The sequence below is a fragment of the Equus caballus genome, chromosome 30 (genome assembly GCF_041296265.1).
Source record: "Equus caballus isolate H_3958 breed thoroughbred chromosome 30, TB-T2T, whole genome shotgun sequence".
Lineage (NCBI taxonomy): Eukaryota > Metazoa > Chordata > Mammalia > Perissodactyla > Equidae > Equus > Equus caballus.
Window position 1 is genome coordinate 6,400,016 of NC_091713.1, and position 72,089 is coordinate 6,472,104.

The 72,089-nt window shown below is 41.0% G+C and overlaps 2 protein-coding genes across 2 annotated transcripts; both read right to left on the reverse strand.

The window, feature by feature from the left end:
- Window positions 1-28,773: 28,773 nt before the first annotated feature.
- On the reverse strand, window positions 28,774-29,673 carry LOC138921590 (olfactory receptor 2L8-like). The gene has a single exon (XM_070256014.1). It carries the CDS (start codon window positions 29,671-29,673, stop codon window positions 28,774-28,776), a length of 900 nt encoding a protein of 299 aa, XP_070112115.1.
- A 22,191-nt stretch (window positions 29,674-51,864) lies between these two features.
- LOC111772055 (ral guanine nucleotide dissociation stimulator-like) lies at window positions 51,865-60,975 on the reverse strand. The gene is made up of 13 exons (XM_070256013.1): window positions 60,294-60,975; window positions 59,231-59,420; window positions 57,670-57,860; window positions 57,219-57,523; window positions 56,283-56,498; window positions 55,813-55,859; window positions 55,232-55,301; window positions 54,395-54,463; window positions 53,882-53,956; window positions 53,291-53,317; window positions 52,799-52,920; window positions 52,490-52,593; window positions 51,865-52,148 (listed from the first exon to the last, which is right to left on the reverse strand). Exons 8-13 carry the CDS (start codon window positions 54,449-54,451, stop codon window positions 52,087-52,089), a joined length of 447 nt encoding a protein of 148 aa, XP_070112114.1. The 5' UTR covers window positions 54,452-54,463; window positions 55,232-55,301; window positions 55,813-55,859; window positions 56,283-56,498; window positions 57,219-57,523; window positions 57,670-57,860; window positions 59,231-59,420; window positions 60,294-60,975; the 3' UTR covers window positions 51,865-52,086.
- Between the last annotated feature and the right edge of the window lie 11,114 nt (window positions 60,976-72,089).

Sequence of the window (72,089 nt, forward strand, 5' to 3'; positions counted from 1 at the left end):
TTTCATTATCATACTAATTATTGCTTGAAGCAGTGGAAAATGGAATGTAAAATATATATTATATAATCTGCAAAGTTTATCATATTTATTTTACCTAATGAAAAGACAATTGTGTATAAAAATCCGTTCATTTGATTTTGAGTTCTGTATGGCTTCAGAAAATGGAAACATCATTATAGAAGAGAAAATATTCAAATAATATTTTATAATTAAGGTAGATCTTGTAGGGCATGCAATAAATACCTTTATAATTCAAGACAATGATTTTGGATGATAGGCATATTTTTATGAAAGCCACAGAAGTTATAAAGAAAGAGGCAGAGAATTAAGGTTTGTCTGGCTGGAGTAGTGGCAGTGGGGCGGGAAGACCAGAAATTAAAGATGTGGAAGAGGGCTAGGTAACAAAATACTTAGAATTTAAGCATGCAAAATGTTTCTGAGTCGTGTAAGCCAGTTACCGCTGTCAATATACCATATTAAATTGACAGATGTTAGGGAATACAGGGATTCCTGTGACTTGTTGATAAATTGTGAGCCATGGGCTTGGCCAGGAGTTATGAAAAGAGGAGTGCTATATTTATCTTGATTATCTTTGCTCTGTATAATATGAGACTTTATCCTTAAAGATCATTTGCTGAAATGCTTATCAGCAAAATTGGAAGGGAAGCTTCAACTCAGAAATTTAAATCAATTGAACAAAAGGTGAAGTATTGAAGGAAAAACAATTCATCCTAAACAAACATTAATAAAGTCAGAATTCCTTTTTATGCTTCTGTTTTGTTTCATTTCATGTTCTGTGTTTTGTTTTTGTTTTTATTTTTCTTTCAATGAAGTTAAAGCACTGAGTTTTCCTGCAGAAATGGAATCCGTCTCCAAATGATTTCATTTTGCTGGGGTTATTTCCCACAAATCTAACTGACCTTCTTTTCTTGTTGCCATCATCCTCATATTCTTTCTCACCTTTCTGGGTCCTCAGCCATGATTTGCTTCATATGCTGGGATTCCCAACTCCATGCAAGGATATACTTTCTCCTCAGCCAGTTCTCCCTAATGGACTAGCTGTACATCTCAATCACCATCTCTAAAATGCCATTTAACTTCCTCTCTGACCAGAGAGGCATCTCCTGCCTGAATTGTGGGGTGCAAAGTTTCTTCTTGATCATGGTATATTCTGAAGCCTTACTAGTGGCCTCCACGATCTATGATTTTACATGACCATTTGCCACCTCCTCCATTATCCTATCTGCACGAGTAAAAGAATGAGTGTAGAGATGATCATAGGATTTCGGATTTTGGTGTCAATCAACTCTTTGGCACACCCAATATATAGCCTCTACATTCCTTACTGACAGTCCATGGCTATTGATCAACTCTTCTGTGATGTCCCAGGTCCATTGTCTCTGGCATGTATGGACACCTGGCTCTATGAAAGCATGGATTTTGTGAGCACAAGCCTCTTTTTCCCTCTTTCCTTTTCTTGGCATCACTTTCTAAGTGTGCTTTCTAAGGCCGGGTCCCTTTTGGTGCCTACCATATGCATTCAAAAGACAAAAGAAAAAGGTCTTCACCGCCTGTTAAAAATATTTAACTATAATGATCTTTTACTATGCAACTTTTGTCTATATCTATCTTTGGTCCAAAATCTCTACTGACAACAAAAGATGAGATTTTGGCAGCCTTCAACATCATCCTCAACCCCATGCTCAGTCCCATTATCTACAGACTGAAAAATATATTGCATGTATGTTTGGACATATATTATTCGTGATATGCTATTTATATTTGTATTGACATATTATCATTTCAATGTGTAAGCAACACAAAATTGTTAATGAGATCTTTTACATTGTTTTCGATCTAAGTCTTCATAATCTTGTGTGTGTTTTATACTTAGAGCACCTGGCCACTTTGACTACACGTTTCCAGTGCCCGGTTGTGACAGTGCCAATAGCTACTGCTCAGATAGCATGGCCTTAGAGCATCCAATAAAGTGGCTTCTTTTTTTTTTTGAGGAAGATTAGCCCTGAGCTAACGTCTGTCACCAATCCTCCTCTTTTTGCTGAGGAATACTGGCCCTGAGCCAACGTCTGTGCCCATCGTCCTCTACTTTCTATGTAGGATGCCTACCACAGCATGGTTTGCCAAGCGGTGCCATGTCTGCACCTGGGATCCGAACTGGTAAGTCCCAGACCCCTGAAGCAGAATGAGCAAACTTAACTGCTGCGCCACCAGGCCAGCCCCCCAATAAAGTGTTTTTAAAATTATATATATTTATATGCAAAATATCTTTGTGATATATAAAATATAGACAGCGAATTGTGAAGTAACAAACAAAACAAGCAAACATGATGTTTATAAGTCTGCTTACCTATTCTGCTTTATCCTGATTGAAATTGAATCTGGAATCCATCCTATCCTAATATCCTTTTATAAAACTATTTTGAGGGGGCTTATTTGATTTAGAGTTTTTCTGATTTCAACAAAAATATTGAGATTAAGTGACTTGCAAAGGATGTGAGAATAATTGGCAATTTATTCTACATTTAAATTGGGAAAATTGTATATTCAAATGAACTTAAAGAATTTATTTGTATTTAAAGAAACAAGTTAGGGTTGGCCTGGTGGTGCAGTGGTTAAATTTGCACCTTCAGCTTCTCGGCGGCCTGGGGTTCACCGGTCTGGATCCCGGGTGTGGATGTGGCACCACTTGGCAAAAGCCATGCTGTGGTAGGTGCCGCACATATAAAGTAAAGGAAGATGGGTACAGATGTTAGCTCAGGGCCAGTCTTCCTCAAAAGAAAAAAAGAAATTAAACAATTTACCTAAAGGCGTGGAGACAAATGACTAGGTAGCTACAGTATGTGACTTATGATGTAAAACAGAAGCTTCCGGTTTCAGTATAACATATAAAACACAAATAAAACTTTGCACAGGTTGAAATTCTATGTTCAACACTCCCTGATTTCAAAGCATACTACAAAGCTTTAACAATCAAAATGGCAGGTTATTGGGAGAAAAACAGACACATGGTTCAATAGAACAGATTTGAGAACCCAGAATTAAACCCAGACACATAAGGACAATTAATCTATGCAAAAGGAGGCAAGAGCATACAATAGAGAAAGGAAAGTCTCTTCAATAAATGGTGTTGGAAAAACTAGGCAACCTCATGCAAAAGAATGAAACTAGGCCACTATCATACAGCATACAAAAAATTAAATCAAAGTGCATTAAATATTTGAAGGTGAGACCTGAAATCATAAAACTCCTAGAAGAATACAGAGGCAGTATGCTCTTTGACACTGGTCTTAGCAGTACCTTTTGGAATATCATGTCTCCACAGGCAAGGGAAACAAAAGCAAAAATAAACGAATGGGACTGCATCAAACTCAAAAGCTTCAGCACAGCAAAGGAAAACCTCAACAAAATGAAAAGACAACAAACTGAATAGAAGAAAATATTTCAAATTTTGTATCAAATAAGGAGTTAATATCCAAAGTAAAAAAAAATACATACAACTCAACAACAAAAAAACAAGCTGACTAAAAAATGGACAGAGAATCTAAATAGACAAGTTTCCAAAGAAGATATACAGCTGTCCAATAGGCACATAAAAATATATTCAACATCACTAATTATTTTTAACAAGGCAAATCTAACCACAATGAGGTGTCATCTCATGCCTGTTAGAATGGCTGTTGTCAAAAAGACAAGAAATAAGTGTTGGAGAGCATGTGTAGAAAAGGGAACCCTCATACACTGCTGGTCAAAATGTAAGTTTGTGCAGCCACTATGGAAAACAGTATGGAGATTCATTTTTAAAAAAATAGCAATAAAACTACCATATGATCCAGCTTTCCCACTTCTGGGTATCTTTACAAAGAATACAAAAACACTAATTCGAAAAGATATATGTAACACTTCATTAACTGCAGCCTTATTTACAAAAGCCGAGATACAACCTAAGAGTCCATGGATGCATGAATGAATAAAGAAGACATGTTATGTATGTATATACGCACCGTATATATAACACTTAGGCATGAAAAAGATGAAATGCTGCCATTCATGTATGCACCTTGAGGGTAATATGTGACAAGAGATTTTCACATATTGAGGTATACGTGGTAAATATTTGGGTTCAAAACTGACTCACCCTGAACTAGAGAGCCTGACTTGTGGCCTAGCAAACATGCATTGTACATCTGCTTTAACTATTAAAGTAAAGAATACACTTTCTTAAGATAAGAATGCATACTTCCCCTGCTATGCTCTGTTGGTAATGCCCATTGGTAACTCCAGTATTAGTTCTTTTCCAGACATCAAGGTCATGTTGACCTGCTAATTTGCAAGTGACTATCCCTTTGAAACTTTGATTGAACATGTAGCCTGGGTGTGTTTAATGTATGTTCTTTCTTCTGAAAATATATAAGACTCTACTGAGAACGATGCTTCTCCGGAATGCTTTCTTCTTTTCTGGGAAAGGCCTTCCCAGGTTACAATCCTCTCTTTGGCTCAAGTAAAACTCACCTAACCCTCTTATCTGTAGAGTGGTTATTGGTTATTTTGAATCAACAATGCTAAGTGAAATGTCAGACAGAGAAAGACAAAAAACCATAAGATTTCACTCATTTGTGGAATGTAAAATAAATAAACAAACAAAACAATGCAAAAACTAACACATGACTGCAAAGATCAGATTGGTGTTTACCAGAGGGGAAGGGAGGTAAAGGGAGAGCAAAATGGGTAAAGGGGTCAACTGTATGGTGATAGATGGAAATTAGATTTTGGTGGCGAGAACCCTGTAGTGAATACAGAAGCCAAATTATAATGTACAGATGAAACATATAATATTATGAAGAATGCCAGCTGAATTAAAACAAAAAATTAAGGCACTAGCACCAATGCTAGCTACTATTCCAAAGTTCTCACAGTTTTTTCTGCTTCACCGTATGGTATTCTCTTGTCATAATGTTTTTGCTAAATCTCATTGTATTGACAGGTCAAATCTTCAGGTTCACTCTCTTTAAATTTAATCATTCTCTTTGTTCCTTTTCCGATGTTCCAGTCTTAGGGAGATGACTTCCTTGGCACTTAGCAACTGCAAACATGCATTTGAAGATTTTAAGAGAAGATAACATGTCAGGGAGACTACCATAATTATTGTAAGTAGGATATTTCCCAACGTTTGGAGTGCCCTTTGGAGGTATGGTCTCCACAACCCAAATCAATCAAAATCAAATGTAAAAGAAGCACCTTGTTGAAAGAATTACCTGTTTGAGCCAAGTACCTTGTTCAATGATCTTATTTAACAGAGATTCAACTTTTCCAGAAGTGTTAATCTACACATAGCAAGTGGTGTTGCCACAGCACAGATACCTCCTTGCTCAGCTAAATGAAAATCAAAGGCATCCTATCGTCAGGAACAACATTGACCTAAGAGTCTAAGGAATTTTTGGAGCAGCTATTGACCTAGCAGCAGATTCTGCTATATTTTCAAGAGGTAAGAAGTTCCTGATCATATTCTCAACATTAACTATTAACCAAGGAAGTAGTGTCCTGCCAAAGGAAGTGAATATTGAATCATGATGCCTCCTGGTAGGTCCTTTTTAACTCAGTGATGTAAATTCAGGGAAGTTGACCAATGAGGTGTCTTAGTTCATTTGTGAACATTTAGGGATACAGTTAGGTAACCCAGGAGTTATTGACTAGCTATGCACTAGCCATCTAGGCCTTCATGAGCCCAAGGAGAATAATAGCCACCACAGATAGAGATAAATCCTTTTGGGGCACAAATATTGTCATTAGGATAGTACTGTAAATGGAGTCATTTTCAGGGATTGTTGCACTTGTCTGTTCAAGCTGGGGGTCATTTATTCAGTGAATTCAGGGAGTAAATCTCCCAGCCTGAAATAAAGTGTTGTTCTAACTACCTTGCAAAAATGGATGCTCCTGGTGAGATCTTTTCATGATTGGAATAAATCTGATATAGATAATCATGTGGTTGTGGGGATGGAAATATACAAAGATTTACATATGTATTTGTGTTTAATTTTGGAAGTACAGTTATAATCAGAGGAAGGTAAAAAACAAAGACTGGATGCTCTGACCATAAGAGTTCAACTCCATAAGAGACAGGTAAGGGGGTTCATAATAGTTTGTGGTGACATTGGGAATAGAAGATAAATTGGACACAAGGAGGACCAGAGGGTCTCTAGCATCATGGATAGATTGAATTCTTTGATGACAAACCTAACAGTCTGAAAGGTTACCCCGCTTAGCAATGGCCTAGGAGATGCAGATAATGGTGTTATCTTTCAGGTCAATGCCAGAGTAAAGGAAATAAAGAGAAGTAAGTGTTTCATGTTTAATTCAAGTATAAAGTCTTGCTATGACGTCTTGAGCAGAAGCAGTCTACCTTAATGTCAGCTATTTTTCTTCCTCATCAATTTGATTCACAGATCTCTAGTGTCAGCACAGGACAAGATGTCAAGCGAATCCTTCTTTAGCTCTGAGATGTGTACCCAAACTCAATGCCTTTTAATTTTACAGCAGTGTCAGTGGTCAGGAATATTTGCTAAGGTCCCTTCCAATAGGTTTTGAGAATTTTCTTCCTCTGAAGATGTTTCTAGGATACATAGTCACCAGGCTTCTGCCTATGACCAATGAGATCCTTTGAATTGGGATCCAGGGATGTTTCTTTAACTTGATGATATCCTTTAGGATAAGACATCAAAGACCAACAGTAACTGATCATACTAGCATGAGACAACAAGGGATAATCAAAAAATTGTGTATCTATAACAGTGGTCTACTGTTGACTATCTCAGGTGGAATTAATTTATGTTTTCCAAGAGGGGTACTGCAAATAGTTGGCAAGACTAGGGGCAATATCTTAGGCCAAGAGAGTTCAGCAGTTTCAGAAAGTTTAAAGAATTCATTTAAATTCAATTTAAAGTTTGAGGATCGCATTAGATATCTTGAACTATCTTGATGATTGAGGGTGATAAAGACAGTGAAAATTTCAATAAATTTGCAAGGATTTTGTTAAGGCTTGTATGATTTGTTAAGTGAAGAGCGTGCCTCAATCACTGGAGATTGTTGAAGATATACCCCAAATGGAAAACATGCTATCCAACAACTTCTTTTTCATTCTGAGGGCATCAGTCTTGCAGGAAGGGAAAACTTCAACTGGTCAAGTAAACATGCATACAACTACAAGGACATATTGATTACCCATTCTAAGGGACAGTTGAATGAATTCTAGCTTCAGACGTTCAAAGGGGCCAGAGGGAGAAGATTTGAGGCATCTGAAAACAAAATTATTTTCCCTGGATTATAGACCTGGCAGGTCAGGCATTTGTGGTAAAATGTTTTTGCAATTTTATAGAAGTCACCCCATCTGTATTTATACATAACTTTTATGATCTTAAATGAATCATCATTGATGAAGAAATGTAAAAACCAAAAAATACGGTTTGCCAGTGAGCCAGGAAGAACCAAACAGCAATCTTGGGTTTCCTATAGCCCTGACTGTTTATTTTTTAGTTTACAACCATTGCTTGCATGCCTTGATTCTGTGGTTCAGGAGCAGACTGTTTCCATATTGCAAGGACACAAGGATGGCAAAAGCCTGGTAACAAGGGGTCATTTATTGCAGGAGTAGAATGAAATTCATCCACATGTGCTACAGATCCTGTTGCTGCTGCCTTAGCATGAAAGTCAACGAAGGCATTTTCCTGAGACTCACATTCAGTCTTTTTAGTTTGGGCTTCAATTTTGATGATGGAAATTTTAGAAAGCGAGAGAGTAGCAGTAAGAAGATAATTTACTTGTCTACTTTTGATTGGGCTCTCGGTGGATATGAGAAAACCCCCTTGTTTCCACAATATCCCTAAATCATGGATGACCCTGAAAGCATGCCAGCTCTTCAGTATAAGTATTAACCATTTGCCTTTTTAAATAACTGGTATGCTCTGGTAAGGACATGGAGCTCTGCTTGTTGGGCTATTTTAGCTCGTGGGACATTTCTCCTCTCAAGTAATTTATATAGCACAGTGACAGCCTTGAAAAATCTTTTTTATTTTACATTATCACTCATCAACAAACAAAATTGTATCATAATTAGTCAAAGGGGTGCTTTGTAAATCAGCACTCAGTCTCACAAAGTAGGATGTTATTGCCCTGCAGTTACGTTCATCAGGCAGAGGTTGTAGTGTAGTAGAGTTGAGAGTGTTGCAAAGTTTAAGATATTGATTAGGAGGCAAAAACAGAAGGATCTCACAGGGGCTTAGCCTGCTTGCACAGAAAGGTTGGGTCAATTCAGAATTAAGAAGACTTTAGGTTGTATATGGAGTTTGAAAATAAATACCATTTCCTAAGTTTAAATCAGCTGAGGCTTCTACCAGCTTTGCAGCTGAGGCTATAGCCTTAAGAGATTTGGAACTGGCATGAACAATTGAATCAAGCTGTATGCTATAATAGGCGATAGGCCTATGTTTATTAGCATGTCCTTGCATAAGTATTCCCAGGACTTGGTTTTCTCTTTCATGCAAAAGTTGCAAGGTTTTCAATAGTTAAGTAGCTGTAAGCAAGGTGGTTCTTGTCGCACTTGTTTTAGTCTTATGAAACCTGTTTATGTTTATCTTCCCAAGGAAATGGTTAAAAGACTAAAATTTTAGTAAGTTCATAGAGTAGACAAGCCAATCAAGAAAAATTAGAAATTAATAGTCTAAAATAGCCAGCCAGGTCTAGGAATCCACGAAACTATTCCTTAGTTTGTGGCTTAGGGAATTCTTGGGTTAACTTAATTTTTTGGGGGGATAGCTTGAGTTTGTCAGCACTTACATTATGTTTAGGTAATAAATAGTGTCTGTAGATGATTGCAATTTTTCCCTAGAGACTTTATTCCCTTTTTCAACTAACTGTTGTAGCAAATAAATGGAATCCTTCGTGGATGCCCCTTTGGTAACTATAAGCACAGAAGGCGATCATCTACATGTTTAAAGGGTCAATTTCCCAGGGAACTGGAGGGTGCTGGAATCTTGGTGGAGTACTTGGGAGAAATAAGAAGAGGATTCGGTGAACCCTTGACACATTACTGTCCAGGTATATTGTTGACTCTTCTCAGTAAAGGCAAATATATATTGGCAGTTGTTGTCTATAGGAATGCTGAAAAAGGCTGAACAGAGGTCTACAGCAGTCAACCATCTTAATTCTGATAGAACTTGTGACAAAAGGGTGCTTAGTTTTGGAATAACTTGGCAATGAGGAATAACTTTCTTGTTAACAGCTCACAAATCCTGGACAAATCACCATCCTTATCCATTAGGTTTCTTGACAGGCATGATCTGCATTTTATGTGGGCTGGTACAGGGCATGCTTAGCCCCTGGGTGGCCAGTTCTTTGACTATGGGTGTGAGGTGTTATATGGCCTTGAGCTTTACTTTAATGGCTATTGAGGCAATTGAGGAAGAAGTTTAATCATGTCTGAGTTTTTATAGGTTCTGTTCTTTTTACTCTCCGAATGTCAATATCAGAAGTTGCCTATAGATTTTTGAGCACCTCAATTATATTGGGGATCTTTTGCTGAAATTCTTCCTCTTCTATATCAAGGATCTCATTTTTGTTATTATTTATTATTTTAGCAAAGCTTTGGGCATCTTGAAGCCAAACTAATACCTAATTGGGAAATACTGCCAATTTGAAGATTGTGTGGTGTTTTACAATGTACCTCTTTGCATGGAAATTTTCTTGAAGTTGGCAAGTGACCTAGTATCAATCTAACCCAGTCCATGACTAGCTTATCCCAACATGGGAGTCTTAGAGTTAGGTGGTGATTGCTTTAGCAGCTTTTAAGTGCTCAACCTGTGCCTACTAATTTTTGCAGCTCTTTGGCCTCTGAGATTCCCATTAACAGTATCTATTATCTACACAAAACAAGACAAACAAGCATGTGTGCCTTAATATATTGGCAGCAGTCAGGAGATGTTAGTGTGCCCCGTCCAAGAGAAGACCCTGTAAACACTGTGAACAATTCCCACTGGGGAACCTTGGACTGGAGAAAGGATTGAACCAGCAGACTTCAACAAATGGGGACTACAAATTGGGGACTCCACATAAATGAGTAACTGCAAATTGCCAAAAACAGTTCCCATGTGGATCTTAGGACAGAATCAGGGCCTGGAGATTTCCATCAATCAAATAAAAATTGTGGTCTGAAATAAAAAATATGGCTCCAGGAGAGTTGACCTGCCCTGTACTGGAAAGCCAATTAGATTGGGAGCTCAATGAAAATAGAGTGGCGCTCAGAACCAAGAGGAACTTACTCATTTCCCTGAGAAATGGTGAGAAATACAGAGAACTCAAAAGGGTTCATGGGTACAATACCTGTGCTTCTTCTTGTCCCCAAAGGCATCAGAAATGTCCTTTTATTCCACAACTACAACCAAATCTGTTTAAAAAAACACAACTGAGGAAATTTAAAGATCTAATTGGCTCTATTCAATGATTTATGAATTGGGAAACGTCCCATTTGGAAATAGAAAGGACCTCCAAGAGCTGTACAAAAGTGAGACTTTTATAGGGAGAAGTGGGCATGAATGTTTATGAGGCAGAATACTTCACTATTACTGACCAGGAGATTCCAGATTGACTAGTTTAAGATTACATTCCTATGAAAGGCTGAAACTGCAATTAGTCTTGGTTTGCTGATGTGTGGCTTAGCAAAAGTGACTCCAGTTTGGACCTGTCGTCTCTTTTTTAATAAAAATAATATTAATATACAATACTATATACCAACTAATAGTAATTAATATCAAATAATAGTAATTACTTGATACATATACATAGTTACTATATATATGGTACATATATAATATATATATCAACTAATTACTAATCAGGGAAATGGAAATTCAGACCAAAATAAATTCTGTTGTATAATCTAACAGAATGCCTAAAATTAAAAAAACTGCTCACAAGAAGTATTGGCAAATACATGGAACAGCTGAACTTTTATACACTAGTTTTAACAATATGAATCGACTCAAACATTTTGGTAAACTATCTCTCACTATTTACAGAATTTGTATTTATGCCCTGGAAACCTATAATTTTACTCATAAGTTTTTAAGAAACAACAATGTTGAAATATGTGTACCAAAAGTCATGTAGAAGAAAGTTCATAGAAGCATTATTCAAAATAATCAAAAATGAAAAAAAATCCAATTGTGCATCAACATTAGAATGGATAGGTTAACTGTGATATGTTAATATAAATGAAAAATTAAATACCATGATGATAATCAGAGAAATATAAAGGAATACTATCATTTACTACTGCTACTACATGTACTAACATTGCTACAATTAAAAATTAAAATACACACAATAAATGCAGATCATAATATTGGTCAGCTCTGGCAGTAGTTTGGTATTATCTATAAAACTGTGAAATAACACTTGTCCTGCAATCCTGTAAATCCGTCGCTGGGTGTAAAATTAATCAGAGCTCCTGCACAAAAGGACCAGTGGATTACTATTGCACACCCCATTGCAGCATTAGATGTAATAGACTCAAAGTGGGTAAATACATTGTGGTAAGGTCATACACAGAAATATTCTATGTCAATAAAATGAAAGATGAAAACATAAATGAGTCATAAATATACAAAACTAAAAAACAAGAAGGCATACACAGCAGAATCAGTAGTCAAGATTAACCTATGGTGTCAACACATAAACATGCCTCTGTGGCAAAGGATAACTTGTAACTGATTATTTTGAGAAAGAGAAGGTACAGAAGAAGCTCTGTAAACAGAGAAGTTACCATTTTGTAAGGGAAATTTATATTTATCAAGGAACTCTCCATTTGTAAAGGTGTCTCCGTCTATGTAGCAAAACGAGAAAAATGACCAAATCATGAGAAACTCTTAGTGGGATAAGCGCAGATTGAAATCTTCCCGACAAACTTTACTTTTGTTTACTATAGTTTTCCTGGTCATCATCCTAGATCTTGCCTCCCCTATACCCTTCTCTTTTCTTTCTTCAGTTGATGTTGGTATTTAAGACGGAATTCTAAGCCACCTCTGAAAACAACTAATTTATCCCTATCTCCCATCTATACATGAGGTCCACATGTTAATAAACTTCTGTTTATTTTTTCTTGTTAATATCTTTAAGGGGCTTACTCATTACTACATCCTCATCCTTTCTAATGTATTTATAATTTGCACCTGGTCAGTTCTAAGCCACAAGCCCCATGCCCAGGAGTTTTTGTTACAGGGTTCCCAGTTGAGAACTTAGAAGGGTAGAGGAAAACTTTTTTGTTAAGTTAGAGAGAGAATTAGTTCAAATTCTAAATATTTTTATAATGTAATGCTTATATTATTTTCATATATTATTTATAACTACTCAAGTAATCAATTAAAACATAAACACTATGAAAAGACATACCCCAATTAAACTTAATGAGAGATTTTTACATATTGAGGCACATGGGGTAACCATTCAAGTTCAAAACTGATTTGACTTGAACTAGAAAGACTGACTTATGGCCTATCAAACATATGCTGTGCATCTGCTTCTCCATTAAAGTAAAGAATGCACTCTCTTGAGATAAGGAATGCATACTTCCCTTCCTACACCCTATTGATAACAACATCCTAATGTTAATGCCCATATTAGTCTCTTTCCTGACATCATGGTCATGTTGACCTGCCAATTTGCAACTGAATACCTCTTTGAAAATATATCCTGGGTGTGTTTAATGTATCTTCCTTTTTATAAAAGACGTAAGACTGTGCTGAAACCCATGCTTCTCTGCAATGCCTTCTAAGGCCTTCCTGGGTTATAATCTTCACTCTGGCTCATAGTAAACTCCCTCAAATTTTGATTTATAAGTTGGTTATAGATTATTTGTGTCAACACTTCTTGGCATAGTTGTAGCAGAAATTCAGAGAAAACCACCAGAGCCCACCTGGAATCTACACTGAACTAGCATTGGGTACAAATAGGAGCCCATTGAGCCCCTCAGATCATTGGATTCTTCGGGTGACCCTGGTGAGTTCTCCTGAAACCTGGACTGCCTCATTTTAAGTCAATGTTCCAGAGTTTATATGAGCAACTTCAAACCTTAAGACTTGGTGTCTTAAGGGGGTACCAGTACATGCCCTAGGTGAGAGAAACCTAGGGAGAATTACCAGGAAAGAGAAAACCTGGGAGGAATTTCCTAGGCCAAGGGAGCGTAGAGGGAACTTTGGAGTGAATGTGGAAAGCTAATCTTTTTAATTCAACTTTAAATTGTAAATAATTGTGTTTATATAAAGTCTGGACTAACTGATTGATGGAGAAATGAGATACTGAATGTGTTCGGCTCTGAAGAAAAGGGGTGTTGCTCCTCCTGGCTGAAAGGCATTCTCAGGTGACTGAGAACCTTAGCAGGAGTGTTGGAGGGTCAAATCCTCACAACATGTAGTGGTCCCATAGGGAAATCTATTGTCATTCATGTTAATTAATTAAAGACCCATCCAGGGAAGCTTATATGAGGGTTGGTCACCCAAGCTCTGAACCCCCATGTCAGTTTTAGGCTGTCAGTGGGAGAAACCAAGGCATGTAAGAGAGTGTTTACAACATTTCTTTAGGGAGTAACACTCACAAGCAGCACATTTCTGACCCACTGTACTGTCCCTAGGAATTGTTCAGATTTTATAGCAAAACAAAACTAAAACAAAACTGGAAAAGCAAGCTTCTAAAAGGTGACTAGTTCCCAAATGGGCAGCCTCACCTCCGAAACTCTGGATGGCTTCATGCTGTGACTTTCAAGTGCTTAACAAAATAAGGATAGCTGTTAATGGCCAGCAAGATAACCCAGGATAATTTGAAATTACTGTGGCCATAGTGGAGCTGCTTTCTAAGAGCCAGGTAACAAAGAAATTTTTAAAGAGTTGAGCTCGCCAACTTCCTTCACAATTGCTCAAAAGCTAAAGGTTCTGGAAGCTATAAATATTTACAAAGAACAGCAAAAAAGTATTTAACCAAGTTCGTTTAATGTCCTGAGGGCTTGGCTTGATAAACGTCAGGTTAGAGGTCCCTAAAAGTGGTCAGACAAAATGCAGTCACAACGCATTTTATGGTCAGAGATAGTCAGAATGAAATGTGGGTTGCACTCCATTCGTGGCTATGGGTCCTACCAAACTGCTGCCAGCCTCAGGGGAATTCCATTGGCCATTAGAAGGAACACTCAGATTAGATAAGATTATTTAAAAGTGCACTTAAAAAGTAAAAACTTCAATATTGCAAAATAATCTTGAAAGTTTTGTTCAGGAAGCTCATAGAAAATTGTTATAAATAGTAATTAAGGGAGTATATTGAACCATGACATTACAGACACCTCCATAATCTATGAGTAAATGAGACTCTGAGAGATTCTATGGGCAACTGCTACACTAAAGATTACTGGAACTGTTCAATACTGCCAGGTAGTTATTATTTGTCCTGGCTGAAATTGACAAGGTCTTCAAAAGGATTTAAGCAAATTAAGATCAGAAATTTGGCCAAACTGGAAGCTGATATTCAGAGTCTGATAGGAATTTTCTTCCCAGGTCTTCCTCCTTAAGTTAAATTAAAATTAAGCACCCAGAGGGAAAAACGAAAATTAGAGTGATGGGGTTGGAGAGGTGTCCTTGACTTACAAATCCCTGTAAGACTGGAAAAGGAGTTCTAGAGGCAGTTCAGATTGCACTCAGTTCCTTTATCTTAAAAAGGATTATGGCCTTGCCTCTCTGGGAACTGTTATCTAGCTCATCACCAATTCCTAAAACTGAATTTAAACAAAAGGAAAAGGCCAGAAAAATGACCATAAGAGTTGTCTTGTCCCAAATCTAGCATCTTCAGTGTCTTCTCCACAGATTTTAGTAGAACAGCTTAAAACAAAATTTGGATTCATAACTAGGGAGCTTTCTATTATTGTACCTGATTCATGGCAGTAATTTTAAAAGAATATCTGTGGAGATTCCGCGTATGTGTGTATATGTATGTTATATGCATGTGATATTTTACCTCTGGATGGTATGGCCAAAATCAAGAGCTCTGTTTAATTGACTTAAAGCAAGTGCTTACATGAATTCTAAATTTAATAGATAGTAACCCAATGTCTTTCAAGTTAACTTGAGACAAATTAATCTTTGGTAAACAAAAGCTTGCTTAAGTTGGTTGGTTTGATTGAAATAGGCATGTCCTTATAATTGTCAGTATTTGAATATGATGCAGGCATGCAGCCTGGCTTTAGTAGTCAAATAAACTCTCCTTAACCATTACAAATTCATCAGCAAAATAATAGCTTTAAAAGATAGCTAATTTTGTCTAATGTCTCATGAAGTTTTTGTGGGTAATCTGAACATAATTTTTGGAAACAAATTATTTAGATAAACAAACATTTATGGGTACAAAATTATGTTTTATCATCTGAATACTTGAAAAAAACAGCTTTCAAATTATTTTTGGTAAGAAAACTTTAGAGTTTTGCTAAATTAAGTTAAATGATAAAAACTTGAGTATCTGGGTTATGTTCAAATAAGATAAAATACTGAAACATTATAGCTAAATGTATCCAAGTTTGTCTTCTTTTGGTTTCTTATTACAGAGGAACTAAAAAGTGTTTGGGTCTACTAGTAAACATGTGTTGTATTTTACTGGAAGATTGTACTACAAAGGCAACGTTTCTATAAATTATAAAATGTATTTTTAAATTTGTCCCAAAGTGCTAATGTAAAAAAAGTTTATAATTGCTTGTTTGGTTTTTACTTAGAAATTAAGGTCTGTAAGGGTTAAAAGTTCTAAGTAATATACATAATTAAAGCTACTAAAAATTAATAAGGAAAATAGCTCTGTATACAAGGAAAGTAAAATATGTTTTCAGTAAAGAAGGTGTAAAGAATGGAAGTATTTTTGTTTGTTAGGTTAAGAAAAAAATGTCCTAAAGTACTAGAAGGGATGAACAAATGCATGGGACAAATTCTGAATGTAAAAAGAAAGTTATAGAATGTTTGTAAAAGAGAAATCTAAGAGTTTTATGCCTAGTCAAGTTGGCTAAAATTAAAGTAAATCCAATAAAGTAAATGAGTTTTAATATAAAAAGTAAGCTGGTACAAGAATTAGAATTTGGCTTTCTCTCTCAAAAGGGATATGCTCTGTTTTCCCTTGACTGTTTCACAGCGACAAGATCAGCAAACACTTGACCTTGTTTGAGCAAGTGTTTTAAAATCTTTTGATATTTTTGACAAGCTCCTCCTCTTTCCCCCCCAAAATTTTCAAATCCTGAATAAAGGCTTTCTTTTGACCAAGAAGAAAGAAGAGAATTTCTCTGAGGATTTTCAGGAGGCCCCTGAGACTTCACCTCAAAGAAATTTTTTCTGTCTTCCTATAAAGGAAGTCATACTAATTAGGCTTGTTTGGTATGCTAAATTGCATGGGAAGCATTGTCCTGTAAATGATTATAAACCTTCTTAGGTTATCTTGGTAGGCAAAGATTATTCACTATTTTAACCTTGCTAACTTGCTTGCAACATCACAAGGGGAATAAACCACAACTGCATGCCGTTATTTAATTGGTTTACAGATAGCTCTTACTTAAACTATAGTCAAGGGTGTTATCAAGCTGGATTTGCTGTCTAGCCTCAAGAATGCCTGCTACTTTCTATTTACTCTGCTAACCCTCTAAAAGATTTCTTCCTATAGGCTCAAGAAATCACCACAGAAGACAAGTAAAGGTGGCAACAAAAGGCAGAAAACAATACTTTTGGAAACTTCCACCCACAGCAGTTCATAAAACCTATGCTCATTGTGCTATATGATCAAAGTGTAATCTAGGGAAACTATTTCATGAGTCACAAGGCCACTTTCCCCTTCCTAAGGGACCCTTTGAAGTATGGCAATTGGACTTTGTCCAAATGCTATCATCTCAAGGATAAATATCTTGTAATGATCTGTATGTTCTCATGATGTTTTGTGGCTTTTCCTTCAGAAGAGTGGTGGCTTTAGGCAAATTATTATTGAAAAGGAAATTTCTTATTTGTGGAATTCCTACTGAGTTACATGCTGACCACGGAACTCATTTCCCCAGATAAATATTTAAATCTATTTGTAACATTTTGCCAATAATGCAGCATTTTCACTGCACTTACCATCCCTGACCCTCAGGATTGGTGGAAAGGACTAACAGCATAATCAAAACTTAATTGGCAATGCTTTCAGAAGCATTTAGTCTCTCATGTCCAAAAGCTCTTCAATCTTACATCTACATCCTTTGGTAAGCATTGTCTCTCTCCTTTCGAGATAATAACTGGATGTCTTATGCAATTAGATGAGGAAATATATGAACCAACTTTGCTTAAGGGAGATGTTACATTGTTATCAGAGTCCCATTGAGATACTTAAATGAAAGGCCTGATCTGATTCTTTCCACAGAGCTCCCAGACCTTAAGGATAATGGACTATAACCTGGAGAATTTATTTATCAAAGGAGACATCAAATAAAAGACTCTTTGCAGCCTGTTGGAAAGAACCATGCCAGGATGTGAAGAAGACAGCATCTGTTGTAGACAGCTGTGCCATGACCCGAAACCAGGCCTGCATTCCCAACCTTGTGTCTCCACATTTAGACCTTTCCTATGCTTAAACTGTAATACCTACTTTGTAACTGTTCTATTTAAAGTATCAAAATACTATCATACTTAAAGAAAGAGACTGATTTGGAACAGACTGGTCTTGAAGGCCAGGTATTTATTGGGTGGCTCATAATGCAACTCAATAGTTGCATGGAACAAGTCTCTGGCCTTGGCTACTTCCTGGATGGCTAAAACACTGCACCCTGAGTTTCCCTTAGATGCAGGGAAGGATTCACACTGAGCTAACACCTGTTGTCAATCTCCCTCTCTTTAAGGCCAGAGGGGCTCATTCAGCATTCCACTGGTGTGACCACCAAGAAGCAAGCTATAGTTGTTCCTCCTTTGGGGCTAGAGGACATCATATCACATACAGAAGCCCTTAACAGTAGTCACACAGGAATAGCCTTATTAGATACTGAAATGGCTTTAACGAGAAAGGTTGTCCTTCAAAATAGAATGGCTGTAGATATTCTTACAGCATCCCACGGTGGTATGCATAAGTCATTCAAACTAAATGCTGTTTTTATACCTGAGGAATCTTCCAATATGTCTTCTCTGCTAAAGCACATAGAAAAAAAGCAGGTGAATGCCTTGAGCAATTTTATACCTTGTTTTGATTTGTTTGGTTTGCTCCCTTCCAGTATTGGTTTGCATTTGCTATCTGGATTGCAATTCCTATATCTACCATACCTTGGAATTCTTGTATTAGTCATAATATTCAAAGTAATTACTGTTTCCTCAGTGTTGTATGACTGGCACGCAAGCTAGAGTAATGATTTATCAGCAACTTGAGATGGTTGATGGATCCTACAACCCTGAACAAATCCCCTTTTATTAAGGCTAAGCCTAAGAATTGATGTTTAAGCTAATCATTTCAAGTATTGGATTACCTGTTCTACGATTGTTATAAACAATGTAACTATAGAAAGTCATGTAAAAACACATGTGTAACGTTTGTGCGATAATCTAAAAATAATTAAGTTACATAGCCTATGAAACACTTCCCCTGTTAATATATACCTCTATACTTGTCCACTATATTTGACTATTTCCCCCACTGTGGATAACTGGGCAAATCAGTCAAATAAAAGCCTAGCACCAAGAGACATGATGGACCCAGGGCAGGCATCAACCACTCTGGCACCAAGGGACAATATTTTGTTCAGCAATGTTTTCTATTGAAAGAATATTGATCAAAAGGGGAAAATGACAGGAGACTTTTACATACTGAGGTACATGGGAAAACTATTAATGTTCAAAACTGATTCAGATTGAACTAGAAAGCCTGACTTATGGCCTATCAAACATACATTGTACATCTGCTTATCTATTAAAGTAAAGAATGCACTTTGTGAGATAAAGAATGCATACTTCCCTTCCTACACAACTACTGGTAACACCCTATTGGAAACAACCAGATTAGTCTCTGTCCTGACATCATGGTCATGTTAACCTGCTAATTTGCAACTGAATACCTCTTTGAAAATGTATCCAGCATGTGTTTAATGTACCTTCTTCTTTCTGAAAAGATATATGACCGTCCTGAAACTGATGCTTCCTGGGTTATAATCCCTACTCTGGCTCATAATAAACTTACCCCAATTTTTGATTTATAGGTTGATTATGGATTATTTGCATCTGCAAACTGAATCAGAAAACTTGGAGTTAGGTCCCAAACATGTATATTTTCAAAATACCCTACAGTAGTATGACACGAATGATTGTAAGTTCAGAATTATTTACCCCGCTTTTTTTCTCTATTACAATTTCAACACTATTAACAAAATAAAATGAAAGAATAATTTAGAAATTAATGAAAAATGTATCCACAGATTACTATAAACAAATAATTGCATCACCATTTTCCATTATGCTTGTGATATTTTCTGGAATTAAAGAAATGATATGCAACAGTCTTTCTAGTAACACAAACTCATTAATTCAGAGGAATTCAAATAAGACTACCTGGAAAAATATAATGCAACTATATTTTGATAAAGTAATTTATTAGAGGCAGATAAGGTGTAAAGTAGACAACATATAAATGTAAACAGTTCTGCCATAACATGGTATACATATATTCAAAAAACTATTTTATTGTAAAACTGCACATTGGAAAGACATCATTTCCAGGGAAAATAGGGCTAGACCATTTAAAACTTATGAGATATTAATCAGAGCATAAACTCCAAATACTTAAAAATTAGTAGCATAGTTAAATTTCTACTTGCATTTTAAATAAGCATCAAATAGTCAGTTTTCTCTGTGAGAAAGTAAGCACTTCCTATTCTTTAGAGCTTAATGATGTCTTCTGCAAATTATAGGTCTTTGAATTCATTTACTTTCAATGAAGATTCCTTAATCAATATTTGACATCTGAAGTTTGGTTGCTATTTTCATGAATTAAGTTTTAACACCAGAGAAATATCATTGCAGCTTTGTAGTTGTCACTTCTAACTTCACCAGATAGCCCAAAATTGTGAAATTTATAATGTGTGTTGAAAGAAACTCAGCCACTACTTGTAAAGACAAAAATTCTGTGAAATGTTGTTTCATAACATAGTCCTATATTGCTTAGGTTTTCTCTTGTGGGTCACAGAAAGGAATTGGATTTTATTCTAGAGTCCTGGCAATCTGGTGTGGGGGAAGGAAGGGTTCACATGTCCACTCTGGAAGTAAAGGTTGAAATTGGTCTCCCTGACTAATCAACTTTTTCAATAACAGTTCTCATTTCTATAAATGGGATTCTTAATTGTTGGTAAATCAAAGTGGTCGTTGCCACAGTGTGTGACACTGAACCATTCTGGTACCAATTATCTGTATGAAAACTTCTTCTTACCAATGAAATTATATTCATCTACCCACTAAGAAAGATACCACAAAGTTCCACCAAACCACGACAACTGACAAAAGCCCATGATCTCTGAGTAATTTCTTGTCCTCTCCTTCAGGCTTAGGTGTTATTTCTTGCTCTGGTTTGGATCTTGGTCTTTGGGACAAATTTCTTGGCCCAATATTGCCCATGTTCCCTGATTGTACCCTCAGGGAGATCTTTCCTTGTCTGTTACCATCTATGATACATCTAAAGTATCTAAAGGCCATCGGGGTCTCTACCTCATTGGCTCTCATCAGTTCCTCTTGCCTGTTTTTCAAAGAGCGCACAGCTTTACCATGACAAGCTTTACATATTGGATAGTGGTTTATGTATTATTATGTTTTCATCTTTTCTTTTTGTAAAAATTTTTAAAAACTTTTTATTGCAGTAGGAGTGGTTTATAACATTATAAAAAGTTCATGTGTACATAATTATAGATTTTGAATTCTGTGTAGATTACATCATGTTCACCACCCAAAGACTAATTACAATCCAACACCATACACATGTGTCTAAACACCTTTCACCCTCTTCCCTTCCCCCTTCCCCTCGGGTAACCACCAATCCAATCTCTGTTTCTATGTTTGTTTGCCATGGTTATGAGTGAGATCATACGATATTTGACTTTCTCCCTCTGACTTATTTTACTTAGCACAATGCCATCAAGTTCTATCCATGTTGTCATAAATGGCCAGATTTCATCATTTCTTATGGCTGAGTAGTATTCCACTGTGTATAAATACCACATGTTCTTTATCCGTTAATCCCTTGATGTGCACCTAGGTTGTTGCCAAGTCTTGGCTATTGTGAATAATGCTGCAATGTACATAGGGGTGTGTATATCTTTATACATTCATATTATCATGTTCTTTGAATAAATACCCAGCAGTGGAATAGATGAATCATATGGTAGATCTATTTTTACCTTTTTGAGGAATCATTATACTTTCACCATTGTTATTTAACATAATATTAGAGTCATAGCCAGAGCTAAGCCAGAGTCAAGAAAAAGAAATTAAATAGATCCCTATTGGAAAGGAAGAAGTGAAACTGTCACTATTTGCAAATGACATGATTCTATCTATAGAAAACCCTAAAGAATCCACTAAAAAACTATTAAATACAATAAATGAATACAGTCATGTCACAGGATAGAAAATCAACATACAAAAGTAAGTTGCATTTCTATACACTAACAATGAAGTAGCAGAAAGAGAAATTAAAAATACAATCCCACTTACAACTGCAACAAAAAGAATAAAATATCTAGGAATAAACTTAACCAAAGAGGTGAAAGATCTGTTCACTGAAAATTACAAAACATTGTCGAAAGAAATTGAAGAAGAAACAAAGAAGTGGAAAGATATTCCATGCTCTTGGATTGGAATAATTAACTTAGTCAAAATGTCCATCCTTCCTAAAGCAATCTACAGATTCACTGCAATCCTTATCAAAGTTCCAATGAAATTTTTCACAGAAATAGAACAAAGAATCCTAACATTTATATGGAACAAAAAAAGACCCTGAATAGCCAAAGAAATTCTGAAAAAAAAGGAGAAAGCTGGAGGTATCACACTCCCTGATTTCAAAATATACTACAAAGCCATAGGGACCAAAAGAGCATGGTACTGACACAAAAACAGACACACACACATCAATGGAACAGAATCGAGAGCCTAGAAATAAAGCCACACATCTATGGACAGCTAATTTTTGACAAGGGAGCCAAGAACATACAATGGAGAAAGGGAAATCTCTTCAATAAATGGTGTTGGGAAAACTGGACAGCTACATGCAAAAGAATGAAACTAGTCTACTATCTTACACTATGCACAAAATTCAACTCAAAATGGATTATAGACTTGAGTGTAAATCTGAAACCATTAAGCTTCTGGAAGAAAAACTTAGGCAGTACACTGTTTGACATAGATCTTAGCAGCATATTTTCAAGTATGTCTGGCTGGGCAATGGAAACAATAGACAAAATAAACAAATGGGACTACAGGAAACTAAAAAGCTTCTGCACAGCAAAGGAAACCATCAGCAAAATAGAAAGACATCCTAACAACTGGGAGAAGATATTTGCAAACCATATATCAGATATGGGGTTAACATCCAAAATAGATGAAGAACTCATACGTCTCATCACCAAAAATTCTAACAACCCAATTAAAAAATGGGCAAAAGATCTGAACAGAAATTTCTCCAAGGAAAATATATAGGTGGCCAATAAGCACACTCATGAAAAATGTTCAACCTCACTAATTATCAGGGAAATGCAAGTCAAAACTTCAATGAGATATTACATTACACCCATCAAATGGCTATAATTAACAAGACAGGAAACAGTGTTGGAGAGGATGTGTAGAGAAGGGAATTCTCATACACTGTTGGAGGGAGTGCAAACTGTTGCAGCCACTATGGAAGACATTCTCATCTTTTCCAATGTATTTCCCTCTGGCCAGTTCTGAGGCATCACTCACGTGCCTAGTTCTTTCCTGGACCTAATTCTCAAGCCTGTCTCCTAGCATATGGATTTAAGGTTACTTAATCTGATAATCCTCAGTGGGGAGATAACACCCTTTATTCATACTTTGTCCTGGGAGTGTCTTCACAGAATTCATTTTCAGACACTTATTGGGTGTTGTGTATGATATTCATGCACCCAGTCTAACTCTTCTGTGTTTCTGAAGATTTTGTAAGCCACTGAATCTTTTTTAATATATTTCTTTTTTGTTTCAGTTGGGATACATTTTTTTATTTTGCTTTCAATTTAAAACCCTATCTGATAGAATCAGACTCCAAATGCCAGTTTAGACTTAAATAGAAAACGATGGAAAGTAAGGGCAATTTATCACAAAAATTGGCCTACACCCCATTGTGTGGGAAAGATACTCATCCCTCAAAATAGGAAGGCAAAAAGAAATATTCATTTCCCTTTCTGTAAATAAAACTTTGATAATTTACTATATAATAAAACACTAAAGGAACACAGTGTGCATTATAAAAGAATCCAAACAGAGACCATGTGCTTTAAAAATTTTATCTTCTTGCCATTGTAGGGGAGGAAGACATTTTCACTACCCTCTCTGGGTTCTTCTGGCCAGAAAACAAATTAAATTCACACGAGACAGAATAGCAGGAGAAAATTAAACAAAGTTTATAACATGTATACATGGGAGAGGCTCAGGCAAGCTGAGCAACTCACCAAAATGGCTGAAGCCCCCACCTTAAATATCATATACAACTAAAGACAAAGGAGGATGCTGGGGATGGGGGCAGTAACTTACAGGAGGTTACCAGAGACAGGAATAAGATTATTATGCAGATTTAAGTCCTTGCCTTTGGCGTTGATTAAGATTTTCTAGAGATAAGGTCATCCCCCGCCCTTCTTCCTGGTACAGAGAGGAGGCATCTTTACAGGCGGAGATTTCCTTTACAATGTAAATGTCTCCTAACAAAGGGTAAGTAAACTCTACTTTTCAGTTGCTTTCCTGTCTGCAAAGTAACCAGCCCCAAATAATCATCATGCCAAAGAGACACATCTTGGTGTGGCCAATGCCAGTCCCCACACCATGAAACAATTAAAGAATGAATGAGAAGTGCAAGATAATAATTACTAGTTGATAACTGGATGATAATAAGAATGGTTAAAAGGCAACATAATGAAAAGGGAGCAGAGTCCCTGTGAAAGGAAGAAAACTAGGGTAATAGCCTCATAGTCATCATTGTCCAATTTTAAAAATTATCTAAAGTAGATTCTCATAAACAATGGAGAAAATTGGAGAATATTTTAAAACTCTGTCTTCTTTCTATATTGCTCTTCCTAACGTCATTAAGAGCTTTTTTGGAGAACAAATGGCCTGTGGGTGAGACACACTATCAGTAGAAATTAGCTTCCTGCTCTCCTGAGGCAGGAGACTACTGGAATAAAAGATTTCAAGAATGTCATTTCTTGTAGTTGGAGTTCTCAGTATTTGTTGGTGATCTCTTTTTCCCCCTTTTCAGAGTTGTTGGCATGAAAAGTTGAATTATTCTTGCTTTTGTAGGAATTTCATTAAAAGGGATTTCAATGATGCCATTAAAGGGGAGCAGAATTGTCCACACCAAAATATGCCTCTTTGGCATAAAGGTTATTTTCTGCTGGTTATTTTTAAGAATCAACAGACATAGGACAAGTTCTGGAAACTGGAGTAGAAGTTACCCTTGTGTAAGAGACATTTGTATTTATCAAGGAAATTTTCATTTGTAAGGGCGTCTCCCTCTCCGTACCAGGGAGTGGAGAATCTGTAGAATCTCTCATCAATTGGGAAGGCAGCAACTTAAACCTGTATTACAACCATGTCCTAATTTACTGTGCCTTTTCTGGTTACCTCCAATAAAGGTTTTCCCCTTCCCCCTGCCCCCAACACTTTTGTCTTTAGATGAAGATGATATTTAAGGTGAAGACTTGGGCTGTTTCAGGGACTTGGTTTTCCTTGGTCTCTCCCATGTAGGTAGGAGTATACATGTTGTGAAACTTTGCTTTTTCCTGTTAATCTGTCTTTCATTATACAGGAGGTGTCTTTAGTCAAAAATCTAGGATAGAGGACAAATTATTTTTCCTCTCCTACACTATTTACTAATACTCTATGGTAAAATGCCTCCATCTTGCTTTACAGCAAACTAAACCCAAAGATATGGCATGGTTTCCCCTAGGCTATGGTGTGCCAGGGCCAAAAATAGATACAGATCTCTTGATTATCTCCATTATTCACTACCTGAAATGGGTAAAAAGTCTGAAATGGGTACCTCTGCTCAATTCCACACTCCCTAAGATTATTTCTAATGAAAACAGCAGACATTTTCATAATTTTCCTGATTGTCATGACACAATTCCCTTCCTACTCACTCATTCTACTCTTCTTAGGGCTGGCCTAATGGGCATGTGGCCTGTGGGCTTGCTAGGATCTCACACTCAGAGGATCCTTGCTTTGCTTAATACTCTGTGGTTGAAATCTTACAATTCTTAATAATTGTATCTCTGAGAATGCATGTGAGCAGAACAGCTATGCTGGGCAGCAGTGTTAGCATGCAGCTTTGGTCCAGTAACAATAGTTGCACAAGTGGGCTCAGGCAGCATGCACAAGGAGCAGTTGGCCTGGCCTATCCATGCGCACACACACAACTGTTCAAAGTACCACAGGACCCCGAGGGAGTGGCTGGGTTGTGATTTGGGCTTAGCACATGGGACTCCATTCTGGATCTGTTGTCTCTTTTTTAATAGTAGCCACTGCTACTCTTAGTACTAGATAATATCTCTCAGGTGAGATTTTATCCTGTACTACTGCATCTCATAGTTCTACTGAATTATGTTGAGACAATCCAATATCTATGGATCAATTTTGCTCATTGACATTATGGCTCAGTCACTATCACAAATAGATGCCACCATTACATCCAATAAAAATCCATCAGCTCAAGGAAACTCCCTGTGTGAAGTGCCAGGTGGCAGTGATGACAGCAGCAGCTGCAGATGAAGCAACAATGGTGGAGGTGGCTACTTCCCACTAAAGAGAAGAATCTCTGCCTGGCAGCAGCAATGGCTCATGATGGGGTCAGAGGCTGACTTACCCTTCAGTCCCGGAGCCCATCCCTGTGTCCACTAAAAAATTATTAACTATGTCACCTGAGAGTCAGGACAGGAAATGCTAGGGAGCTTAGGAAGTAAACTTTGTCAGTAAAGTATTTTAAATGAAAGTGTACACATGGCCATTTTGCACTAATGCATGTGAGGGAGTTATTAGAAATCATCAGAGTCCATAATCCATAGTTTTCAAAGCTGCTGCAGGATTGCAAAACAAATACCCACAGGATCAGAAATAGAAATAAAATTTAAAGATAATTTGAAGATTTAAAATTTAATATGACAGATTATTCATGGAATAGAAAAGTCTTTTTATATGAAGTTTCAGAAATCAATTATTAACAAAAAGAATAAAAATAGCATCGATTTAACCTGTAATTGAAAATATAATGATAAAATGAATAAATAAGCATTTGAAAAATGAAGCCACTTTTGCTTTATTATACAAAGTCGGTAAGTAACCAGAAATTTGAGAGTAATTACTAAAATGCCATTTGTTAGATTTATATTTAAAATTAAATTCAGATTTACATGAAATTGATTTATATGGATAGGTTGAAATTTATTCATAGAGAAATCTTTTTTAGAAAACAATTCTCCTTGACAATCATTAGTTCTACCTGTACCATAATTTATATTTTGATATAAGGTATCAGAAATACAGTCTAAATTTTCACAACGCACGAGCACTCAATATTTCCAGTAACTTAAGCAGATTCTTCTCAAAATTAGAAATCATCAAAACTTAACTGCATCTTAGCATTTGCCACCAGTGAATGACAATATTTTCAATTATATTGATAATAAATGAAGTTCCTAAAAATACAAATTTTGACAAAAATAAGTTCGAAGAAAAGTGAGCCAGTAAAATCTTATCACCGATAAAGACATTACATAATAAAGTATTATTATTGATTATATATAAAATTATGATACAAAAATATTGTTTGTAATTTGTATTTAATTTTATAGCTAATAAACTGATCTTGAAGGAATAACATTATACTTAGCACCAATAATGGTAGTCTTTCCTGCTTTTGAGCGAGGTCTCATATTTTCATTTTGTGCTATGCCCTTCAAATTCTGTAGAGTATGACCCTTCCCCTCCCTGCCATACCTGAGAGGGTAAAGAGCATTTCTACACTTATCACTGATGGGCAGTGACAGCACTTCACCCAGGGAGTTTCCTTGAGTGGATGGATTTTTATTGGATTTAATGGTGGCATCTACTTGTGATAGTGACTGAGCCATAATATCAATGAGTAAAATTGGTCCATAGATGTTGGCTTCTCTCAACACGTTTCAGTAAAACTAAGAGATGCAGTAGTAGAGAATAAAATCTCATCTGAGAGATATTATCTAATGCTAAAAGTAGCAGTGGCTACTATTAAAAAAGAGACAACAGATCCAGAATGGAGTCCCTTGTGCTAATCCCAAATCACAAAACCGAGACTTAATACCTAACTCAATTACAATTTCAACTTTCCCCAGGGCTGGAGTCTCAAACAGTCAATCTGGAATTACCTGTCAGCGCCAGTGAGATAACTCACCTAACAGACCCTGCCAATCCCTAAGGGAAGGTGACCTTGCCTGAAACAATCAGCTCTTTGCAAGAATGACTTTCTTGTTCCACCTCTTTACAAGAGCTCCTTGTAAAGCTCTTCAGAGCTCTTTTCTATTTGTTAGATGAGATGCTGCCTGATTCGTTCAATAAAACCAATATACCCTTCAAAATTTACTCAGTTGAATTTGTTTTTTAACGTTACTTAGGAAGTTAACTTAGTATATATAGAATGCCAGGGATGGGTGTGGGAATGTCTTTGACTAATTAATTCCCACTAATTTGACTAAACTTTTGACCCACTCATCTTATAATTAACTTCACAGTTTCCTTGACCTCTGTTAGCACCTCCAAGTTTTTATTGTTGTCCTGAGGTCTACCTGAAATTAAATCATTTCCTTAGCATTCATCACCCTAATGGAGACATAAACCTCTCATATTCCATTCAGAGTGGTATAAGGAGTTCCAAATCCCCAGTGAAGTCTTGAAGTCTCAGCTAAATACCTGCAATGATAAGTTTCTTTAAATTAAAAGAAAGTGTAACTGGCACAGGTAAATTACAGGTTTACTATGAGAATAACAAGAAGTCTTCTGACTTTCAATTAGATCTTGACATTCATGGAAAATTTTTTTGTTTTACATATATTTGAAAATAGTAGAACTGCTATGCTGAATGACTACTTCAGTTAGTTTCTGCTTTCATTTCTACATGACAATGATTATCATGGACATCATATCAGCAAAAAATACATGACTTTGAAGATTAATTTGAAATTGATGGGAAAAAGCACCATGAAGAAAAAAGATAAAGCTTAGAATTTTATATATGTATATTTATACTCACGTCTGTATATTTACAACATAATTTTGTACAGACCTAAGTGATATTCTTCCTTTCTACATTAATTGTAGTCCTTGCACTCTAAGCATAAAATAATATTTTTAATTCTGTACACGGATGAATGAACTTATAACCAAGTCCTGGGTACACACACAAAAAGCTCTGTCTACATTTTTTCATTGCAGATTCTCTGAATCACTCTTCTTAGGGCCCCATCACCTCTCTGTTTCTCAGGCTGTAGATGATGGGGTTTAGCATTGGGGTCAGGATGGTGTAGAAGACAGCCAGAACCTCGTCCTTTGTTGGAGATCTGAGGGATCTTGGATGTAGATAAGTGTAAAAAAGTGGAACATAGTAGAAAGTCACCACAGTCAGGTGGGTGCTGCAGGTGGAAGAGACCTTCTTCCTCCCTTCTGCTGAGTGCATGTGGTAGACAGCAAGGACAACCCGGCCATAGGAACATGCAATGCCAATGAAAGGAAGCATGAGGAAGAGGATGGTGCTCATAAACTCTGTGTATTCATAAACCCAGGTATCCATGCAGGCCAGAGTCAACATGGCTGGGACATCGCAGAAGAAATGGTTGATGGCCCTGGATTGACAGTAACGGACATGGAAGGCATATGTGGTGTGGGCGCAAGAGTTTACAAAACCCATTATCCAAGATCCTATTATCATCAGCACACACACTCGTTTGCTCATACTACTGGAATAGTGGCGAGGAAAGCAAATAGCAATATAACGAACATAGGCCATAGATGTCAAGAGCAGTGCTTCTGCACCTCCTAAAGTCAAGAAAAAGAAGCTCTGAACCCCACATCCAATAAAGGAGATAGATTTGTTTCCAAAAAGAAAATTAGAAACCATTTTGGGGACAATGGTGGAGATATGATTCAACTCAATGATGGAGAGCTGACTAAGTAAAAAATACATGGGTGTGTGGAGACGGGTGTCCAGGAAGATGAGAAGCATTATGGACAAGTTGCCAAACAGAGCCATTAGGAAAATCAGAACAACGAGAATGAAGAAGAACAGGCCAATTTTTGATGGTGGAAACAACCCCAATAAAATTAAATCAGTTGATGTTTGATTATAATTTTCCATAGGGCATTAATATGATTTTTCCTAGAGGCAGACACAAGAGTAAGTGAGTTAAGTATAAAACTATAAGTTCTTTTTAACTTATTATTTTAGAATGTGTATTATTTAAAATTTTATAGCTCTTAAATGAAGAACTGAACTTATCTATTTTGGGAAAAATAAACCTCATTTTCTGATCCAGAGATTAAAATGTGAATATGTGAACATTTTTGGCCAAAATATTTTGTAAGAAGATGCAAAAATTATTTTAAAAACAAGATTTCTGTTTTGACTTAATTAGGATAAATATGTTTAACTGCCCTACACAAACTGAGGTATCATTAAAATATATGCTGTATTCAAAATGCCTGCATATAAAATTTATGTAAACCAATACTTCATGGAGTTCTAGTATCAATAAATGTCTATCAGCCTTAACGGATGATTTTCCTGTCATATTTTGCCCTAAAACGTACCTCTAAAATTGCAGTAGCCTATCAGCTCATGTTTGAGGAGCTTTCTTTCTTAAATCTTTTCACAATAACGTCAAATCAAGTTTTCCTGAAGTCAGGTATTATCATTTGTTTCATTTATTCTGAAATATAGTATGAATCCTTATTGTCAAGTTCCACTTACAAAAAGTCATCCTCTTCTGCCTCCTCACTCAGATTCTGAATGCTGCAGTTAAATAAAACCCTTTACTTGACCCTCTACACACACTTATTGTAGCGTTCATGACTCTGATCAAGATTTCCCAAATAGCGAGTTTTCTTTCTGCTTTGCTAGCACGTTTATAACATTATACATTGCTTTATGACACTTTCTCTTACTCATTCATTTTTTCATTTTGTTTTTTTGTATTAAAAATTATCTCCACTTTTAGATAAGTGTGTGAATTTAAGCATATATACTTATCATTTCTCTCTTTCAAAGCCCAAATATTATGATGATAAAGAAATAGATGTGTCATAAATTAAAAGACTTCAGGTAAGAAAAAGGCACAATGAGAAATGAAGTAGTTCAGAACTCTTTGAAAGAAGGAATTTGGCTAGAGAAATGGTCAGTTATGTAAATGGAAAAAAAGGACAAGTCACCCTGAGAGTCTTCATGGAGGTAGGAGGAGGATTCTCCTCCAGAGACGTCGTAAGTGAACAAGCTCCACACAGTGTGTGATGTTTTAGTCTTAAATATTATTTTAGAGCCCAATGTTCCCAGACTTTTAAGGAAGTTCCCAACATGAAAGAGGAAGACGCACTAATGTGCACACATACACACACAAATACATATTCACACACGCCCCAAATACAAAGTGAGTTCTACATCATTGGGAAAATGCAGAAAAAGAATACACTTTTAAAAATTAGGATTCATGTCTTCAAAGAAGTATGAAACATTATTGTTCCACAATATATTATTAGATTTATTTAAAACCTGTCAGATAATAAGAAAGGGTTTTACAAATTAAAATATATAATAATCGATAAAGTGATTAAGTGAAAGTTTCAAAGACAAAGTGAAAAATCTACTGGATTTAAAAGAAAACAATAACAACAGCAACATAAAAAGATCATCATTTTGAAAAGTTAGGAGAACTGGAGAATTAAAGTAGGGAAACCAGTGTATGCTTGTTGTTATTCCTAGAAATGCATATTGCCAAATAATAATGGAGTTAATATTATTAAAGAAACATTTTTCACAATTGATATATATGATCCACCATATTCAAACACCATGAACAGAACACACAAAAGTAAATGAGAAATATTTTATTGAAATATATTTTCTTGAAAATTCTAAATGTCTTCTTGAAAACACTTTCTGAAAATTGCCAATATTGCTGATAAATTTATGACCTGAAAAATGCCTTCGACAGAGTAAATACTCATAATAATGAAAAGAACGATATGTATAAATAGTAACTAAATTATCATTAGATTTTACTATAGTTTATTTTTTTTATTTTAGTAATATATACTGGATAATGAAACAATGCTGTCAACCTTGCCCCCACAGACCCAAAGTAGGATGTGACCATGTTCAAAGTATGGGAAGCAGAAAAAGAGGTGGAAGTTGTGGTATGTAGAGTGGGAGGGTTTCCATTCTAAACTGTCCACAGACAAAAATCTGTTAGAACTAGTAAGTTCAGCAAAGTTGCAAGATACAAAATCAGTTGTATTTCCATACACTAAAAATGTACAATCCTAAGAAGAATATAAGAAAACAATTTCATTGATAATATCATCAAAAAGAATAAAATACTTAGAAATAAACTTCACAAGGAAAGCAAAAAATGTGTGCACTGAAAATCACAAAATATCCTGAAAGAAATTGAAGAAGAGACAAATAAATAGAAATGCATCCTGTGTTCATGGATTGGAAAATTAATATCATTAAGATGCCAATACTACCATAAGCAACTTCAGGTTCAATGAAATGCCTATCATAATCCCAATGAGATTATCTGCAGAAGTGGAAAAATACATGCTAAAATTCATATGAAATCTCAAGCTACTCTGAATAGCCAAAACGATCATAAAAAAGAATTGAAGTCATTTTTTCTGATTCAAAACTTACTGGAAAGCTATTATTAAAAAAATAGTGTAGTATTGGCATAAAGACAAGCATAAACCAATAAAATAGAGATACCAGAAAAAAAAAACCCTCACATGTCTGGTCAAATGATTTTTAACAAGGATCTCAAAACCATTCAATGGGGATGGCTTTTCAACAAATGGTGATGATAAAACTGAATATCTAGATGCACATAATGAAATTGTACCATTACTTTACACTATACACAAAAAGCTAAATGGGTGGGAGAGCTAAATAGAGCTAAAACTATAAACTGTTAGGAGAAAACATTTCGTGACATTGGACTTAGCTGTGCTTTATTGAATATGACACCAAAGCATGTACAAGAATAAAAATATAGATAAACTGGACTTCATCAAAATTGAAAACTCCTGTGACTCAAAGAAGCTTATCAGCAGAGTAAATCAGCACCCCACAGAATGGAAAAATATTTGCAAAATATATATCAGGTAAGGGATTGATACAGGGAATATGTAAATAACTCCTACAACTCAACAACAGAAAATTAATTTAAAAATTAAAATTTAAAAAGAGTAGATTCATGCAGAGTAAAAGAGCAAGTAGGAAGCAACATTAAGATTACCATGGGTGCCACTTAACCACTCTTGTTTCTTGGGAAAAAAATATAATCACACAGCAGGAAGTAAGAAAGGCTGAGCATTACAATCCTTATTGAGTATTTGGACTCTTAAGTGTTAGGTTTATTCTTCAAGTTTCACTTGAGCACATCCAAAGCACACTCCAATGTAATTAGGCCCTACCTCTTCCTGTGACCCTCATCTTACTTCCCATCTAGAAAGCGCATTTATGAATCAGCTGCAAAACCGCTTTCTGTTGTCTATTTCATACTCTACAATTCCTCCTGAACAGCATCGAAAACGTGCAGCCACTCGCTCAACATCAAACTACATGTCAGATCTTTTATTTCTTAACTAACTCTTACATAGATTACATCACTCATTTTCTAAACTGATCACTTTAAATCCTGAATGATTTCAATAGCAACAGTAACCAACACTGCCAAAGTGGTTAACAATGAAATCAATACTTTTGTGATCACATTTCCTTGAATGAAAACACCTCTACATCTGAAGAATGTAATTCATGTTACCTACACTGTTGTCAAGCATTTTTGACTTGGCTTCAGTCTTCCCTGTTTCCAGAAGATACATCACAGGCTGTGGATACAATGCATCCTCTCTTCTTCAGTGAATATTCTTTATCCTGCAAATTCATGTTTTCTATAAACGTCTCAGGCCAATTATGGCCAAATAAACTCTTCTCACATTTGAAGTACCACTTAAATTCATGTAAACTTTTATTGTATATTGTATCATAGAGTATCAAAAGTATTTTCAATTATATTTCAGAATATGGTATTGTTGCATCTAGGCCCATGTATTATTCACCATAGTTCCAGAACGGTAGTTCATAGACAATATCATCATCTGCCTTTCTGTCAATTTTACCATATTTTATTGTCATTTCATGATCAATTGTTCACAAATAGATCAGTTCTCAGAATTGTATAATATCACATTTTAGGTTTACAAAGAACTCATATGTGAAAAAAATGTGAACAAGTGTTCAAGCAGCCCATCCATTTCTTATTTTTAAGGATAAAATATTTACATATCTTATTCAAACCCACTATATTCAAAGGGAATTTTCTTTTTGGAGTTCCCTGGTTAATGAGATGTCTGAATGTATCCATTGCTTATTATAAAAAGAAGTACTTAATTCTGAATAAAGTTCTCTTAAACACTTGCTGAAGAGTTCTTCTTAAGTGGCTAGTAAAGGTAAACATACAATTACGATTAATGCCTTTATCTCCAGAATTTCACAAACTCACTGGCTTGGTTAGCTGGCAGTGGTCCAACTGTCATAAAATGAGCAAAGACATTTTCTATAAATTTCCTTGAATATTTTCCAAACAAACATACATATTAAACTTCCATCTCTATACTTGAAATTTTAGGTACATCCAATGAAACTCAGAAGCAAGAATGATTCTAGGGCTTCTTTACCTGGAGATTTAGTCTAATGTTCATTTTTCTTCTTTTTTTTTTTTTTGGTATTCACTTGGGTACGTTCTCTGAGGCTTGGAAGATGTAAGTTAAGTCACTAGTTGCCCTGTATGGCAGTAAGCCAAGTTTGGAGAAGGAGTTGTGATAATTTATTTAGATGTTTCTACAGGTGTGTTAAGGGCCAATTCAGTTGGGAAACAAACAAATATATTTATTCACATTCTTCCAATATTATTACATCTTTAAATTTTTATGGATCTTATATTTCATACATTTTTGTTTAGTAAGTGCACAGTAAAGATGTGTCTGCATATATTATTTCCCATTTTTGATTATATTGGCCTGCAAATTTATTAAATTAAATGAAATTTAGTTGGTTTAATAAAAATGTATACATAAAACTTCTTAATGTATCACACATATGTGACTTATCTCTATTTTAGTTACTACATATTTTCCAATTATTTCCCTTTTGTTGGAAACACCCATTAAACTATGAACAGTTCAACTTAATAAGGAAAATAATGATAATACTCATTGATACATTTATATTTACAAAACATTTAATAAAACAATGCTATTGAAGAAAATAGTCTAATTGTTCTTATATTTCTTATGATTTCTAGTAAACAAGTCAATTACATCTTTTACTTGGGAAGGAATAATATTGGCCTGGTTAAAATTGTTTAAAAATAATATTTGAAGTTTTGATTAGAATGTGTCTCAGTGAAGACTTCTGTATGTTCATTCTGTTTTGAGTTCTTTGGGCTTCATGGATCTGGGTGTTCTTTTCCCTCAGATTTGGAAAGTTTTTTGTCATTATTTCTTTAAATAAGCTTTCTGCCCCTTTCTCTTCATCTGCTCCTCGGATTCCCACAATGCATATATTGGTGTACTTGTGGAATCCTGTAAGTTCTGTAGCCCTTTTGCACTCTTTTTTATTTTTGTTCTGCTGACTGGATAATTTCAGATGACCTGTCTTTGAGCTCACTGATTCTGTCTTTGGCTTCTTTAAGTCTAGTGTTCAGACTCTGCTTTGACTTTTTTCAGTTCAGTCATTGTGTTCTTCAGTTCTAGAATTTCTGTTTGGCACATTTCTCTATATTTTTCTTTTACCATGGCATCTGGTTTATCTTAAGAGAAGAAAGAAGAGTGTGAAACTTAAATAAACTCCTCAGCTTTTTTTTTATATTTCTGTATTCAGTTCTGTTAAATTATTCATAAAATCACACAGCTCTTACATGAATAATCACATTTATATATTTTGGAAAAGAAGCCCCATTCTGAAAAATGCAAGATTCAGATGATAATTATTTTCATAAAATTGTTTGAAAATATCTACAAAATTATAAAAGGAAAAATTTCTATACTAATTTAATAGAATATGGATGTTTCAAGCCTTTATAAGTTGACATATACACGGTGAGATATGCTTTTTCAATAAAACGAGTCAACTTGGAAAAGATTTTTTCTTTCCACAAATTATCATCCAAATGGTATGCAATCTCATTCAAAATCCCAATTTTTTGGTGGTAATTTTATAAACTAATTCTAGTAATTATGTGGAAATGAATTGGGCTAAGAATGACTGAGACATGCTTTGATGTGCAAATATTTTGAAGGTAGAACAAATACTCAGTAAAGAAGATCTGGGCGTATGGAAAAGAAAAAAGCAAGCCATTGATGGTTAACAGTTAATGGTTCATATATATCAAATCATGTTGCACATCATAAATATATACAATTTTTATTTGCCAATTGCACTTTAATAAAGCTGATGAAAAAAAGGTGAACATAAGCATGTCCAATGACTGAGAACTTCCACTCCTCGGTCTTTTCCAACAGAATTTTTTAATAAAGTCTCCAAAGGACATGTACAAAATATTCATAGCAACAACATTTGTAATAGTTAAATCCTACAATATTCACATATGTCTGTTAACAAAACTGAGTGAGTAAATAGAGGATAGTTACCAAATGGAGTATTCAGTAGCAACGTGAATTAATGATCTACAAATGTACAAATGACTGGATTGAATTTAACAGACATAATGTGAAGGAAAATAAGACAGATACAAAAAAGCACATGATATATGAATAAAACATTTACATGACAAAATTAATCTATGCAATCAGAAGTTGTAAAATAGACTACTTTTTGAGTGATAGATAATGAAAGAGAGCACAGGGGTAGCTGGTGAGGTTCTGGACATGTCTGCTCCCCAGTCAGGACGCCTGTTTCAGTGGTTCCTATTTGTGAAAATCTACCAAGTGCTTGTACATCATATTTTAAGAATTTTTTTAAAGAAGAAAAATAACAGTTAATGGTCCATGGAATGACAGTGAAAAAGATTATTACAATATGATGATGGCATGTTGTATTTGTAGGATATTGGCATCTATGCAAGCAGAGAGGGAAGATACAGCTTCCATGTGTAAATGACTCCTGATCTTATACTTGATATCAGTGAGAAATATGAATTATCCAGTCAAAGAACTTTCTGTGACGATTGTGGATAATATATTGAAGATACAGGCCGTTGTATCCCTGATACAATTCTGACTTGTCAAAACATTTCAGAGAACTCCATTCAATTTAGCATGAAGAGAAGATAAAGTTTTAGGTAGGATGTTGTACTGTATGATGCTGCAAATGAGGGGGTTTACAAGCTAAAGGAGATAATTCCTTACTATACTAAGGAGATTAACATGATCAATATATATTGTAGCTAAGAAATTCTAGAAGAAATTCAAGCCGATCAGGATATAAAGGGAGATAGAAGAAAAACAGACTTGTGCTGGGAGACTGCAGTCATAATAACACAATGAACTCTAGATTCTCTTAGCTTATGAGAATGGCTATTGGGACCCTCCCCAAGAAGACACCATTCTGGAAAATTTGAAAGATGTAGGAGCTTCGAGATACCAAAGGAAGTAAGAGACCTTCCTGTATTGTTGGCACCATATTACATTCACTACTGAAATGTAGATATGGCCTTTCTACACGGCTCTGAGGCACATTAGATCACCAGTCTTTAGAGGCACCAATATTCACATATTAATGTCACGAACTTCATTATAGGTGCTATCTCTCTGTGACCATTCACTGTGTCTACCCAAATAGAGTCATAGGAAGTCTTTGAGAATTAATCAGGAAGTAGAGATCAAATCCTTTCTATTTTTCCAATCTCTCATATTTATTTCCCCAGACATTGTAACTAAGACAAACTCCTCACATATCCCTGTATCTCACTTGTGACGGGCTCATGTAACTAGATAAATGAAGGGCCACAGGGCTTCTGGTTAAGCAGAAAGTCTAGAAATCATCTCTCATCATTTTTTATCTGAGCTCGTTTGAGATGTCTTACAAAGCAAACATTTCCATATCTATGATAGAACCTAAATGCTTGCTTCCTTACTTGATGTACAGCTATGGCCAAGACATATTTCCACACTATGCATTAGATTCTTTATCTGCAGGATTTAACTTGGGAGTGTGTCATTCAAAGAACCAGGGCAAGTGCACAACATCTAAGGGAATATGGATGCAACAGAAATAAACTCATGAAGTTTCTAGAGGAGCTTGTCACATGTTTCTGAGGCTGTCAATGGCACCCAGATGGGGAAACAGAGGTATCATCACAGGACTCACCCTCAGGCTCATATTGGACATTCTTCATGGTTGCAGTCTTCAGACAAGATTCACCTCTATTTATGAAGATTCTATAAGTCTTTCAATCATTTTCAGTGTTATATTATCAGTTTATATTGGGCTGAATTTATTTCTCTTTTTCCACTTAAGAACCCTAGCTAATAATATTCAATTCCAAACTCCATTTTAATTCAGTTAGAAAATCTTGCTAGGAAATATTCCAATAAAGAGAGGAGGACCTAGAGTAAGGCAGTGATAACAGGAATTGAAGAAGAGATCTTAAAAATGTTCAAGTAGAAACATTTAGAAAATTTTATGACTGAATTGTTTATTGTAATGCAAGAACAAAAGGCTTATGCTAACTTGCAATTGCCATTGGCTCACCGTTTAGTCTGAAATATGTCTTAATGTCCCTCACAATGTGTGAAGTGCTTAGTAAGTGTTTGGTCACTGGTCTTAAGCAACAATTGTCTTTTTAATATTTTTGTATGTTTTTAAATATTTTTCAAATTTCCCCAGATTCTAGAAGCATGTACGTAAGTTGAGTGAAGTAAATCTTTCAACAACAAGCAACTATCACGTTTTTTCACATTATTATGACATTTTCATCCTGTTCCTTGTGAAGAAATAATTCCACTTAAATTTGGAGAGAAGCAAGTTATAGCCAATTACTATTCTACAAGTCAAACTTCTAATAATTTAGTGTTCTAGTAAATGCTTAATTGACATGCATATAAAATGTCAAAAATTATATCATCTATTCAAATCTCTCCCACTGTTGGTGGAATGCAAATTGACACAGTCATTATGAAAATCAGTTAAGGCTCCTCAAAAAATTAAAAATAGACCCACCATATGACCCATAAATTTCACTTTTGTGTGTATCTCCAAAGGTAATGAAGTCGTTGTCTTGAAGAGGTATCTGCATGTGCTTGTTCATTGTATCATTATTCATAACAACCACGACATGGAAACAATCTAAGTCGTTATGGATGGATGAATGGATAAAGGAAATGTGGTAAATATAAATACAATGAAATATTATTCAGCCTTAGAAAAGAAGGAAATCTTGTCACTCACTGTGACAACATGGATGAACCTGAAGGATGTTACGCTAAGTGATATAAGGAAGACACAGAAAGAAAAATACTGCATGTTCTCACTTATATGTGAAATATAAAAAAGTCAAACTCTTAGAAGCAGAGGGTAAAATGATATTTACCAGAGGATGGACTGTGGAGGAAATGGGGAAATTTTAGTGAAAGGATACACAACTTCAGATAGGCAGTATAAAAAGTTCTGGAGCTCTAATGTAGAATAGGGCGACTGTAGTTAATAGTGCTGAATTATGTACCTGAAATTTGCTGAGAAACTGGGTCTTAACTGTTCTCAACAACAAAAAATTAACTATGTAAGGTTGTGAACATGTCAACTAGCTTGATTGTGGTGATGGCTTCACAATGTATATGTATATTGAATCATCCTACTGCACAACTTAAAGCAATACAATTTTATTAGTCAGTTACATTCAATAAGGTTGAAAAAATGTAAATTATTATAGAAATAAGTAAAATATTTGGTTCCAATTAGAGCAGGTCCATCCTAAGTCATTTATTGTTCTTTGGTATTGATTTACTAATTTTGAGAGATAAACAATTGTAGAACTGGTATGCTGAATGGCATCATGTTTATGCATTTTCCATTTTCATTTATACATGTTAGTTAAGCCCCTTTGCCCATGAGTTACAGGAAAATCCATTCCTTTAATATTGCTGAAAAAAGAGGTTCACAAAGAAAAACAAAAATTATGCCTTAGAACGTACAATTATTATGTGAAACCTTAATTTTTTTAATCTTCTAGATTAATTTTATTTCCTTCACTCTAGACATGGAATATCAGTTTTCTTCGTGACTGGACACAGCTGAAAAGATGTGTAACTGAGTCTTGGAGACTAAGACAGATGGTTTGTCTACCTTTTCACTGAGTGGATTCTCTAAATCACTCTTCTCAGGGCCCCATCACCTCTTTGATTTTCAGGCTGTAGATGACAGGGTTGAGCCTTGGGGTCAGGAGGGAGTGGAAGACAGCCAGAACAGTGACGTATGTAGGAGATTGGTGGGATCTCAGGCACAGGAAGTGTAAGCAAAAGGCACATATTAGAAAGTCATCACAGTGAGGTGGGTGCTGCAGTTTGAATAGACTTCTTCCTCCATTCTGCTAATTACATGTGATAGAGATCCAGGCGAACCCAGACATAGGAACACAAAGTACCAATAAAAGGTACCACAGGGGCCGGCCAGGTGGCCCAGCGGTTAAGTGCGCATATTCCACTTTGTCAGCCTGGGGATTGCCAATTCAGATGCCGGGTACGGACATGGCACCTCTTGGCAAGCCATGTTGTGGTAGGAGTCCCACATATAAAGTAGAGGAAGATGGGCACGGATGTTAGCTCAGAGCCAGTGTTTCTCAGAAGAAAGAGAAGGATTGGCAGCAGTTAGCTCAGGGCTAATCTTCCTCAAGAAAAAAGAAAAAAAGGCAACACAAGGAAGAGGGTGGGACTCAAACATTGTATACTCATAGAGCCAGGTTTCCATATAGGCCATAGTCAACATGGCTGGGACATCACAGAAGAAATGATTGATGGCTCTAGATCAGCCATAAGAGAAATGGAGGGCAAATACAATGTGGGCACAAGACTTGATAGAGAGCATTATTCAGGATCCTATTAACATCAGCACACACACTCTTTTGCTTGTATGAATAGCATAGTAGAGAGGAAAGCAAACAGCCGTATAACAATCATAGAACATAGAGGCAAATAGTAAGCCTTGTGTTCTTGCTAAAGCCAAGGAGAAGTTCTGAACATAATACCCAATGAAAGAGTATACTTATTTCCAAAAAGAAGATTAGAAGCCATTTTGAGGACAATAGTGGAGATGTAGTTAGGGCCATGAAGGAATGCCATCTAAGTAGGAAATACATGGGTGTGTGGAGATGGGTGTCCAGGAGGATCATGGACAGATTGCCAAACAGAGCCATCATGAAAATGAGAACAATGAAAATGAAGAACAGGTCAATTCTTGATGGTGAATAACCTCAATAATTGACCATTTTCCAAGGGGTTTTCATTAATTTTTTCCTAAAGACAGACACAAAATTGTTAGTATAGAGTAATAAGGCATTTTTAATTTATAATTTTAGTCATACTATTATTTATTCATGAAAAATTGCAGCTCTTAAATGAAGAACAGAATTACCTATTTTGAAAAAAACATCTACAGTTTTTGCCTCACAGATAAAAGCTTGATGAGACAAACATCTGTGGCCAAAATATTTTATAGACATCTGCAATGTAAGAAAAAATGTATTTCTTTAATGACTTTATTAGGATGTAGATGTATTCCCCAACATAATTCCAGCATTACTAATTCCAGACCTTATACTTTAAATGTATATGAAAAAATACAATGCAAATACGTAAAATATAGACCGATATTTGAATAAATTTTTATGACCCTCAGGGAATGAGTTTTTCTTTTATAGTGAAGCCCTGATACCTCTCAGACTGCAGCAGCCTATCAGCTCACGTTGCAGACCTAAACTCATTTTTTTAATTCTCCTCAAGGAGTTTGCCAAATCAAGCTGCTTAGACATTTCATTATTTGCTTCTTCCTTTCAGAAACCTACAATGAATCTTTATTGCCAAACACCATTCATGCAAAGCAATTTTCATCTGCCTCCTCACTCAACCTCCAACTGCTCAAGTTAAAATAGACCCTTTTCTTATGAATCTATACTCCAGTTTCATTGTAGACTCCATGACTCTACTCAAGGTCTCCCAAAGGATATGAATTCTGTCCATCTGCTTCCCAATGCTCATATAGCATTGTAGATTTCTTTATGGAATCTTTTCTTACTCCTTCGTTTTTTTCCTTTTATTTTTATGTATTTAAAACTCTTTCTATTTGTAAATGAGTGTGGGAGTATAAACTCATCTATTTATTACCTCTCCACCATAAAACTCAACTAACATGATAATAAAAAGATAAATGTTATCATTTAAAGAAAGTGTGGATGAGAGTAAAGGAGGGGAATCAGGGATGAAAGAGTTCAAGACCTTTTGGAAGAAAGAATTTTGAGAAAAATTCTATCACTTAAATGGAGAAGGGGAGATGGCATCCTGAGAATCTTCTTCAGGGGAATGAGTGGGTGAATTCTCTTTCAAAGAGAATACCATAAGTGAGCCAGCTCGGCATGCCATGGTCAAAAAGGGGCTCTAGGTCTTCAGTCTTATAATACTGCTGTAAGACCAAAAGTCATGAGACAATTGAGGAAGTGAAATGAAAGAAGAAGATACACACAAACACAGATGCACAGGCACACATACTGAGTTAAACAATGATTGGTAAAAATGCTAGAATTATTTACAAAATAATTTCACATTCAGAGAAATATGAGAAGTTAAATCCACAGTACAATTATCAAGAGTAATATAAGAGGAAATGTCAGATGACAATAAAGGAGTTCTAAAAATTAAAGATACAATAATTAATATAATAGATTCAATGAAAGCTTTTAAAGATAAATTGGAGGAAATGGATCAGAAAGAAAACAACCACAATCAAACAAAAGTCTGACATTTAGAAACGATAGAATTAGAGAGTTAATACAAGATGATACAATATATACTCATGGGCATTCATGTTTTCTGCTATTGAGTCCCGCTAGTGAATTTTTCTTTTCCACTATTGTATTTGTTATTTTAGATTGGCTCGTTTTTATATTTTCCACTTCTTTGTTGATGATCTCACTACCTTCACCCATTCTTCTCCCAAGATTATGGAGCATCCTTAAGACTTTTTGTTTGAAGTCTCTGTCAGGGACATTGTTTATTTCTGTTTCATTTAGTTGTTTTTCTGGGGTTTTGTCCTGTTCCCTTGTTTGTAACATATTCCTTTTCCTCCTCATTTTGCCTCTTTCTCTGTGTCTATGTCTATGTATTAGATGGATCAGTTATGTCTCCTCATCTTGGAGAAGTGGCCTTATGTGAGAGGCACCTTTGGAGGCCCAACCGTGTCCTTCCCTCTCATTGCCAGTTCCAAACGTTCCAGGGGTTTCCCCTATGTGGACTACGTATCTCCTTGTGTTGTGGCAGGGTTGCTTTTGCTGCAGATTCCCAGGGCATCTGGGTTGTCTCCCTTGCCCAGCTGGTTGTAATGCTCAGGTGTATGTGGCTGATATGGACCCTTCAGTCAGTTTATTGGGTTTGAGGAGCCCCAGCACAGTAGGCTACAAGATCTAATAGCACATTCCTGTTGCAGTTTTTCTGCTATGTTAGTATGCCCCCAGCGTACCTGGTTGCTAGGCTCAGGGGTTTACAATTGCTGTGGGCCTTGGGCCTGCAAGGCTGTTGTCAGCTCTCTCAGGATTGTAGATGTGTAAGGCTGGGCCCAGGCACAGGAGCACGCAATTGTTCAGGCTTTGGAAGGTGGGCCTGGTCACCTATGTGGTTGTTTGCAAAGCACAGTTCTTCTGCCACTGGTAAACCCCATGGCCCATAGGTCCACACACACTGTCAACACAGTCCTGGCCCATGCACATGTCCTCACCCCCCGGAGTGTCCATCCATGGATCTCAAGCTCCATCCATTTTGTCACAAATGGCAAGACTTTGTGTTTTCTTATTGCTGAGTAGTTGTCCATGGTGTATAGATAGATAGATAGATAGATAGATAGATAGATATACCACATCTTCTTTATCTATTCATCCCTTGATGGGCACTTAGGTTGTTTCCAAGTCTTATCTACTGTGAATAATACTATAATGAACATAGGAGTGCAAATATCTTTTCACATTCATGTTTTCACATTTTTTTGGATAAATACTCAGAAGTGGAATCATTGAATCATATGGTAGTTCTCTTTTTAATTTTTTGAGAAATCTCTATACTGTTTTCCATAGTGGCTGCACAAGTTTACATTCTCAGCAGCAGTGTATGAAGATTCCCTTCTCTCCACATCCTCTCCAACACTTGTTTCCTGTTTGTTAATTATAGTCATGCTGGTGGGTGTGAGGTGATATCTTATTGAGGTTCTGATTTGCATTTCTCTAATAATTGGTGATGTTTAACATCTTTTCATGTGTCCGTTGACCCTCTATATATCTTTGGAAAAATTACTGTTCAGACGGTTTTTCTGTGTATGATATACTTTCCATCATGTGTTCAGCTTTGATTATATCAATTATTCCTGATCTCAAAGTTTCTTTTGAAAAACCTACTTGGCTTGTTGATGTTTCTTTGTATGCGTAGAGTCACTTTTCTGTTGCTGCTTTCAGAAGTCTCTCTCCGTTTTAAAAGTTAGACAACTTAATTATAAATATTTTTGTTTAGACTTCTTTATATAGCGAAGAGGTGGAGATCTCACAGGATGATTAGTAACTTCTATACCCGCCTGATTGCAAACCTCTCTCTGCAAAACCAAAACACAAGGAAAACAGCAAAGAGGCCTTCCTTCTTGTGGAATCTTCCTGAATCCTGAACTGCAGCTCTGGTGACTCACGGATTTGGGTGAGTTGCAGGAAAAATAGAGTATCACTGTTCATCATTTTCTACACTACTAGCAGCTCCAAGAGGCTATCTCTACTTCTCTCCTGAGAAGAGAGCATATTTTTACCTTCTATTACATCCCTATTCTCTCCCCAAGGTCCACCTGGCTTGATATTATCTACACAGCTAATTGTGAGTTACCAGGATTAGGTTCCCTCTTTCTTTCTTCTCTTCTGAACTATTTAGAGAGACAAAGGCAATTTTACCAAATTATTTTATCGCTTTTGTTCCATATATTACTGGCAACATACCTTGGTTTTCTCTTATTTAAACACCATCCAAAAATTCTTTCCAAGCAGGTATGTATGTGGCCACGATACTGAGCCATTATGTGGCCAAACCTATTTCACTATGCTCTCTTACCTGGCTGGATAGAAGATTCTAGGTTCCAGGAAAGAGAAGCTAAGAAGGTGCAAAGTAGACACACTACTAAATGTCCCTCCATGAAAAAATCAATGTGGTCCTGGCAGACACAAACTATGAGAGCATGCTATGAAATGCAGATCTGGATTAACCCAGTTCTGGGCTCCTGATTCAGGTATGGCAATGCTTTGTCAGAAAATTAGCAACATATTAAGGACACAAAGCATTATGATTGTATAAATCAGCTACAAAATATCCAGGGACTTTTCAACTATGGGAACGTTAAGGGAAATAGTGGTCAAAGCTTTGTGATGCTAAGCAGAATGGAGTTTGATAACCAGATGGTATGCAAATAAAGTAACCAAGAGAAAATGTAAGCGGGGTCTACAGAGAGAGTAGACATCCGTAATCTACTTGTCTTGGCAGTGCATCCAAACATAAGAAGCGCTCTTATCATGCATACAGGAGGCTCAGGATGCCTGATATATCCATCCACTTCATTCATTGCACTCACACAACCGCTGCCTGGATGCATATACTCAAATAAAGAGAATAACATGCACAAACCTGCTCTTTCTAGGCATTGGCTCTGAATATAGGTGAGCAGCATGACATGGGATGAAGTCAAGGCGTCAGCTTCCAAAGGTGAACTGGGTGCAGCGTTCAGTGAGTGAACGCTTCCTCTCATATGAGGGTTCTGCTCTGATACCTTTACAATCCATCAATCTAGTCTGGAGAAGATGGCATACTGCTTTGCATCCAACAGGCCATCCGATCACCTCTTTGCTGATGACCAAGTCTTCATCGCATAGACTATTGGACCCAAAGTCTCCCATTCTGGCCAGGAGCCCGATACCAGCAGGAATATTCAGTGTTCAGCATATACTATCACGTCACAGGGTTTCTTTTTCCTCAAAGAACGTGTGCTCCTCAGCACCTTTTCTAAGTTGGGTTTTGTTCAGGACTGGGTAAAGCTAGCAGACAGGAAAGATTGAAAAGGGGAGAGTGCTTTCAAATGACAGATGGAAGGCGCCTCCTTACAAAGCCACCATTCTTTTCCCAACTCCCCACTCTCAGGCTTTCTCCTTGCTACAACCGAAGTTTGGTTTGGGTGTTTCCCATCTCAGGAATCAGGCGACATGACCTTTTCCTCCCACCTGAGAACAGTGGGGAAGGAATTGAAAACAATCCTGTCACTGCTCAAACTGTAGCTTAGTCATGGGCTGGATTGCAACCCTGACCCAGAAAGTTCCCTTGGGGCTTCTGGAAGGAAAGTCCTGTATAGTGGAAAGGGGTATGACAAGGCATATTTTCTCTCACTGTCTTTGGACATTTGGAGCCAAGAATGGAATAGTCTTGTGACAATGGACAGAACACTCTCACTATGAGAGAAAATTAAAATCTACCACTCCTGGAGCAGTCATGACGTTGTCGATAGAGCCCTTTCATCCTTGAGCCACAGGGGCTCTTGACACTCTGTTGTGGGAGATAATGAACTCTGTATTGTTTTCTTAAATTAGGGTAAAATTCACATCACGTAAAATTCACTGTGAAAAGGTGAATCACCCACAAATCAGTGGGGTTTAGGACAGTCCCAGTGCTGTGCAATCATCACTGCTGTCTATACCAGAAGATTTCATCATCCTAAAGGAAACCCTGTGCAAATTAAGCAGTCGCTCCCCATTCCACCCTTCGCCCCACCTTTTGCAACCAGGAAGGGACATTCTATCTATTGATCTGCCTTTTCTGGACTTTTCGTATCAATAGAAATATAAAGATTTCTCCTTTTGTGTCTGCCTTCTTTCACTAGCATAATGTTTTTAAAGATTATACACACATCAGCAGTTCACTTCTTTTCATGGCTGATTCCTATCCCATTGCATGGATGTACCCATTTTTGTTTCTCCCTTCATCAGTTGGTGGACCTTGCACCTTGGACTATTATGCCCAGGGCTGATGTGAATATTCCTAGACAAATTGTTGGTTGCATACCTGTGTTCAATTTTAGGGGGTAAATATCTAGGAGTGGAAGTGCCAGGTAATCAGGTTATTCTACATTTAACTATTTTAAACAAACCTCAAATTCAGGGTGAAATTTACTCCACAAAATTGAGTTTCAGTACCAAAAATAACAGCCAAATTTTCTGTACTATTGGTAGAAAAGCCCAAAAACAATTGCTTTGGTAGGTTTTCCAGGTTTTGCTTGTAAAGCGCTATAAGACAATAGATATAGTCATGGAGAAAGACAGAAGAGAATAGACAAATCAGTTGCTGGTATCCATGACCTCTGACTGTCTTACCCTGAAACAGAGCTGTTCAGCATCCCCATGACAAGCTTATGAAGACATAGGCTCAGCACAGGAATGTGAATAGCAACAAGCAGACAAGATTTTCTGCAGTAACCCCTCAGTGCTTCCTCAAGGGCCCCTTCTAATCATGAAGTTTTCCTCTGTATGAGCCATCCTTCTTTGTCTCTTTGTATGCCCTGCAACTTCTTGTAGAAGACTGAGTATTTGGAATAGGATGATGTGACATTTGTGGATGTCAGATTCTCCCCATCCCCAGCATTTCTTGTTTCTGCTTGTTACAATAGTCCTTGTTACTTTCTTTAGTGAATTTTCGGATCCACTCCTGTGAGTTCTGTATTCTTTGTCATGTGTGGCCCCTGAAGTCTTTGTCCCATTAGCCCAAGGGTCAGCTAGGGTTTCTGAGTTTACCGGGTCTTCAGATGTCCTCCTTGGGAAAGAGGGTGACTGAATTCTCTATGTGAGAGGGAGAGCAATCATATCCTTTGGTGAAAAGAAAGAGAGTGTGGTGGCCAGCATCCACTTCTGCTTTCACTCTGGCACACAGAAGAGTATGTTTCCTAGACCTCTTGGTTTTGGAAAGGATGTGTGGCACCTTCCGACCAATGGCATCACTTTTAAGCCAAAGAATAAAAGAGGAGGTGTAAGACCCTAGGTGCTCTTTCTGTCCTTTGTTGGCAACTGAAGAAGGCATCAGTTTCAGATGGTGTACCAACAAGATCGTGGGGCCTCCATCAGCCTTGCCCCACATGACTTAGGAAGCAGGGGTCCCTTCACCTCAACTATCAATGTATGATGTAAATCTGAGGAGAAACACATCTTTAGTCATGAATTTCTCAATTGTTGCATTTATTACCAGAGCATTACCTAAGTTATCCTGGAGATTACAATGACCTACCCTCTCCGATGGTCTAATAGGTAATTCTTCCAGAACAGCATTTACCGAATCCCATGCTGCTGTGTTCAGCATTAATGTCTCCTGATTGCTGCCTGTCACAGATGGGGCCCTGGAAAGAGACTGTGAGGGGGAGGATTCCATGTGGAAGATTTAGGGAAGGGTTCTGGGGAGATACCCCTATGGGAGGTTAGCAAGGCGGGGATAGTTGAAGGAGAAGATGAAGCACAAGACAGTTGCCACTGAGTCTCTGCCAACCCTCAAGGATCCCTGGAGCTGGGACGGCCCTTTGGTGTTGTCCCAAAATGAGAGCAGATTTCTTATTCCCTTATTGGCCAGACATGGGCCTCTGCCTGTCCCTCGAGAGGGTTGTGTCCTAAGGTTAGGTGGTTCCCTATGCTGTGGGCATGTCATGTGAGGGAAAGAGCTGTGAGCTGTCCTCAGCCAATATTCCCAGGAGCAGTGTGGTGGATGCATTGGCCTTGAGCATGACCCTGGGCTGAGTCTCAATGTTTCCATGGCACTTCTCCTTCACCATCATCTTCCTTCCCAACCCAGTTAATAATCTCACAAACTGAGAAGTCCTTGGGATGACATAAGTAGAGCTTCTGCCTTTCCCTATGATTGGATGAGAGAACTCATTGGTGAAGTCCAGAATCTCTCTCTCCAGAATCCAGACCCCTTACCCAGGGGCTTTTGTAGATCTCCAGAATGTTCCAATCTTAGCTGCAAATGCTGAAGTTATTCCTAAAACAGTGGCCACAGATTTGCTCTAGTCTGGTGTTTGTAGTTAGAGAGAGTTCAATTCCCTAAGGAGAGTCAGAGTGGTCTCCAAGGTCTTGTGGTCACTGGGACAGGCAGTGTAGACATCAAAACCTAAGGGCAGGTTGAGGAGTCAAGAGGGGTTCTCATTGGTCTCCTCAAGGGTGAAGGAAAGGCCAGTACATCTTGGTACTTCTTCCCGAGCCACCAAAACCGAGGGGGCAGCAGTTGGGCGAATGGTCCAATCATGTCATTCAAGGAGAAATCCTAAGGCGAGCCAAGGGAAAGGCAGTGTTTGAGAGTCAGGTTTCCCATTCAGAGACCCTCCTGTCTTGGCAATTGGAGGTGGTATGAATATGGTTCCCAGGGTTCTGGTATACTCTGGCATGAATCCCTCACTGTGATGAGACAGATCACCAAGAGAGGCTTGCGGGGCACTGTGAGTGGGGTGAGGTGGCAGTTAGCTGGATGGTATGGCTGTCAATGGGACAGATTTTTTGTTAGCTCCTGTAAATGGAAGATGCATCAATGAATGGACCACGTGGCAAGATATTCTTGAGGGATGTGAGTGAGGAGTACAATCCCATGTCTTACACCACTTTGGAAAGACTGAGTTCACTCCTAATGTGATCTTGTTTTCACTTACACAGGAAGACAAGATTCAAGCACCCATTCCCACCTTACACCTGCAACAGTTTAAACAGAACCTGGCTTTCCAGTTCCTCAAACATTTTGAGGATTTCTCTCTGGCACTATATGCACCTGAGGCATTTCAAGAGATTCATATTATTATTTTCTCTTCCCTTTAGTTAGCTCTTAGGAAGCCAGTTTTGGTAACTCATACCTTCCTTCAAAAATAAACCTGTCATCCAGATTTGCTAACTGCTTTACTCACGGACTTCAGCAAACAATTTCCAATTTGGAAACCCAAAGATGGGATAAATTGTCCCTCCTCTGCCACAGCTGTACCCATGTAACTTACTGAATGTTGCTACCTGCCAGGTCGGCTCTCAGGAGCACCCCAGTCTTGGAGGAGACACTCGTGGGACACCCGTGACTTCATCCTGGCCCTGGACTAGCCCTGGGACCTGCCACGACTCTTTCTCCCTGGAGGGACAGCACAGCCTTCCCCACCTTCCTCTGGCAAGTCTCTTTCCTGGGTGGCTGTGCTGCATCAGCAAGGGCCTGGGCTGCCGGGAACCAGGATTTATCCTCAGCTTCTGGCTGTCCTGAGACAGCCTCCCTGGCAGAGTCCAGCCTGCCGAGTGTCTGAGTGACATTTGCAGCCATCAGGAAGGAGGGGATACTCAGAAATGACAAGCGATTCATCTGTCCTTGCTTACATGGTCTTTCCTGGGCATGAGGCTCAAAAGGCCGGGTGGTCACTCTTTAGCTGTTGGTTATCAGGTGGGTTCTCTGGTTGAGCCAGACCAGTGTCTGTTGGACACCCACATGGGGAGCATTTCCAGATTATACTTGGTGAGGCTGTGTCCATGCACATCCACAGAACATTAGTTTGGTGGCATTGCCTGCAGGACCCCCAACTCACACCCTTCTTAGGCCTCATCTTTCCAACTTCCCAACAGGAAAGGTTCACACCTCGATGACAGAACGACAGCACAAGACTGTGGAAAAGACCCCAGTCACCCCAGGGGCTACGTGCTTCATGGGCTCGGGCCCAGCTACCACTTTAGGAAAAGCCAGTCAAATTACACCAGAGTGTGTAAACTGGTGATTGTCCAAGACCGTGGACCTGAGAATCACACAAGCCCAGAGGTCACCCTGGGCAGCAAGGAACACTGTGGGGTCATTCCTGGTCAGGATTATGGTCTGTTAGCCTGTAAAACCATAGCTTACCAGGGATCCATCTGGTCCAGCCTGGAAGAAGTGGCCACGATGGACCTGACAGAAAGGCTAGGGGCATCTAGGGAATTTCTGCCCTAAGAAAGAATTGCAGGCGGAAGTGCAGGGATGCTGAAAATCCTAGTTCCCAGGGAGCACCAGGTTCGTGGAGGGAACCCGGCTGTGGCTCTAAAAGCTGCCTCCCCAATCTTTCCCCTTGGAGAGAAAATAAGCTGGAAATGGGATTCAGAGTCACGGACCCGAATCCCAGGAGGACCAAGCCCAGGTCAAAGGTGAACAGGGAGACCCTAGAGGGGCCCAGAGAGGGAGAGTCCTGCCAGCCCTTAGTCCATTTGCACAGGACCTTCCTCTAGCCTCGCCCTCTCCACGTGCACATTTTGAGGTTTTACAGGATTTTCCCCACTTACAGTGGATGCAATTCCAGGGACTGAATCAGAAAACAACTTCCTCATTTGGGCAAGAGGTATTGGGAAAACGTTCCCTTGTCCTCCAAGTGCAGAAAGGCAGCCATGGTCCTGGGCAGGAATTGTGCTAGGCCCAAGCTAGGGCCAGCTTTTTTGCTGTTGAGGAAGGTTAGGTCTGAGCTAACATCTGCAGCCAATCCTCCTATTTTTGCTGAGGAAGACTGACCCTGAGCTAAAATCTGTGCCCATCTTCCTCTACTTTATATGCAGGACACATGCCACAGCGTGGCTGGACAAGGGGTGCGTAGGTCCGCACTCGGGACCTGTACCAGCGAACCTCAGGCCGCCGAAGGGGACCATGCGAACTGAACCGATGCACCACTGGGCTGGCCCCAAGCAAGTGCTACTTTTAAAGACACCCCCGTCTCCGTGGCTGTTGTTCTGCCAGAGAAAGTCCCTCCAACGTCTCAGCCCCGGGAGATCTGAGGGGCCGCTTCTGCTCCAGGACCAGGTGAACCACACTGCAATCATCCTGTCCTCTGAGTGAGGGGGACACAGGACTGTCCTTCAGCAGCCAGGGGCGGCACTGGCACTTCTCCCTTCACCACATACCCTGAGCTGAGGACTCTGTGAGGTTTCTGAATTCAAGGAGGAATGTGAGATTCTGGATCTCATTTCCATGAGCACAGAGAGCAAAAGAACCACACGTCCACTCCCAGGCTGAGAAAGAAACAGAAATTTAATAGAATACCCAAACTTAGCATTTATTATTGACAACAAAAACATGGCCACTCCAAAGAGGGAAATAGGCGCTGGGGAAAATGTGTGAGGGAGATGGGGTGGTCGTCTAATCCCTTGAGGCCTTCAGGGGACCCCAGGAAATGGATCACAAAGTTTTCATTCATATCAGCATCTGAGAGGTGGCCCCGTGCACCTGAGTGTCCCTGCTGTGTCCCTGCTGTAGTTCAGCTGGTCTCAGGAGCATCATCTGCCACCACCACTGGGCTCTTTTTTGGGGGCCTGGTGTCTGGATAGAGAGAGGAATTTCCTAGGGGGCCTCCCCCAGTATCACGGCATACTCTCCCCTCTCCCTGCACCTACTGTACCCTGTGCCCCAGCCCCGGTGCTGAGTGCTCAGTCAGCCAACAGCATCCCATTTGTCCCTGACACAGGGGCTGATATTTAGTGTCACCCACTTCACAGAGGAACAAACCAGTCCCAGAAATGTGAGGGGAATCGCCCGTGACAGGACTGCTCAGCAGTGGAGCTGGGGCCCCAGCATCACAGCTGTCTGACTCCCCTGGCCCAGACTTGGCCTGAATCTGTACTGAGCCCCTGGATTCAGCCAGTGCCAGTCCAGACACTCACACAGCCCTCGGCGGGAAGAGAAGTGGCTCTTCTTGTCTTTGAAGTAGAGTCGAATATTTCTGGTCCACTGGTACTGGGGCTCCAGCTGACAGGACAGGCTGTAGCTACAGGACAGAGTGGAGCTGTGGGCTCCCAGGAGCCACACCTGAGCTGTGCCTTGCAGAGCCTCCCAGCAGCTGGAGTCCCAGGGCCCCAGGGGTCGCCATGCAGCCAGATCTGAGGCTGACCATGGAGCCACGGCCATGGACACTGGAGCTGGTCTGCAGAGAGAGTCCGCCCTCCCCTCACCCAATTGCTGCCCCACCTCACCTCGCCTCCTCACTCAGGGGCTCCACGGCCTGGAACCAGGCCCCAAAGTGCTCATTGGGCTGCACGGTATACAGATTTGCAGCCTTCTGGATCAGCTTGATGTCCTTGATGAGTTTGAATTCCTGGGACAGAGGAAGGACAGGATGGAGACATGGCCTGGGTGGGGGACCCTGCAGGGCTCTTGGAGGGGGTGAGGATGGGGACAAGGAACCAGTGTGGGGCCTTTGCCAACTTGGGAACCCTCCTTCCCTGCAATTCCAGTCAGGACGTGCCTGTTCTCACAGTTGGCCAGAAATAGATCCTCTACCAGTAAGGGGTCCTTGATGCCAGCACTTCCGCCACCCGCCAACTCCATAGGATCCCCAGCTTTGTCTTTCGAATTCTGCAAATTAATGTCTGACCCCAGAAATTGGCCTAGAGGGCTTCTTATGAAAGGGGTCTCTCTGATTCCCACATACCCACTCTCACCACAGTGAAGCTGCAGCTCCTTACCTCATTCCGACAGCTGAGCACATTGCCCTGGAAGGCAGACAGCCAAAGTCCATCAGAAACAGCCCCCTTAGCCCAGAACTAGCCCCCATCCCACCTCTTCCAGTGTTGCACTGCTGCCAGTGGGCAGGCCCTGCCAGAGACCGGACTTGGACCTGGGCCAGGCTCTGGGCTCCAGACCTGGGGGCAGAGGAGCTGAGACCTTGTAATCTAACCCTCTCCGATGACACATGGGGAGACTGAGGCCTCAGGCAGGAGGGGACAGCTCAGCCACTGACTGGGAGGGGCCCAACTTCTCTTCCCTCATGGGCAGGGCCAGAGGGAGAGGCTGAGTCCAGCTCAGACACCACCTCCTGTGGCCACACAGCCAGGCAGCTCTGAGCCTCAGCAGCCCAGGGAGACTGGATGGCGGCCTAGCCAGAGCCTCCCATCACTCGTTGCTGTGATGGGCCTGATGCCCTGGCTTCCACAGGAGGCTGGGAGGCTCTGCAGAGAGGACCTTTCCAAGTGTGAGAGCTCAGGGCTCAGGCAGGACTCTCTCCTCCCAAACCCTCAGGAGCCTGATCCCAGGGCCCCACCTCCAGGCTCACTCACCTCCACATAATAATCCGTCTCATCATTCAGCAGCTCCAGGTAACTGAAGGTCATCTCGAGGGAGGGGATGACACCCTGCACCATCAAGGTGGGCATGGTGATGAGTTCCAGCACTCAGGTGCCCCCATGAGCCCTCCCCTGAAACCCCTCAACCCAGCCCCCTGCCCACGCCAGGCTCCCACTTACAGCAGCCTAGGACCCACAGGAGCCCCCACCACACATAATTCCCTCCTCCCCTCCTCTCCAGGAACATCAAACTCCCCCAGTCACGTCCCAGGGCTGGCTGTGAGCCAATCCCAGGGGATGTGGCCCCTGCCCCTCCCCAACCCAAAACCATCCGGCTCCCAGCCCTTCCAGGCCCCCTCCTGCTCACTGCCAATGCAGGCACTTCAGGCTCAGTGGCCACAGCAGATGCTCTGGAGGAGGAAGGCCCCTCTCCTGGGGAAGGCCTCCAGCTGGGAGGGGGCACGCCCTGTCCTCTGAATCCTGGGTACCTCCCCCAGGCACCCTCACCTGCTGCCGCCACCTCTCCCAGTCTCCATGGTGGGCCCTCTGTGCAGTGGACAACATGGAGGTTGCCTCCTGTCGGGGACAAGGACAGGGTCAAAGAAGTTATGCTCCCCTCCACATGTCCCCAAAGGCCACTGACCTCAGACCTTGGCCATCTGGCTCCAGTCCCCTGCTGCCTATACTGTTCCCACCTCCAGGGTGCTCTGATTCTAGACCAGTCCTGGCTCCAGGACTCACTCCTGTGTGACCTTGGGCCTACCCAGGCCTCCCTGAGCCTCTTTCCTCATCAGGAAAGAGTGGGGAGAACTCCACCTGCCTCCAGCACTCTCCTGAGGACTCCATCTCATCTGACTGTCATCACTGCTCTCCCCTCACCTCTCGAGGAGGAGCTAGCACAAATCTCCTCCCATTCCTGTCCTCCCTTGGATGGTATCACACCGCCGTGAGGCCTGCACCACGTCATCACCCTCCATTTCCCAGAGGAGGAGACCGAGGCCCACAGAGGGGCAGAGACTTGCTCAAGGACCCACTGAGGAGAGGCCACTCTCCCTCCCAGCCAGAGTCCCTGTCCCTGCTGCCTTCACCCCTCGCCCTGCCCCACCACTGACCATGGTCCCCACCTCTGCACTCCCAGAGTGTGTCCCAACAATAGCCAAACTGAGACGTGGAGGGAGAGGGCAGAGGGTGTTGGGGGAGCCATGTGGCATCTCCTTCCTGCCCCACCCACAGGGGTCTCTGAACCCCAGGATGGCCTTACCATAGCCTCACTTCCTAGGATGCCCTCAGGATGTTCCCGGGCCCTCGTACACCCCTCCTCCCAGATCTCCAGCCCCAGGTTACCTTCAGGAGCAGTCTCCTGCTCACGTGCTACTGTCCCCTGCACCACTTCTTAACGGTGTAGGATCTCTCCCTGGGGAAGTGGGGAAAGAAAGAAAGAAAGACTATGGGGTGGTTGAAGGGCACATCCCATTTGTTTGAGATCCCAGACGATCCAAACAGCCCGGGGCCTGGATAAGGGATTTCACTGGGTTGCTCTGAGCCCTGAGGTCCCCATTGGACTGGGGAGTGGCCTCTCCTGTTGTCACCTGGGGCCTCCATTCCCATATCTACCACACAGATCTGTTTTGAACACTCTTGGTTTCAGTTGGATGGAGATTTCTGTTCCTGCAAAGGAAACACTTGAGAATCTCCAACTGGGTTCAAGCCAGAATCTAATATTGAAGGAAATGAGTTCCTGGGCGGAACTGCTAGCCTAAGGGCCCTGAGAGACTCAGAGACCCAGGAACCGGATCAGTCCGTGTCCCAGGCATTCACTGTCTCCCAGGTGGTCTCAGCTGACTGCGGGGACCATGGAGACCCAAGGTCGGCTGCCACGGTCCACCTCACCCTCGTGGTGCTTTGATGGATAGCAGCCCACCCACCTGGAAACTTGTCCCCAGGTGTCTTTGAGACGCTTAATGGCAGGGATCTGCAGAGCAGAAAGGATCATGTGGAAGGAAGAGAAGTTTCTTAGGCCTCAGCACCCCTGGGGAAGGGAAGAGATTGAGCTGTGAGGGGGTGCTGTAGCTCTCCAGCTCTGGATTCTGTCCCTTCATGGACTTCTCCTGTCCTGGATGAGACAGATGCCCAGGAAACCCAGGGAGGGCACAGCTGGGATCCAACGAGTAACACTGCCAGGCACAAGGATTTTTAGCTGAACACAAGGAAGGAGCACAGGAAGGAAGTGAGCTTGCCACCACCAGGACCTCAAGTCAAGGTCAGTGTGGCCCTGGCAGGAGGGTCTAGGGACAGTGCAGGGACTCAGATGACAGACTTCAATATCAACAGCTGAGAAACAAGAGGGAATTCCCACGACTCCAGACAGGGCCTCCATGGGCCTCCCATGACTTACCTTAGCCACATGAATCCACAGATCCTCCACCTTGGCCCTTTCCTGGGCTGTCATGCCCGGGGCCCCGAGGCACATAGCGATGACACTGTTGGTCATGGTGTTCATGTGTGCCACAGTGTCACCGATGGTGGGTGCCAGGTACTCGCAGTCCCTGTTGTCTCGCTGGGACAAGATGGAGCCCAGGCAGTGGGCAGGCACCAATTTCTTAAACAGCTCCTGAGGAAGATTCAGAGTGTTGTTGCCAGCACTGCCTCACCCCAGCGCGGCATCCATGGTTCCCCACAGTCCCAGGTGGGTTGAGGACAGAGCAGGAGCTCAGGAAGCAGAGGATGCGATCTCTGAGGTGTGTGGGACTCCCTGGGTTTTGTCTGTGTCCACTGACGGTGCCAGCACAAGATGACCCGGGACACAGTGCTGTGCAGGAGGGAGGGGACTTGCTCCCAGCCCCGTCTCACTTCCTCCAAGCTCTGGAATGCAGCCCCCACCGGCCCACTCCAAGGGCCATCTTCCACCCATCCCAGTCCCTCTCAGGTCCCACTCCCCATTCCCATGCACATTCCCCCGAGGCAGGGAGAAGCACTGGCTTTGTGTGATTGTCTCCACTGGAGTCAGTACACATCACGTGCCTGATACGTGCTGAGGTTGTGAAGGCCCCCTGGGCACACACATGATCGACCCAAGGACCTGGCAGCACTTTTCCACCTCATTCATTGGAACAGCCACCCCGTGCAGCAGGTGCCCTTAGTGTCGGGCTCTGCTGTGCACGTGGGGACAGCAAGCGCTTGGGGTTAAGAAAGTGCCCGTCAGAGTGTTGGTAACGGGGGAGCAGAAATGTGGACCCAGATCATCAGATTTTGGATCAGGGAATGGCAGGTGTGGGGCAGCTCATGGCACAGGAAGGCAGGGCACCCCTGCCCTGCAAGCCCCGCTGCTCACCGCCTACATCCTTGTCAGCTGCTCTGCCACCAGCCAAGGAGGGAAGTCCAAGATGTTCGGCTTCTCCTCCCTCAGCTGGTTTTCGGTGGTCACAGCCCAGGGTCCAGTGGGCTCTAGTTCAGGAGCTGGTACTGGGGCTGAAGTTAATGGTGCGCCTTCCTCCAGCCCTGTAGGGTCCGATGCAGGTGATGCTGGCTCCAGCTCTGCCACGGGTGGTGGGGCTGGAGCTGGAGATGGCTCTAGCACAGGGGCTGGTTCTGGCTCTGGCTCTGGCTCTGGATGTGGCAGGAGCTTTGGAGCTGGCTCTGCAGCAGGATAAGGAGAAAGTTTCACCCACACACCTGACAGTTTCTGTGCCTTTCCAAAGACAGGAAGGACTCCACTGCCTTTAAGGGAACTCTAGCCCATGAACCTCAACACAGACAGTCTTCTCAGACTCCAGTCCCCTCACCTTTCTGTTTGGCCTCAGTGGCCTTGAGGTGCTCCAGGTGGCCTGGCAGAAGTTAGGCATGGCCCTCCACATGTGAGCCACCAAAGCTGACGTGCAGAGTGACCAGCTGCAGGGTCCAGCATGGAAACTGTAGGGGCTCCCTGCAATCCTGCCCTTGGCCCAGCCAGGTTCCCAGCAGGAAATAGATAGCACTGCAGGGAGTCAGATGGGCCAGAGAGTCAGTGGCCCAGCCTTTCCTTAAACACTGCCCACCCAAGGCACTCTTGTTAGCATCTGGGCCCCTGTGCCATCCCCTCCCCATCCAGAGGAGGGGCCCATCCCAGCCCTGAGCCCCGGCTGGCTGTCCTGGCAGTGGCAGGCCTGCTCATCCAGCAGGCTGAACACAGAGTCTGTGAGAGTCTCTTGTTCCCACCGACACTCTACTCCCCAAGGGTCTGTACACAGCCCACCCCAGCCCTCCATGCACATGGGCCACTGGAATGAAGACTCCAGCAGATCTGTGAGCAGCTTGCTCATGCACCTCCTACTATGGACCTGCTGGTGGCGCTCACAAGGGGTGGATGTGGAGAAAGGGAGGCAGAAGGAGCTGGGACTCTGCTGGGATTGGGTCTCTAGGAGAAAACTCAGCCCAGCCTCCCTTCCGGTTCTCAGGGGGCCTGAGACCCATGCACAGCTCTCTTTGAGTCCAGTCCTGCTGGAGTGGAAGCCACCAGAACTCAGCCTTCCCATGGGAATCACAAGATGGGTGAGATGCAGGGTTCTCCCAGGCCTGCGCCAGCCACAGCCTCCATCATCTCCCCTCACCCTGTTTGCTAGAGACAGGAGGCCCTCCATCTGTACCCAAAGACCACTCACTTTGGGAGGTGGTGCTGTCCTCCAGCATCCCACACACAATGGGCCAAGCTGCCTCCATGTGTCCCAAAGGGGATGAGGTCGATCACCTGGGATGTAGGGTAGATGGGACCTAGGAATGATGTCAAGTGTGACTGACTCTCAGATTAGAGGGGAGGCCTAGGGAGGCTGTCTGCTTCATTTATTGAGTGACACTTATTCTGTGCAGATGTCCTGCACACAGAACGTCCTTCATAGGCATTGTTAAATGAACTCCAACCAGAACGACCCCAGGTGTCTGAGTGGGCCTGTGGCCCCTCTGTGGCCCCAGAGATCCCTAAATGTCTACACCAAGGACAAGCACCAGGACCAGCTGGATGGCATCTCAAACTCCTTGACAGGGTGCTCTCCAGGTGTTTTTCCAAACTCAAAAAGCCACAAGCCAGTGAAGGGAGAGGAAGACTACTTTTCATGGGGGGCAGAGAAATAATCAACACCAGCAACCACAGCATGACCCAGGGCCCTCTCTGCAGAGCCGGGCACCAGGGCAGCACCTGGATGGCTGAGCCCATTCATCCCTGGGAGAACCCTAGCAAGTTCAGCCTCTCCCATTCCACATTTCAGAGGAGCCAACTCAGGCTCAGAGAGATGTGGTGACATTCCCAAGACGAGACACACAGCTGGCAGTGGGCAGAGTCACTACTGTGCTGAGGAGGAGGCGGGCAGTCACCTGGGAAACAGCTGGTCCAGGACCTGGTGGGCTGTGCTGGAGCCTGAGTAACTGCAGAGGGAGGTGATGACACTGCAGAGGACTCTGCTGGAGAAGGCTGGCAGCACAGACTCTGAGAGCCTCTGCATCATGCCTGCCTGGAGGGCACGCATCCTGCAGGCCTCAGTTACAGAGTGGACTCACCTTCACTCTGGGTGGGATGAGGAGGGACACAGGGTCAGGGCCACCACTGCAAACCACCAGGATTATCAAGGTCTGCAGCTGACCCAGGAACTCCTAGCCCCTCCCACACATCTGCAACAGGAGACACAGGAGCTCCCACACTCAGCAAGGCTCTGGGCTTTCAAAGTACAATCTGACGTTGGGCGGGTGAAGGATTCCACATTGAGCTCCCTGGAGGCCATTTGCTCACTGAGGGACAACAGAGCTCCCTCTGTGAAGATCACCAGCCCAGTGAATCCCCAACAGACACCCCCTCTCTAGAGAGGAGAACAGAGGCTTAGGCATGCCAAGTGGCTTCTCTAGGTCCTGTGGGTCAGAACTGAGAACCACCCAAAGTGAGGGCTGAGGGACATCCCCTCTAACTGCCTGAGGCTTCATCGGGCCCTGACACGGAGGGAAATGTTATGTGGCCACCTCAACCCTCCCAGGTCTGAAAACAGTTTACAGGGCAGTGACACGTTCTGAGAATCCCTTTGACTTCTAAAACACTGTGATGGTTATTTCTCTTACATTAAAGGGAGTTTGGAGACCCTCCATTATCGAGGTTCCATGTTCCAAAAAAGGCAAAATTCAAAGATACTCAGGGCCTATTGGGAAGTGACAACGACACCAACGTTTTCTCTAATCCTCCTAGGGAAATGCGAAGAGTGCCCTCCTAACCTCCTATGCAGCTGGTGGGGAGGAGCAGAGGTCCAGATTCCTTTGGGAATGGGACTGTGGGACATTCATGGGGGACAGCCCTCTTTGGGTCCCAGGAGAACAGCAGTTTCAGGTTGGATTCTGGGCCGACCCTGGTCATCTCAGGGTCCTGGGTAGGAAGACCCCTTGTGCCCACTCTCACCTCAGAGCAGCCCTGGTTATTGATGGTGGTGCGGTGCAGCTGGTCCCTGTCCAGGGAGATGGAGTACCCGAAGCCATCCACCAGCTCTTCGACCACCTCCTGCATGCAGCTCTGCAAAGACAGTGCCCGAGAGCCAGGCCAGGAGGTCTCAGGGGCCTGCCTCAGCTTGGCCACAGGAGGAAGCCCCAGCACAGATCAGGTACCCAGCAGCATCTGCATAGACCTCCAGCCAGGGAGGGAATGAGATGACACCTGGAGGGATCGGGACTGACACATGTATACAGGAGCTTGGTCCCCAGCACCCATTCTCCCATCCTGTTAGCCACCACCTAGGCTGGGAACATGACACACTGCCAAGCATCCAACAACCAGCAAAGGGCTCCTGCCCAGGGTGGGTCACAGCTTTGCCCTGCCAACCCTCACTCCACTACCCCCCCCGACACACAAGGAGACTCAGAGGAGTGTGGGGCTGGGATCCCATTGTGGCCTAACACGGTTGGCCTGCCCTGTGTTACATGAAGGCTCCTCCTGCAAAATGGCCAGAGGTGGTGCAGGTGAGGGCCAAGCCAGTGTGTGTAGTGACTGAAAAGGCTCTGTTTCTTGGCTTTCCTGAAGCCAGAGCCTCGACAAGTCGGGAGACAACAGGAGAGCATTCTGCTCTCTTGAGTTTCTCCACTCAAGTGAGCTCAATAGGAGGCTATGTCTAGAATGTGGGTGCCTGGAGACCAGCGTGCTAAGTTCTGTTAGGGTCTGTCACCAAGGAAGTGAGGTCACTTCCTCAAGGTTCCCTTACCTGGGCACCTTCCTTCAATCACACCCACCCAAAACCCCTCAGGGCTCTTGGCTGCTCACCCTCCTTGCCTATGTCATCTCCAGAACTGTACACAAAGAGCACAGAACCCAACACAGGATGTTGAGATGTAGCCAGGCTTCCAGTTTGAGGAAGCTGAGTTCAGCTGAGTTCAGGCCTCTTTTTTCCTAGAAGCTCTGTGTCCTGGAAACGCCATTGTGCCTCCCAGGGCCTCCTCAGTCTCTTAACCTGCACGATGGGGACGAGGCCAGAAATAGCTCCCTCGGGATGTCCTCAGCTGTGGAAGAGATAGTAGTGACAACACCTGTGGTCTGGTTTCCATGTGTCTGATGCACACACTTAGAGATGAAAGAATGACAAGAAGGGGTGTGATGTCATGTGCTGTACCCCTCAAAACAGGCCTGGGTCGCAGCTCTTGGACCTTGAGCAAGTCACTGCCCCTCTGGGCCTCATTTCCATGTCTGCACCTTTTAGGGGTTGAAATTAGAGGAAATTCAGATATTGCCAGTCACTGGCATGAAACCTTCCACGGTCTCCTGTTTCACTTAGAGTCAGACCCAAGTGCCTCATGTCGGCCTATGTGGAGGGCAGCCTCCGCCACGGCTCCCGGTGCTCACTGTCTTCTGCTGTGCACATCCTTGTGGAACCGCAGTCATTAGGAAGTGGCTTCTGAGCAGAATGCAGCCAAGGTGTTGGGATGGCACACAACCCGGGGTTAATAACAAAAAGCCTGGCACTTCTTTCTTACTGACATTCTTCAGGTCCCTCCCTCTTTCCCTCCTCCTGTTTCCCTCTCTCTCTGCCTCTTATATCTCTGGAACTGGGGGAGCAAGTGTGCATGTTTTCAGTTGCCCTGTGAAGAGGCTCCATAAGAGAGAACGGAGGGAATGATTGGCCAAAAGACAGGCAGGAACTCAGACTTTCAGTCCAAACAAACCCCATCAACATGCATGTGAGTGAACTTGGGAGCAAACCCTCCATGAGTCGAGCCGCAATAGAGACACAGCCTCTGCTTCACAGAGACCTTGAGGTAGAGGCACGCAGCTAAGCTGTGCCCCATTCCTGGCATACAGACTTTGTGAGATCTTAAGTATTTGTACTTTCTAGGTGGAATGTCTTAGAGCAATGTCATCAGAGAGTGACGGGAAAAAGCACAGTCTGCCAGTTCCTGCCACCCAGCCCTGCTCTGCCCCCATCTGCCCTCCTATCTCTTCTCAGGCTCCTTCCAGCCACACCCCCACCCTTCTGCCCTTCTCTGGTCACACTCACTTCTTCCTGTGAGTCTCTGCACCAGCGGTGCCTTCTCCCTGACACTCAAACTGTTCCCAGACACAGGCAGACATGCCTCTCATCTGGCATTCTGCTCACAGCAAATGTCACCTCCGTGAGGCCTTTCAGAGCCTCCAAGGCACAGTCTCCACCATCACAGATCTCTCACCTGGAAGGGCATCTCATGGTTTCCTCCTTCTTGGTGTCATTTGGATAAAGTGAGTCCATGAAGGAGGGCTTTCTGCTTGGCGGAGGCAGAGGCAGCTTCTTCTGGTGACCTCAGGAACATGATTTCTCTTCTGGCCTAAATGTTTCCCCTCCCAAGTCCATTGTGAAAGGAAAGCATCATTTCTTCTCTTTCCTGGGTCTGATTTCCCCCAAGAACACAGGGAGCCATCCTTTCACCCTGGAATGCAGCACCAGCCCCTACACCCACAGCCAGAAAATTAGCGCCCAGCTTCAAACACCACCAGATCCTGAAGTCAGTTCCTGCTGAGGCCTCCCATCCATTCTGTAATTTCCTGGTAACTCCTGAGGTCAGGTTTCCCCTGAGACCCAGCTCCCAGCCTTCCCTTGGCTTCTTAGAGGAACAGTGGGATTTCCCAGAAGCATTCCTAGCCTAGGCAAGAAAGGTTTTGAAAAGTTCTCTATGTATTTTCCAGGACATGGGATATGAGGAGAAGTCAGTTTGGTGTGTCTGTGCAACAGTTTTGATGCAAATATCATCTTTTTCAGACAGAGATCAAAGAGTGGGGCTACTGGGTGTAACAAGAAAATGGATATGCTGAGCCAATGTCTTCATGATGTGAAATATTAGAGAGTAAAGAACATGGTTAAGAACAGAGAATATGGAGCCAACTTCTTATGTTGAAATTCCAGCTGAATCACTTCCTAGATATTGGTAGCGGGCAAGTTACTCACCTCATTGGTGCCTCAGTTTCTTCACCTGGTGTTGGCAAGAATAATAAGTATACCTAATTTGTAAGGACATGCAGAGTATTAAAGGAGTTAATGTTTGAAAAATGCTTGCAACACCTAGCACATGACAAGCACTGTACCTATTCATTATAAATGAAATAGAAACATTCTTCTGATGCTATCTGTTTGCTCCAGAGGGGAGACTAGCACCTGGATGGATGTAGACAACACTCCCTGAGACAAGACAAGTCGATGAATGAACAACACTTTTGAAGGCATTACCAATGGCATATCCACCTCCCTATGGACATTCCCAAGCAGAATCACACCCAAGCGTCCCTCCTCTGTCCTGCATGGTCTTCTGGGATTCTATCCAGGTATCATGGGGGCTTCTTGAACCCTGGGAGCCACACCCACTACAGGTTCTCTTCTCTCTGGCCACAAGCCCCAGTTCTTGTCCTAATGGCTGCAGCCCACAGGCTCTGCACTCTGATCCTCCTCTTCACTTGAGGGAGAAGTGCCGTCCCCAGAACTGGGCACACACAGTGTGAGCCTTGGGGGAAGTGTTTCCCTGGCCAGTGGCAGGTAAAAGAGTGCCACGACAGAGGGGGATTTATGGAGAGTCCTCCAGGTGTTGTCAGAAGGGCCCAGCCAGGGCATTTGTCACCAAGGATTGGTCTGGTTGGTGGACCTTGGAGGCAAAAGAGTGGTGCGGGCAGCATGTTTTAGAGGTCCTGGCATGAGACAATCCATAGGATGGTCATGAAGTCAGAATCAGCCTAATGAGGTCCAACTTAATCCAATGTCATCTGTTCCCTGACTGGCTCACTAATCCAGGAGTGTTTTACAAGAATGATATTCATGTTCTATCATCTTTTCATTGGTTTGCTAGAGTTATTATTCTTTACACAACTTGTATATTTCTACCTAGGAAAGGAAAGGTGAGTTCTATAACAACCCTTCTTGCAAAATTCTCCCTAATGTATTGAGTCACTAACAGTATCCACCACTGGGAACCTCACAGATGATCCTGACCTTACTCTCTGGTTTCATATCTTCCTCATTGGCAAATTCTTTTGACTTCTGGCTTCTTTCCTGAGGTTCATCCACTTAGGACAATGTAGGAGTGCAAACTCCTGCCACTTGAGAAGTAGCGGGGCAACTCTATGATGATGTTGGTTTTGTTTTGTGAGTCTGTGCATGTGTGTGTGTGTATGAGACTGTTTTCTGCATCTTGCCGCATGGGTCGGATGGACTCCTTTCCTTGGAAAAATTGTCCCTAACCACTTTCTCTAGGCTTTATTTTCATGGCTTGAACAGTGCTGTCCAACAGTAGAATTTCACACCCTATCTCATGGAATTTAAACTTCTTTTAGTAGCCACATGTAAAAAAGTAAAAATAAACAAGTGAAACTAATTTTAATAGTATATTTAAACCCATTATAACCAAGATCTTATCATTTGTCCAGGCAATCTATATAAAAATTATTACCGAGATAGTTCAGTTTCTTTTTTTTTATGATTGGGATCTACAAATCCATTAACAGCACAGTCTCCGTTTGAAAGTTGAAATTTTCTACATATGCAGGTTCTGTGTCTCCCAAATCAGAACCTGGGCTGCCTTGTTAGAGAGGAAATAAAATAGAACAGGTATAAGTAAGGATCACTGTGAATCCAGCTCAGCATGAACACTCACGAGTGAGAAAAAGGCTGTCCCTGACCAGGGAGTAGAGGCCCCTTGGGGTGACATGGTGGATCAGCTGGTTCAGCTCCCAGGAAAGCTGCTTTCTATCACCTGGTGTCTCTGTCACATTCTCTGTTGCGAGCCATTGGGTCAGTGTGGTAGGTGCAGATAGCTTCCATGTTGGTGGCTGCTCCAACCTCTAGAGGCCTGGGGAGAGAGGAATGTGGGGAGTCTAGAGAGACGTCCTGAATCCTCTGACAATGGGGGACAGTGGGAGGGAGGAGCAAATTGGCACTCCGTGGGAAGAGTGAAAAATGAGGTAGTCTCTGAAACTGTTTGTGACTCTCAAATGCTCAGAAAAAGGACTTGCCTGAGGGAGAACCGTCTGCAAACCAAGGACAAGGGGCCCAGGCTGCTCTTCTTGAACAAGGATCCAAGCTGGGGAGGAGGCAGGAGGAGGATGAGCAGGAGAGACAGCAACTGGGGAGCGGCTGGCTGGGACTCAGCCTTCCAGGAGCTGCGGGCACCAGTGTCTCATCCGGTGCTGCAGGCCTCTCTCAGTGGAGTTAAAGGTCGCTGAGCCCTTGCTCATGTCTGTCAAATACTGGATGTTGGAGATGCTGAAGTTCAGTGTGAGGGCCTTCAGCTTGTGCCGCATAGCTTGCAAGAAGAGATGGGGAGAGATGGCCATCACTGACAGCTGGCCTGAGACCAGATCAGAGTCCTGAACTCATCATCATCTGTTGCTTTTGCTCCTAGTGGAACTACCACCCAACGCTGTGCTCATCCAAGTTGAAGCCAGCATATCTCTCAGCTCCTCCTTCCTCGCCTGCCAGTAACACCAATTCCACTTGCAGATTGCTCCTCAAAACATTCCTTCTCTTCAGCTGGGTCCCAGGTAGGTCTTATCTTTTATCACCAGAACCAACACCCTAACATGCTCACTGGATGCATTGTCTAAAGGATGTTCTCTGCCTTGAACATTAGAGGATTTTTCTGAAATGAAGATCTCACTAGGAACACTCCTGCTCTAGTATCACCCATGGCTCCCTAAGGCCTTCAGGCTTAAGTTCAAGCTGCTTGACCAGGCACTGAAGGCCCTCCCACCTCTGGCTCCTGCTGACTCTTCAGCCTCATTGATCCATTCACTCTGAGTTAAACTTGCTGCTTCAGGCAAACCAAATCCCTGCACATTCCCCCATACAATATGTTGTTATTGCCTACAGGGCTGTGGCTCATGCAATTTATTCTGCCAGGATCACGCTCCACACCCTCTTTCCCTATATAATGCCTACTCCTTTTAAAGACCCCAAGTGGGCAAAACTTCCTCCAGAGAGCCCTTCCCACCAGGTACTTCTGCTCAAAACATCCCACCTTATATTAGAATGTTCTGTGAGTTTCACAAGACCAGGGGCTCTCTGAGGGCTGTATCAGATTGGATTATTGCTATAATCTTTGTGCTCAGCATGATTGCCTGAAAAGCAGGATTGCACACCTCAGCTTCCCAGCACCTGAGTGAAAATTGGGTGTGGAGGTGTGGGGCTGGAGAGCTTCTCTGAGGAAGGAAGAGGGCCCCCCTAGGCCTGTGGTGGCTTCTGGTTGCTCAGGCAATGAGGAAGTAGGCAGGAACATGCTGCCTGGCTCAGGAGCTGTGGAAAGGGCTGTCGTCAGGGAGGGACAGAGACCCCCACTCAGTGGGTGAAGCTCCACAGGCTCATCTGCACTCCAGTAGTGGCTGTCCCAGGACAATCATTCACAGGTGAGCCATAAAGGTGAGCGACAGAAGCAGGGATTGTGTGAGTAGAGGGATGAGCAAGCCTGTGAAGGAGATGAACCCAAGAGAGTGAGTGTTGTTGAAGAGAGAGATGGAACAAAGAGAGAGGTAGAGGCACAGACAGAGGGGATACCTGGATGGACAGAGGAAGAGTGGACATATGAAGGGTCAAAGGGAAAGCAGGAGGAATAAAGACAAGGAGAAGAATTTGCAGAGATGGGAGGAAAGAGGATGGAAGGAGACCAGAAGGACAATCAGGTGAACACGCAGAAGGACAGTTGGACAGATTGACATCTGGACAGATGGTTGGATGGATAGAAGGAAGGAATGAATGCAGGGAGGGAGGAAAGGAGGGAGGGAGTGTGGAAGGAAGGATAAAAGAAAGAAAGGAAGGAAGGAAGGAGCCTGAGAGGAGGGAGAACTGGGAAAATCACCTGCCCAAGTTCAGAGGGTGCTTTAAAGGGAGTTTAAGGCTGAGAATACAGGACCCCTAACTCCCAGGCTTGTGTCCACCTGTCCCAATGCTGCCTGTTATTACTCATAGAGATAAACATATGGATATAAAAGAAACCTTGACCCCTACCCTCCAACACACAAAACTCAATTCCTGGACACTTTGATCTAAAGGTGAAAGGTAAAATAATAAAGCTTCTAGAAGACAACATTAGAAAACATCTTCAGCACGACAGGGTAGCAACAACTTGTTAAAGAAGACACACAAACGCACACATACACACACACTCTCCAGGAAAGAAAAAATCGGTAAACTGGGATTCATTAAAAGTTAGACTTCGCTTCATCATGAGACACACTACAAGAGGGAAGTGGCAAGTCACAGGATGCGAAGAGATTATTCCAGTTCCAATATCCAATGAAGGATTCATCTGCAGAATACAAAAAACCTTCAACATTACAGGAAGAAAGAAGACAAACAAACCAATTGCTTAAAACTGAGCAAAAGACTTGAACAGGCACTTCACAAAACAGAGTGTCCCAACGGCCAACAAGCACATGCAAATGTGCTAAAATCAGCAGGGACAAGGGAAATGACAATTCAACCACACTGAGATCTTCTATACAACCAGAGAATGGTTAAAAACAGTTTTGAAATGCTGAGCCTATGGCAGCAAGTGGAGGGGAGGCTGCAGAGCAACTGGAAGGCTCATACTTTGCTGTTAGGAGTAGGAATTCGTGCAGCCACTTGGGAAAGCTTTTTGGCAGGGTCTATCTGTTAAAGCTGGAGACACACATACAACATGACCAGCAATTCTACTCTTAGATGTGCATTCAACTCAAATGCAAACATACCTGACCCTAGAGAAAGTAGCAAGAATGATCACAGCAGTGTTCCCCATCATTCCTCCAAAGTAGAAAGTACTCAAATATCCATCTACAATAGAATGGACAAATGAATTGTGGTATCTAATTCGCGGTGCCTTTAAAAATTGGCCACAAATTTTGGGACACACATCCTATAAAGAAGTGAGGTGATTAGAGGACTGCAAATTCATAGAGCCAGAAAGTAGAATAGTGGTTTCCAGGGATTGGGGGTTAGGGGAGAATGGAGAATTATTTTTTAATGGATACAGAGTTTCAGGTTTTTAAGATTTAAAGAGTTTTACAGCTAGATGATGGTGATGGTTGCACAACAATGTGAATGCGCTATTACAGCACTATATACTAAAAAACGGTTAAGATCATAAAGGTTATGTCATATGAATTTTACTATATTTTTTTAAAAATAGTAAGGAGAAAAAAAAACAAAACAGAGAGGGACTTCTGCTTCTGTCCATGATGACATAACAAGGATACAATATCCTCTTGCTGTGAACTAGAAAACTGGTAGAAAAACATATATGAACAACCACTTTCTGATTTCAGACCTTGGACAAGAGGCTGCATAAGATTGTGCTAAGAATAAACTCTATTATTGCGCTTTCTTAGTGAAAGCATTTTCTAGAGGGCATCGGAAGTTGGGGAACCCAGGCAGAACACCAGACTACTGAGTGGGTGAAATCTATCAGAGCCCACGGAGGCTGAAGGAGCTGGAGATAGTGAAGAGGAGATATGTGAGAGGGCTCTGAAGAGAAGAGAGCTACATACAAAGAGCTCTAAAAATCTGCATGAGGGTCCCTTTCATCTGTTGCCAAATTCTAAGCAACACATGAAACTCAATGAGGTGAGGTAAAAACTGACCAGGGAGTTATAAGTTGAACAACTTACACTGCTTAACAGAGGGTTGGGAGACATTTGGAGCTTTGACTGGTCAGAGAGGAGTCCCATTTGAACCAACAAGACAAGAAATAGGAGACAGCAAAAAGGTTGTACCTAAATAGTGAGGCTAAATTAGCTCTAGAGTAATGATGCTCTACACCTCACCTAAAAATCTTAAAATAAAAGCTTGAAAATTACCAAGCTCATCCACAAGCAACTTACCTTCCTGAAAAAACAAGTGGAACCCTCTTAAATATAATGACAAAAACCAGACATTTACTGTAATCGTCACAATGTCTGCCATCCAACTAAAAGTTACTGGACCTACAAATAAACAAGAAAATATGACCAAAACCAGGAAAAACGTAGTCAATAGGAACAGATCCTGAAAGAGCGAGATGAGGAACTGCCCAAATAAGGATTTTAAGACAACTATGATAAACATTTACAAGTATTTAAAACACAGCATGAATACAGTAGGAGACAAACAGAAGATTTAAAGAAGAACCAGATGGAACTTCTAGAGGTGAAATACAAACATATATGGTGGAAATGAAAAACTCAATAAATGAGATTAACAGCTGATTAAATGTGCAGAAGAAAAGGAACTTGACATCACAATAATAGGAATACCTTAATTGAAACACAGAGAGACGAAAGACTGCAATAACAAGGCTCGGTGGCCTGTGGGACAATATCAAGTAGTGTAACATGCCCAGAAGCTCCAGAAGGAGAGGAGTCGAAGGTGATGGAAAATATATTTAAATAAATAAATAGTGGCAGAAAAGGTTCCAAATGTGATAAAAACAATGTATCTTCACAATGAAGAAGCTTAATGAAACACAAAAAAGGTAAACACAAAGAAAACCATACTGAAGCACCAAAGAGCAAGAAGAAAACCTTAAGGACAGACAAAGAAACAGAAGAATGAGCCCAGATTTCTCATCCGAAATTATACAGCCAAAACACAATGGACCAGAAGGTTTTAAGTGCTGAAAGAAAAACTGTCGAACTAAAATTTTACTTCAAGAATTTTCTTTAAAATTAAAGAGAAATAAGGACCTTTCCAGATAAACAAAAGGTGAAATAATTAGTCACCAGCAAACTGAAGCAACAAAAGATGTTAGAGGAATTTCTTCAGGAGGAATTAAAATAATACCAGGTGAGTAACCACCAAAACATTAACAAAAAGCAAACCTCCCTACTAAAATAGATAGGGAGAATACAGTGACGCTGTCAGTGATGGAGATAAAATGGAATGCTGAAAAATACAGAACTAATAGGAAAGAAAGAACGACAAAGAAGAGATAAGTAAAACAACAAGTAGCAAGACAGTACATTTAAACCCAACAATATCAATAACCACAAGAAATGTAAATAGTCAAACTATTCTAATTAAAAGGCAAAGGCAAGGTGAAAAGAAGAGCTAATCATATACTGTCAACAATAAAACCACTTTAAATATACAGACAAAAATAGCTTAAAATAAAAAGAATGGAAAAAGATAAACCATGCAAACACTAACCAGAGATAAGGAAGGTCATTTTATAATGATAAAATATCAATTTATTAAGAAGACATACCAGTCCTGCATGTGTGTGCACACAATAAGTGACTGAATTAAAAGTAGAAATAAGATGACACGCCTCTCTCTGTACTGAAAAATTAAGTAGACATGAAATCAGTAAGAGAATAGAAAATTTGAATAACACTAACAATTTGTCCTAAATGAAACTTTTAGAACACTCTAGCAAATAACTGAAGAATACAAACTGATTTCAAGCAAACATGGAAAGGTTTAAAATTATACAAAATATTTTCTGACTACAAAAGATTAAATTTTAAATTGGCAACAGAGAGGTACCTAGAAAAACCCTAAATATTAGTAAATAAAAAGCCATATTTTTAAGAGTCTCATGGGGCAAAGAACATATCATAAGGAATTTTAGAAAATATTTTAAACTGACTGAAAATGAACACAAAAGATAGATGATATGTGGGATGGTCATAAATTTCCAGAGGCAATGTAAAATAATACAGCCAATCTAGAAAATCATTTGGCAGTTTCTAGTTAAATTCACAAGTACTGCACGACCCAGAGGTTGTACTCATGGGCATCTGTCCTAGGGAATGAAATTTCAGGTTCACAGAACACCCTGTGCATGATTGCTAACAGCAGCTTTATTCCTAGTAGCAGAACTGGAAACAGTCCAGATGCCCTTCAACGAGTGAATGGTTGAGCCAATCCTGGTTCATCCATACAAGGGAAGACCACTCAGCAATACTCAGGAATGGACTACTGATGCACTCAGCAACCTGGGGGGACCTCAGGAACACTATGTTTAGGGAATAAAAGCTAATCCCCAAAGGCTGCATACTCTATGATTACACATATATAATGTTCTCAACATGAGAAAACTAGAGAGATGGAGAACAGATCAGCAGTTTTCAAGGGTCAGGGACAGCGGGTGGGATGCAGAATGGGTGTGATTACAAAGAGGCATCTCACGGAGTTCTTTTGTGGTGATGAAACAATTTGTATCTTGACCATTCTGGTTGCACAAATCTATACCTGGAATAAAACTGCACAGAACTGTACACACACACACACACACACACACATACACACAGAAATATGCAAGTTAAAGTATGATGAAAGCTGAATATTGCCTGTGTTCTAGTTAACAGTATACCAATATCAACATATCAATGCTGATTCCCTGAATTTGATATGATGCTACAGTTATATAAGATGTTGCCACTGGGGGATAGTGGGTGGACAGTACCCAGGATGCTTTATGTTATGTTTGCAACTTCCTGTGACTCTATAATAATTTCAAAATAAAAAGTTTACAAAATATGTGGGATACACCTAAAGCAGGGCTTAGAGGGAAACCTATAGGTCTAAATGCTAATATCAGAGGAGGAAAATTTCCAGAATCAATTATCTTAGCTTACACCTTAAGAAATTAGAAAAAAAAAAAAAAACAGCGAAAATATCCTAATTAAGAAGAAGGAAGAAAACACTAAAGTTAGCAATAAAAAACAATAAAAGGAAAAACAGACAAAATGACCGAGAAAAATCAATGAAAGCAAAATCTATACACTTAAAAAAGTCAGTAAAAT

Bases quoted from the DNA above. Each gene is read 5' to 3' on its own strand.
- LOC138921590 (XM_070256014.1), bottom strand. From the start codon at position 29,673: ATGGAAAATTATAATCAAACATCAACTGATTTAATTTTATTGGGGTTG.
- LOC111772055 (XM_070256013.1), bottom strand. From the start codon at position 54,451: ATGTTGTCCACTGCACAGAGGGCCCACCATGGAGACTGGGAGAGGTGG. The intron at 53,957-54,394 runs GTGAGGGTGCCT...TTGATGGTGCAG, and splicing joins GGGAGAGGTGGCGGCAGCAG to GGTGTCATCCCCTCCCTCGA. The intron at 52,921-53,290 runs GTAAGGAGCTGC...CCTCTGTCCCAG, and splicing joins TGCTCAGCTGTCGGAATGAG to GAATTCAAACTCATCAAGGA.